A 60662-nucleotide genomic window follows, 5' to 3' on the forward strand; every position below is an offset into this window, starting at 1 on the left:
GACATTTTTGTTTTTTGCCCCAATGACCATGGTGTTTTTTTTGTTTTTTTTTACTCCCCATGAACCCCAGTGAACATCAAACGGCTTGTTACCCCCAGTGATCCATGAGTGTGAACTTACCTGGATTTCTTACCATCTCCGGGTTACCTCAGGGGGAAGCACGACTTTTTTTTATTTTTTTTATGTGTGTGTGTGTGTGTGTGTGTGTGTGTGTGTGTGTGTGTGTGTGTGTGTGTGTGTCTTTTTGCCCCAGTGATCATGAGGTGCTTTTTTACCCCCCATGAACGCCAGTGAACATCAAACGTCATTTTACCCCCAGTGGTCCATGATGGTGAACTGAAAACTGCCTTAACCTATCCTAACCAAACCCAACGTAATCAAGCATGTCTTTTTGCCCCAATGACCGTGAGATGTCTTTTCTTACCGTTTACCGTTGATGAGGTTTCAGGCCCTGCTCCAAGAAATTGTTTGTAATTCATTGTTAACAAACCTCAAATTACAAAAACATAAAGCAACAAGGTTAAGAAATTAAAAATTTAAATATAATTTAAAAACAATAGTATAATAGATTTAAAACAATAAAATTCATGCATCCAAGAAATCATTTGCAATTCATTATTAACAAACCTAAAATTACAAAAACGTAAAACAACAAGGTTAAGAAATAAAAAATTGAAATGGAGTTGAAAAACAATGTATAAAAGATTTAAAACAATAAAATTCACGAGTAACATTCACCCATTCACGGCAGTGCAGTGAGAAACTGCCTTCAATAAGTTTTTAGTTGATCTATGGCTATTAGAAAATTAGTTCCAAAGCTTTACAAGTTGTCCATGATACTTGGCAGATTTTGTTTTTTTGGTGTCGTAATACCTTTCCATCATTTAATGAATGCATTTGTTGTGTTACGAGCCTTGCCTCATTATACAATAGTGTTACGAGTGAATAAAAATTAAGTTGGCCTTTACATGCTTTTAAATTAAGTCTGTAGTCCCAACCTATGCATACCAACTATGTTTAGGCACACCAAACACATGTCCATGCATGATGTGCTTACTACGGTTTAGAAATGAAATCTGGGCTGGACGTGAGTGAAGGTAAGAAGATGATTTGGATGATTCACCTAAGGTTTGGATCTTGAGTTCGAGTTGGAAAAAACGATGGTTCAAGTTTGTAATAAAAATGGCCAGAGTTGGTGGTTCAGAATGGTCCGAGTTGGTCATTCAGAATGGTCTGAGTTGGTTAAGATGACGGTCTGAGTTGGTATTTCAGAATGGTCAGAGTTGGACCTACCCCGTATAACATTAGCCTCAATAATAGTCTTCGATGCACTTGTTCTCAAACATCGTAGTGAGTGTCTTAATTTCTTTCACGAATAATATCACATATAATCATTAGTACAGTTTTCATGTCTGATATTTTGAATTATTTTCATTATAGTGTCGCAATTAAATATCCAACAATTATTTCCAACACACTGAACATTCATCACATACAATTTATCTTTGAGTACAGACACTGATTAATAGCCATGATCGGTCATGTTACAAGTTCTCTCAATTTCAGTCTGGAGAACTACACAACACTGGTCATTCGCTGAGTGGTTGATTTCAGGCTTCTTGTACCTCACACAATTTGTACATTTCTTCTCAGACATGGTGCACTCCTGTGATTTATGATTGCCAGCGTATGGAGTATGCATCTCATGTGTGGGGGGGCTCCACTCACACAGCTCTTCTGGACAGAGTGGAGGCTAAGGCTCTTCGTCTCATCAGCTCTCCTCCTCATACTGATAGTCTTCTACCTCTTAAATTCCGCTGCAATGTTGCCTCTCTTTCTATCTTCTATCGATATTTCCACGCTGACTGCTCTTCTGAACTTGCTAACTGCATGCCTCCCCCTCCCGGCCCGCTGCACTCGACTTTCTACTCATGCTCATCCCTATACTGTCCAAACCCCTTATGCAAGAGTTAACCAGCATCTTCACTCTTTCATCCCTCACACTGGTAAACTCTGGAACAATCTTCCTTCATCTGTATTTCCTCCTGCCTATGACTTGAACTCTTTCAAGAGGAGGGTATCAGGACACCTCTCCTCCCGAAATTAACCTCTGATTTTGGACACTCCTTTAACCTCTGTTCGGGAGCAGTGAGTAGCGGGCCTTTTTTTCTTTTTTTTTTTCTTTGCGCCCTTGAGCTGTCTCTTTAGCTGTAAAAAAAAAAAAAAAAATTGAAACAATTTGGGGCATCTCCATTGGTCTTGGCAGTACAGTTGGCCTCAAGATGGCTGTATCTCTGACAATGATAGCATATAATTGCATGGTATCTGTCTCTCACTGTGTATATTCCCCATTCTAATTTTAACTTGTTGTGATTCTTGTAAATCAGCTCTCTTACAGTTGGGTCACACCTCAGTATGTAGTGCATCGTGCCGCCAGCTGCAGGCTTGCTAAAAACCAGCTTAATCTTATCTCCAACACCCCCAGTGGCATGTAAGAACTCATTGCGTCTAAGATGGTCTCCTTTATTTTTTCCTTGGTCTCCTCTTTATGCACATTGCATATCATGATCTTTGGTTTCATCTTTCCAACACTCTTGGTATTAATTTGCTCAACAGACCAGTTTTTTAGCAGCCTCATCCCTTGTGTTCTCATTATCAAAGTTCATGACAATGTTGCCTCTATTTGTAAATCTTGAATCAGTTCTTTGAATGCCAATCAATGCCTGGGAGACTTCATCCTTCATGTCTGTTGCCTTTTTTCCTGTGTAGAAGCTTTTACAACTAAGAGATTTTTCTTGACCTTCTTGCCTCTCTTTGCCACCTCAGCCCAACTTGATTCAGCATGCTCAGCACATTTAAGTGTGTCAAGAACTAATCCCAGCTCCTGCACCTTCACAGCCCTTGATTCAACTTCATCCTTAACCACAGATATTTCTTTAGATAATTCTTGCTTGAATTCATCCATTTTTTCCACAATTTTTGTAGCCAGAGATGCTTTATGAAGGCATGGGTTGCAAATCCAATTTATTTTAGGTATATATATTCTCCTGCTTAATTCTGGACAGATCAGCACACTTCCATTTAGGGCACAGACAGCATCCTATCCACTTATCGCATGTGGGATTCACATAAACGTAACAAATCCTTCACGCCCTTGGCTCAGCCAGTCATGTCGACGCAGCACTTTCGCGAGCAAGACGCAAACATCCGCTCAGCGCGGCGACTCACTACTCACTCTATGGTCAAGGGCTAATACGCCAGAGATGAGCTCCAAGGCCATGCTCAGCGATGGCGTATCCTCTCATTATAGATATAGATAAAATCCCTCCACCAACCTTGGCTCTACTCTGCTGCCATGCTGCCTACCTGCAAATACAGAGGCCATGCACACTTCCAAAAACATGATCTTTGCCTCCAATTATATGCCCTGGAATTATAATAACTAATAATAATATAAGTTCTCAGTTTCAGTTAGAGTACAGTGTTGGAGATATAGGTAGATTGGCTAATAAGAGAACATCAGTAATATGCAGCAACTGATGTTTTTTTTTTTTTTTTTTTTTTTCCCAGATGATCATCCCCATCCGCTGCTTCACCTGTGGCAAGGTGATTGGGAACAAGTGGGAGAGCTACCTGGGCTTGCTGTCTGCTGAGTACACTGAAGGGTAAGTCTGGAGGGGCCCATGGTGGTTATGGCTGAGAATCATGAATTAGTCCTGGAAAAAAATTTCATACCCAAATTGGATTGCTCAAAAGTAAATACAGGTAACTCTCGATTTACGCGAGTATTGCGTCCTTGAAGAGGTCGCGTAAATCAAAAACAATGTAAATCAAACAAGAGGTAGGTTTCTGTCAAAAAATAAATATTCACTTCATTTAGTGGAGAGAGAGAGAGAGAGAGAGAGAGAGAGAGAGAGAGAGAATATCCATATCACCGAGATATCCACTCAGGCACTCAGTCTCAGCCTCACTCGTGTGAGGAAGAAATGAGGGACACCATGAGCAACTGGCTAGTATTGGTACCGGTACCGAGCAGTCTGGTACCGGTACCTAACCATATAGCTGGTACCGTTAGTATCGGTACTGGTACCGGTACCTGCCCACCCTTATTGTTGATTAGCGTGGGTATTGTATTGTTGTTCAAGTGGCGCGCGGGAAGAACTGAGCTCAGCTGTGTGGCCGCGGCGCCATGTTAGTCCAGTTGCGTGAGACATATGTTGGCCACTCCATAAAATATCGCGTATAAGTGGAAAAAACGTGTAAATTAAACATTTATTTGGATTTTGGACCCCGCGTTATTTTAAAAAAAAAACGCGTAAACCAAACTCGCGTAAATCGAGAGTTACCTGTAATAATAATAATAATAATAATAAAAAAAATTTAAATTGTAAATTTGAGCCACAAATATTTGCCGTTGTTTTGAGGGTGCAGGTAACTCGATTTACGCGAGTATTGCGTTCTTGGAGAGGTCGCGTAAGTCAAAAACAATGTAAATCAAACAAGAGGTAGGTTTCTGTCGAAAAATAAAAACCGTTTTTTTCAGCGTATAGCGCGCACCTTTTTCACATAAGAAATGCCTGAAAGTTTAGCCCTGCGCCTTGTACGCCGAATGTACAAATTTTTGATGATTTTTTTCTTCATTGGGGTGTTTTTAAGGGTCTTTTTTGTCTTATCCAATAACAACGGCAAACTTTCCTTTATCATTGTATATAATCCTTCATAGTCCGTAGCTGTCTCATAATATGTTACCATAGAATACAGGGTGATCTAATAACTACTATACAAAATTGAAATCGATGGAGGATTGCCCATGCCTTGTTGTTATCCCGTTTTTCCGTCGGGCGCCATTTGTATGATCTTGATCTTGATGTCACAGGTGGTTTGATTGTATGACTAAGGAGCAGTACAAGCTACATAAAAAATCATATTGGAAAAAAATATCCATGTGTTCATTATTAATTATTAATATTAGTGAGAATAATGGTGTAAATATGATATCAGAAACTGTACATCATGAGTCTTGTACGAGGAGATATTTCGCGCCAGGCCGCCATTTGCATTGTTTACAAACCACACAACCACACCCATACAACAAACAGCTGCATGGCGTGTGTCACCAGAAACGTGTGAATTGTGTCTTGCCTAGTTCTCTGTCATAACCTACGAGTGATGGTGGGAATAATATGCTTATTCACTTCATTCAGTGGAGAGAGAGAGAGAGAGAGAGAGAGAGAGAGAGAGAGAGAATATCCATATCACCGAGATATCCACTCAGGCACTCAGTCTCAGCCGCACTCGTGTGAGGAAGAAATGAGTGACACCATGAGTTGGTACCGGTACCGAGCAGTCTGGTACCGGTACTGTACCATATAGCTAGTACCGTTAGTACCGGTACCTGCCCACCCCTATTGTTGAGTAGCGTGGCAGCGTGGGTACTGTATTGTTGTTCAAGTGGCGCGCGGGAAGAACTGAGCTCTGCTGTGTGGCCGCGGCGCTATGTGAGTCCAGCTGCGTGAGACATCTGGTGGCCACTCCATAAAATGTCGCGTATAAGTGGAAAAAACGCGTAAATAAATTTTGGGGGGGATTTTGGACCCCGCGTTATTTCAAAAACGCGTAAACCAAACGCGTAAATCGAGAGTTACCTGTACTACATAGATGAGTAAAAAATTAACAACCGTGTATTTTGCATTATTACTCTTTCGTGTAAAGTTATCCAATTATTTGCATGCACTATAAAATACCTTTGTATTTAACTTCCTCTCCTCCTTTTCTGCTGGTATTCAGTGATGCCCTTGACGCCCTTGGCCTAAAGCGGTACTGCTGCCGAAGAATGCTGCTGGGGCATGTTGACCTCATTGAGAAGCTACTCAACTATGCCCCACTTGAGAAATAGAGAAAAGATATGGTGAGGCACAATATATGCTCTAGTGTGGCTGTGATAGCTATTTGAAGGGTACTCATACACCTCCAATTTACTTACTGACTCCCTTGGTTTTAAAGCTTTGTCAGATTATTAGTATTGTTGTACTGGCCTAGGTCACTTAATAATAATTCTTAGAGACTTCTGACTTACTTATTATACATCTTTGTCTAAAGCATTATGGAGAGCTAGAAACTTAAACAAATATTAAATGTAAATTAAATAATTGCAGGCTCAATAATTTAAAAAAATGATTAGTTCAACATTTTCATGAATCATTAATGACTAGGGTTTACATATACTGTTCACTTGCCTCATTCACACATCATACTATAATGTTAGTGGATGTTGATTTCATTCCTTTATTGCCCCCTCAATCTAAACTTTCTTGTCTTAGTCTACATTTTACTCTCATATTTTGTCATAGGCTTTTCACAAACCTTTAGAGTTAAGGATACTCACAGAGAAAATACTTTTGAATATTCATTGAGTTTTAGCATTGAAAGGAATGAATTGTTAGAAAAAAAGTGACAAAGTGATATGACAGTTATTAAGATTTTATACAACACAAAGGAAATTAGTAGTTCCCCAGCTGTATTTTTTCACATTTTATTTCTAATAATTTATAATGATAAACATAATAAAAATTCTCTTTTTTTTTATTGCAGATAACTGTAATTCAGAGGTTCAGCATCACCAAGTCATCATTCAGATAATCACTCAAGGATTGCATTAATGCTGTTGGGGATGAAGTGTGAAAAGGCAGCAGGTTGTCAACAGCAGCCACACATGTACTGCAGTATCTGTGCTCTTCTTGATTCATCACCTGCAGATCTATTGTAGATGTTTCATTTTCACCAATAAAATGTCTTTTTTTCTAACTTTGTTGCATTTCAATAATCTCCACGAATATTAAATGAAAACTGTGATTTGTATTCCAGTCATTCTTTCAATAACTGTGTCCTACTTTTCTTGCCTCATCAACATTAACACCTTTGTCAGCAACAACACCTGTAGCTATACTTCTCAGGTGAGGGTCTTCATAGAATGGATTCATTTGTTCCAAAAACTCAACTAATTTCTGTACATCCCTGTAATCCCTATCCAGTCTTGCATCACTAACATTGCATTGCATTTAACTGAAATATTGAAGGCATTTTTTTAGATTTTGTTCTAGTGAAAGACCAGTATTAATGGAGTTAAATGGGATATGTTTCATTTCTGTTCAAATTTTGTCCAGGTCATGCCTATTTTCAGTTTAAATTGATTGGACTTCTCCCTGGCAACACTGTGGCGCTCCCAGGCTGGTGGAGACTTTTTATTTATTTATTTTTATTTATTTTTTTTTTTTTTTTTTTTTTTTTTACGAATCATTGCTCTCGTCATCATCATCATTATCATCATACCATCATCATTTATGTAGGATTAGCCTTTTTAATCATATTCCCGTTCAATATCAAATCAAGTTGCTTATTACCCATGCAGCACAGGATTCGAACCAACGCACGGGTTCGAATGCTGGGTATCGGCAAATTTCTCTTCCCATTTTTAGTCTTCTTCTGTTCCTCCTCCTCTTGTTTTTCCTATGGTCTTTTTTTATCCGTTTCTCTGTTACCATATTCCTCTTTTCTCTCCTCTCTTCTTTTTCTTCCCTCTGAGCAATAAATTCCCACTTTCATTGTACCCAAGGCTCATTTAAGTTAATACCCTGTAATTTCACGAGCATCAGTATTGATTCATCTCAGAGATGATAACTCGCTTCCCATGAATGCATCTTTATGTCCATTAATTGGTTGGGAGGTTACACCCACGCATTATGATGATGGGTAGGCGGTGGCCGAAGTGATAGCGTACTGGACCCACATTCGCCGCGTGATGGACGACGCGGGTTCGAATCCTCACGCTACCACTCGGATTTTTCGGTCACCGCCGAGTGGCTTAAAACTACCCACATGCTGTCCTGAAGACCACCCATCAACCCGGACTCTAGAGGAAGCCGTCCAAGCGAATCAAGTACGAGTTCCGGGGGGCAGCATGAGCCAATGCAAGATGGCGCCACTATAAACACTCGCCTGCGCCAGAACGGGCTGGGCCGACCATCAGGCCCCACCGGGAAGATGCCTACCGGTGCAATAGGCAACGACGTAAAAAAAAAAAAAATTATAATAAAAGGCTCCAGACAGGGTGGCCACTTGCGTCACTGTAAGGGGTACGAAGAGATAAGGAAACATTCTCTGCCCATCAAGTTCAGGTTCAGGTTAGAATGAAAAAAAAATATCCTGTGAATCTTAAGTCCATATTTTTAATCGTTTCGGGATCCCATTACGACTGTTTCCCAAGTACACATAAGTTTAGCATGGTTTTCATGTGGACTTGAGAAATAGTCGTATAGTGGGATCCCGAAACGATTAACAATATTGAGTCCATCACAGGCAAACCGAAACAACTACAGAACTTTCCTATATCATGGGTTATACCATTCCGTCTGAACTTACAATTGTGTGCTGTGTCGTATTTCAAAACTATGTTATTCTTTCCATTAATTGCATCAGAGGGAAACAAAACATTGCCCTCTGGCTCGAGATACGACGAGGAAATATCAAGGAAAAGAGACAGAAATGTGTGGATTTCAGTGTTACCCACGTCGGCTGAATTCTTTAAGGGGGTTTTACGATGTAACTCAGCTGCATATTCTCACGACTCGAAAGATATTGACTTGTTTGTTTACCTGTACCCATCCTCAGTGTACCAAAGGTTAAAAATGTTGTGCATTTCTTTTCAATTCAACGTAAGCCACACAAGCTTCATTATTCAAATTATCAAGAGCTCGGACGGCGATGAGCTCCCTTTCAAGGAGGCTCACACCCCCTCTTCATCCAATGACGAATTTCCGATACGATGCAATGAATACAGTCGGAATATCCGATGCCATTTGTCCCCTCTTCCCACAGCAATCGGAGCCCCACCCCCCTCCACCCCGGCCATGTATATATCAGGGACAAGCACGCCGGTCACCCACTCACCGCCTCCAACACAACGCCATCATGAAGTCGCTGTTGCTGCTGCTGCTGCCGCTCGTCCTCGGTACGTATGAGGGATGGTCACTGGTCGGGTAACAATTTTCTCATTTCTGAATACAGTTCTGCTGCCCGCACGCGGGTTGCTTGGTTTACGCTCCCGTCCCCCACGCTGACTTTGTTATGAAAAACAAAGCCAAAAAACGTCGCCTTGCTCAGTCCAGGCAGCTTCTCCGGCGAGAGCGTGCTTCCTCCCTTCCTGGGAATGAGCCCAAAGACCGTTCACGGAGTCCTGCCAACAGTCACGCCGGTAGTACAACCAGTGACGCCTCTTCCACCTCCTCGCCATCGCCCGACACCATGGAAAAAAAGTCACGCTCGGAGTCACCCTCCTCGCCGCCCGTGCCTCAGCTGAGTCCTCCCGGTCCGGCAGAAGCGGCTCTCGTCCCTCCTGCCCCGGAAGAGGGTCACAGTATCGATGTCTCAGCAGCTGCGGGTGTTACTGCTGCACAGTAGGGGTGGGCAGGTACCGGTACCAGTATCGGTACTAACGGTACCAGCTAAACGGTACGGTACCGGTACCAGATTGTTCGGTACCGGTACCAGTTGCTCGGATTTATTTATTGGATTTATTGATAATTCTTCATGTCCGATTTTTTTTTTTAGGTTGCTAATAAATATTGTTATTGTTATTAGACTATGATCGAGTACATCCATAATAACTATACATGCTATTTTTTTATCAAAAAAATAAATATTCACTTCATTCAGAGAGAGAAAGAGAGAGATCACCACTCAATGAGTGGATACCTCGTTGATATGGGTACTCGACTACTCGATCATAGTCTAATAACAATAAAAATTATCCAGTAACTCCAATAAATAAATAAAATAAGAAAATAATGGAAACGGGTGCTGTGATGGAAACGGAAAGCAGGACAAAATGGTGGGAACTTGGGGAGACGGTCAGCGGGGCAGTGACTCATCGTCTACACACAGGGCCCATACCACATGGAGGCGGGCGAGCGCCGAGCGTCACTAAGATCCAAACGGTACCGGTACTAGCGGCAATGCGCAGTGCCGAGTGATCGATGCTTCCCGGCCCAAGTGATCATGAGGCTTCGCGGTACCGATACCGATACCATGTGGTATGGGCCCTGTGTGTAGACGCTGAGTCACTGCCCCGCTGACCGTCTCCCCAAGTTCCCACCATTTTGTCCTGTTTTCCGTTTCCATCACAGCTCCCGTTTCCATTATTTTATTATTTGATTTATTTATTGGAGTTACTGGATAATTCTTCATGTCCGATTCTTTTTCTTTTTTAGGTTGCTAATAAATATTGTTATTGTTATTAGACTATGATCGAGTACATCCATAATAACTATTCATGCTATTTTTTTATCGAAAAAATAAATATTCACTTCATTCAGAGAGAGAGATTTACATAGAAAATCAGACCACACAGACCCCATGGTCCAGACTAGGTGGTCTGTCCTTAAACCTATATATAAGTGATTTTACATTAATCAGAAGGCTCCTAAACGTTGCATTTCTACTCTAGTTGATATTAAGTTGGAGGAGAGAGAGAGAGTTCTTTACAGGAAATTTATTTGGGAATTTCATCAGAAGTCATTAAGAAAAAAAACTCCGCGTACCGGTACCGGTACCGGTACTAACGGTACTTGAGTTTTCGGTACCGGATCTACCGGTACTCAAATTAACGGTACTTGCCCATCCCCACTTCTCCCTTGTTGTTTACCTGCAACAATAAACTATCAATCAATCAATCACAGGGACAGGTGCTCAAGACACGGCGCAGTTTGTTGTGGCCCCTCACCACAGGTCAGAACTCGACGGCTGCCAAACACCTGTGGTTCATGGGACTCCTCCAACAGCACCCAGAGGCCAACCCGCTGTTCAAGGAAGGTAGGAACGTTCCTTACATCACGCTGGATACTGGGCCAGTGTACGACCAGCTTGTGACGCAGGGCTTTCTTAGGGAGGTCCTGGTCCCGTTGGAAGGGTCACCAAGAACAGTTCTTGTTCACGGTGTGCCCACCTATGTGTCGGTGAACTGCTTAGTCACTCCTCCGGGCTTTCTGTCACTGAAGAGGCGGTTTGTGGGACTGGAGGCGCGTCCACAACTACTTGGTTCAGTTCAGGGTGACATTCCTGATGAAGTGTGGATATGTGATGTTGGCAGGAAGCGGGTCACTCCTTACCGACATGAGCCTGACCTCTGCCACCATTGCAGTCGCTGGGGTCATAAGGACTGGAAGTGTAGATCCTTGCCTCGGTGTCGGTTCTGTGCTGGCCGCCACCTTTCGGAGGAGTGTCGGAAACGTATCCAGGACGGTGCCTCCATTCCTCCTCGGTGCTGCAATTGTGGTGGCCCTCATAATGCCCACTCCAGGGCGTGTCCTGTGAAACCTGCCCCCTTCTTCAGCCCCCTTCGAGAGCAGTCAGACCCCTACACCCATCAAACTGTCCCTCCTGCAGCCTACCGCCCCGCACCGCCCCCTGCCCATAATGCCTGGGAAACTCCTTTACCAAGCTCTGGACCTCGACAACCCTCTGCTGGCACTGTCAGTGAGTCCTCACCTGTCCCTGCAGTCCCCGCTGGGGGTCCACTAGTCTCCGCTTCTGCTGCTGACCTCTCTAGTAGTATTCTGCTTTCCCTACAAAAGGAAATAGCCAACCTCTCAGTTGTCCTGGCTCAAGTTTCTGTGCGCCTCGCTGCTGTGGAAGCTCGCCCTGCTACCCCTGCTCCATGTCCTCCTCCTGGCCACTATCAATCAATCAATCATTTCTGAATATACATTTTTTATTTATTTAATTCATTGGGGTAATCCTTTCTGGACTGTCTCCTTAGGTGCCAATAAGGAATCTGACGTAAAGTGGTCTACAAAAAAACAAATAAGGCTTTTTTTTTTATAGAAAAGAAAGCCGCTCAAGGGGATAAAAAAAAAAAAATTAGAAAAAAGCCCGCTAAACGCTGCTCCTATAAAAGACGAAGTAAAGAGTAGAAAAAAGAGAGGTCAATTTTGGGTGGAGAGGTGTCTTATTTTTTGTGTTACAGTTGAATTGAGAAATTAAATCTTGATCTTTGTAATAATGCAGTTCTGTTCCAGGGAAGAGCACGTGGCCCTCCGAAACCTTCTGTTACACTGAGCCTGATCTCGGCGGCAGCTACGACTACTTCGCAGGCAACGAATGGGACCTGAGCCAAACATACGTCGACAATGACATCGAGAGCGTGAATCAGACGGGCATGTACGTGTGTGGAGAGTAGGGGCAGTGGGAGGAACACACACACACACACACACACACACAGGGTCGAGTTTTACGTTATGTCCCGTTTTCTCTACACAGGTGGATATACTACGAAAACTACAACTTCAACGGGGATGAGCCTGGATTAGTCTACTTCGGCCACGGCATCGACATCGTCGCAAACTTTCCCGGGAAGTTTGCAAACAGGGTAAGGAGCGAGGTCAACTCACTTCTCTCTACTGCGCATCCTATGTGACGTCACTAAGAGGTGCGGCTAAGGACCAATGAGACGTCGCCTGGATGCCCGGCAGGATAGCAAAGTAACCAATGGAGAGGTCTGGGACCCCTCTTGGAAAAACAAGGGAAGGAGGGGGAGGGGGATAGAGATCAGTATACTAGGAATGGGTAACTGAACCATTACAGATTCAGTTCCTCTTTTTTTTTTTTTTTTTTTTTTTTTCCTGCCCCCCACCGTCGGTCGGTCTGTCTCTCTCTTGTCTGTCTGTCTGTATCTGTCCGTCTGTCTCTGTTCTCTCTCTCTCTCTCTCTCTCTCTCTCTCTCTCTCTCTCTCTCTCTCTCTCTCTCTCTCACACACACACACACACGATACAGAGAATCATTTTTCAAATTTGAAAGCAAATTGTCCCATAAAACAAATTAATGGAGCTCCTTTGACTTTCACGCGGCGGCAGGTCTGACCGACCAGACTGACCGGGTCATGAGCGGTCAACCCCCTGCTGCTCACCGTATACTAACGTTATGTGCGGAGCGCAACAAAATAAGCCCAAATTGAGGTGACCTTTCCTTCTATAGGTAAGGCGTGCCCCGATTACTCGGTCTCCTCTGCTGATCATTTTATTCTCTTTTCTTATTTTTTCATCTTCTCTTTCGTCTCTCTATTTTCTTCCCCACCTCCCGCCTCCACTTTGATACTGTTTATTTACCTGGCGATCTATCTGTTTACCTATCAATCTATTTGTCTGTCTGTCTATATGTGTGTATGTATTTAATTCAAAGTCCTGGTTACCTCACATCTGCAAGGTGGAAAGTATAAGAAACAAAAATCACATATACATTAAATTAACATGGACCACCTCTTACTCATTTTTTTTCACTTCTTTTATCAATCAATTCTCAGATATTTTTACCCCTTCCTCTCAGGCGTCTTCCCTTAGCTCCGCTGGTAGTTATGCACGACTGAACGCAGACACGATCACGCTCTATGAGGGCACGTCGTTCACGGGCAAACTGCTTTCCATTGAGTACTACCCGGACCAACCAAGCTTGTACGACGTGGCGGGCAAGGTGTCCTCCTTCATCGTCGTTGGAACAAGCCCCTGGACCATCTACACGTGAGTATGAACCCCTTGAAGATAATCCAGAAAATAAACTAATATTTGCGCAAAGAGGAATAGCGAAAAAATATTTGGTTATGACGTACAGTTTGCGTGCTTTTTTTCATTATTGTTTTCATTTTTTCCCTTGAGCTGTTTCCTTTGCTGTAAAAAAAAAAAAAATGGTGCTAGAATGTGAGCATCATGGATTAAGGAACAGACAGGTTGAAGACTTCTAATGAGGACTCAAAGTAAGATGAAATGGACTTCGATTATATCATGTGTCGATCGTATAGCAGATTGATACACAAAATATCATACTGGCAACTGAGGAAGAGTAGGAGTTAGGGCAGAGAATCAAGCGGAGAGATTAGATTAGTTTATTTGCTGGGGCAGGATGGAGAACACAGACATCACATACGGAGAGAAAAGGAGAAGTAAATAATGTAGGGAAAGGAAGAGGTCAAAGACTATACAAAATCATCATTTCCAAATCCCGAAAAGGAGAGTGATTGGATTCTCGTGAGTGTTTTTTCGCGTTCATGATTGAAGAGAATGATCAGATTACCACCAGGGCCATAAAACTACTCGTGGCAATGCCCAGAACCCCTAAGAAAACCTTGTCAAATGTGTGTTTAGGCGCCAAAATGCTTAAGAATACGTATAACCAAAAAAAAAATTCAAACGGCCGCTGTAAGAAAACGTTTGAAGAATACTGCTGTCGGTGAAGCGGGAAGTAGGGGAGATGTATGAAGTAAGGTGACACGACACGGATAGAAGGAAAAAGAGCTTTTTGGTGACGGCGTTTCCTTCCATGCAGTGGTGAGGACTACACCGGCAACTACTGGTGTGTGTATGCCACCGAACGTGACACGAGCAGCGACGGCAGGGTCCTGGACGTCGGCATGTTCCCCTCCGTGAGTCAACCTTAGCATAGCACTCACGGCAAAGTAATCTTGCCAACTGTTGCGTGGCTATATAATATCATTCTCCTGATTTTCGGTACCGATTATCTTTGGGCTTGATTTGCCAAGTACCAATCATGTTTAATATTTCATGCTCTTAATTTTTTCTCTGTATATTCATTATTGTAAGTACCTCGCAATCACCTCATGAAAAACATTCTGGTCACGCTACATTGAAGCTGAAATGGCATGGCCGCTGCTGTCTTGGTTACAGATCGAAGAAGCGGGAATCCCCGACAACAGCATCCAGTCTGTGAGGAAGGGCTGCTGGGGCAAACGTGTGGCCAAGGCTCCGGAGCTCAAAGTGGACGGCCGCCAGAAGAACGGTGCCTGGGGCCGCCTCGAGTGACACCGTCGCCGCCGCCTAGGATTAGTTAGGTTATTGACCACACAAAGTATAAAGTGTGATTAAAATCAAAACAGAATTTTGGACAGCATAAAATCAAAATCAAAACTGCACACTTAGTATGAACACATTGTCGACAGAAAAGTTTAAATCTTCGTTATTTGATGTTATTTGATCTCGACAGCACAGGCAAGCACCGACGGTAAAGCACACTTCGGCTGTGAGAAGGAAATGCCAACAGCACCACTTGCATAGAGATTACTGATATGTACCGTTAAGTTAAGAAGGCAGTTGAAAAGAAATCTACTAATTTGTAAGACAGTCGCGTGATGATATGGGTGAATACTGGATGTATTAGCATAATAAAGAGGCAGAAAGGTTATGTTCTGCAAAAATATGAACACTGACACTTAATGCAAAACCCTTGACTAACTGATTACAATACCTTAAATGTGAGCAAGGAGCCACCTGGTCTGCTGAATTACACAGCCGCGCTCGTCTCCATGTCCCAGCCTCGCTCCACCCCAGCCATGACCCAAAGTCCCATACTCCAAACCCAATACCCTTTCACCCCTCCTCCCCGCCCAACCTTCAACCCCCTTCGAGTATAGTTTCCATGCTGCCTTTGCCATATCACAGCCATTTATGATTTTCACTTTGTGAGAATCAAGTGAAGGTCAAGCTGGATGGACATGTCTGAAAAGTAGCATTTTGATAAAACTGGCATACCATTATATCTTTAAAGTGTGCACGAATTTGCAGGTCAGCCATGTGATGTTATACAAGAAACCATGAATGGCATCTTGGTTGTCTTGATGGTTACGTTCTGCTTTGCAAAGAATACTAACAACATTTATAACTTCAATCCTCTGGCGAGTAGGGCGGGAGGGGGTGACCAAGTAGGGTTTGGAGGTGGGTGACCCTCCTGACGGCGCTGTCCATCCTCCTCTCGCCGGGGGTGAAGGGGTCCACACTGAGCGTCCTGTTGCTCTTGAAGTTCCCCGTCAGGTGGGTCAGCACGCAGCTCAGCCTCGCCTCGTCCACCGCCACGCTGAGGACAGACAGGGTCGTGACAGGCCACACCACTACGCCCTGGCCCTCTTCATGGACCTGTAGGCTGTATTGTGCCAAGGCTGGGTCCATGCAGGTCATGAAGTCTTTTGGACAAATGTGAATGCTGTTTGTGAATAAGTCTTTCCCTCCAAGAATTATAAATATTTTCTTCTCGGTATCTATCGCAGATAGTGAAATGCAAACATTTTCATTCGACAATAAACCAAGGAAGGGAATCGTAAACATTGAAATTTTGTTCTTTGATACTTATCTTAGGGAGTAAGTGCAAGAGTTTTCTCAGCGTTACTTACATGAGTGTGTGTGGCTTAATAATATTTATTTGTAACATGCCCAGGGGAAGGAAGAAAGGAGGAAGGGAAGGGAAGGTTGAGTTAGGGGAAGGGGAAGGAAGAAAGGAGGAAGGGAAGGGAGGGAAAGAGAAGGAGGAAAGCAGGAAGAAAGGAGGAAGGGAAGGGAAGGTTGAGTTAGGGGAAGGGGAAGGAAGAAAGGAGGAAGGGAAGGGAGGGAAAGAGAAGGAGGAAAGCAGGAAGGGAAGGGAAGGTTGAGTTAGGGGAAGGGGAAGGAAGAAAGGAGGAAGGGAAGGGAAGGTTGAGTTAGGGGAAGGGGAAGGAAGAAAGGAGGAAGGGAAGGGAAGGTTGAGTTAGGGGAAGGGGAAGGAAGAAAGGAGGAAGGGAAGGGAAGGGTAGGTTGAGTTAGGGGAAGGGGAAGGAAGAAAACAGAGTTTAAATGTTATGACAAAAAGAGCATACAAAATCTGTTCCTGCATTTCCCAAAAAATTCCCCAAAAATTTCCCAGGGAGGCTACGCCACTGCTCCCTCCTCCCTCGGAAAGTTGCAGTATCGACCCCCCCCCCCAAAAAAAAAAATGACATGTCCCACCCAGACTACCGCTACCGCAGTACCGCACTGGGAAAGAACAAAATGGGACCGCATTACCGCAACTGCACTACTCCGGTAAACGTACCGTACTACCGCACCGCAACCGCACTACTTATTTTTCAGTACCGCGCCCACCTCTGAGTATCTGTGCTCTCCTTGATTCATCACCTCCCGATCTAGTGCAGATGTTTCATATTCACCAATAAAATGTCTTTTTTTAACTTTGTTGCATTTCAATGATTTCCACGAATGTTAATCATGTTTCATTTCTTCTGATTTTCCTTGTACCTTACAAATCTATTTCATTCCAGCTTTAGTTGTAGTCTTATATTTCCACCATCTTCATTCTTTATTTGAATAGCCTTCCATCATGTCTTGACATTCACTGGACAAAAGGTCCTGTATGTTACATGAATGTTGGTCTGGTGCAGGGGTAATAATTCCTGGAATCCGTCGTGTGCTTCACTCACCTACCGCCCTGCCAGTTCATCACACCCTACCCTTGAGGTCAGCACACACAGCCTTCACACCCTGAGCACTTGTTCATGCCACCCACGCCTGCCATGTTGCCATCTGGCCAGACACAAGCAGGCAACTCATGCCATCCACACTTGTTTTGTTGCTGTCTGAGCAGAGGCGCGGGAAATATTATCAGAAAACTCCCACTCCAGCATTTTGGGAAGCTCCTCGGTCACAGCTTCCATCTGTCAGTCCTCCGAACCCAATGACTCCTGTTGTTGATTTAAATACCCTCCTCGTGTAATAGGGAGTCTAACAAAATAGCACCTATTTATGTATGAACCATTTTAATTACAGTAGTTTGCGTTCATGGAGGAGCGTTGGGTGGGAGACAGTGGCCATGAGCGGCATAAGCAGTATAATCAAGGAAGAGCCTAATAGCTAGAATAGTGCCCTCAACTCTCCCTAGCCATGTCTCTGTGTTGACTCAACCGATATGAGTGTCTCGAAGCTGCGCCAGAAATTAATCTACACGATGTTGCTATTTGTTTTTGTTTGTTTTATAGAGGGTATAAGCTAAGGCGCAAGCCATGCTGTAACAGCCTCGTGTGGCCCATGCTGTGCGTGTAGGGTTGGCGGGAAGCACCGAGTAGGTTAGAAAGCACAGCCAACAGCCAATCCCTCCGTCACCAACAACTTTGCCCTGCTCAGGCCTGCTGGACCAACGTGACTTCCTTACAAGGTACAGAGGCTCCGTCAATTTTGCCAGAGATAATTTGGTGCTTTAATAACAACAGGAAAGTGTTTTTTTGTGTGTGTGTGTGTTGATATCAAACACTACACAAGGAATTTTCGTAGGATTTTGTGTTCGGTTAGAGAGCTTACAATCTTAAATGGTCTCTTGCATTGACTGACGATATAAATATCCATTTTCTTATGTAAACCGACGAATATTTGAATCCATTTTCAGTCAGCACAATACAACAAACAGTAAAAATAAAAATGAAACAAGTATTAATGAGACACTTATTATACGGTTGGGAAGAAGAAACGCTGAGAGAAAACTGGAAAATTTGAGAGCAAAACGTAAGGAATTGATGTTGACACATTTCTGAGAGAAGAGAATGGTAGTGCGCGGGTAACCGTAGTAAAGATGGTAGTTAGCGGCAGAATAGTAGAAGAATAGAACGAAATAAATAACAAAGGCAGTAAGAGATGTCTGAGAGGAGATAAGTGGTGTGAATGAACCCAAAACGCTGAGCGAGGTTCACACGAGGGTGGATAGATGCGTCACTAACATATAGATGATGAAATAGCCGTGCATGAGATTGAGCAGCATGTGAAATACCCTTCAAATAGGTAAAGACAGGGAAAACACTCGATAAGGCTGGGTTTTCTTATGAATATTACAAGGCAATAAGTCCGGTAAATATGGGGAGAATGTATGTTATTTTAATGAAAAGCTAGAGTGAAGAGAAGATTCCCAAGTGTACTGGAATGAAAGCTGTGATCCTAATTCATAAGAGAGACCATAAGAGTAGGAAGAATGTGAAGAGTAATAAACTAACAGCGCTGACGGACACAATCTCAAACTAATAAGATTTTCTGTGGACTTCTGAACGAGGTTAGGACAGATATTTGAGATGTAAGGTAATGGGCATATATTTGAGAGATGTGAGGTAATGAATGGGCAAATGTGTGAGATGGAAGATAGGCTAGTGGGAAAAATTTGAGATATGTAAAGTAATGGGTATGTAAACTAATGTAACTGGTCAGGAACATCAGAAATTCAAAGACAGGAGAGTAGGGGGGCTCCCGTGGTCCCGTGGTAGAGTCTCCGCCTTGCGCTTCGGCGGGATGCTAGAGCGTGAGTTCGAGACCTATCCGGTGCCATGGGGGTGGAAAGGTTGGCTCTTCCGACACCCTCAGCCCCGTTGTTGGGCGTCCTCCTTTAAAGAATTGGGTATCTCTCTACCATCCGTCTGGGGGGTTGCGCGGCATGCACCGCCTGCCACCATTGGGGTATTTCCCCAACGAAATACCAAAAAAAAAAAGAAAAAAAAAAGACAGGAAAGGCAAGGGTAAAACGTAGTTGGTGAAAGGGCCGTCTACACCACTTCTATTAAACGGTGACTCGGCTCAGGAGGGCTGCGGCAGGTCACACTCTCACCGCCTCTCCGCCTGTGCGATAAGATACCATGGGAACCCGCAGACACGCGCGTGCTCATAATGCTCCCTTGGAAATACTATTTAACTTGTGGTGGAGGGAAATTTTACAGACAATGCTGGAGTTTTACGTTTGTTTACTGGTTGATTCAGGAACACTGAGAATTCCACAAGATGATATATGCTTATTATGCTGCTGTGTTTAAAATATAACTGATTGACCTGTTGAGCCCCACCAATGAGTAACACTCAGACCCGGACCTCGGAAATCTATCGGAATCATGAAATTATTAACACAAGAAGCACATAAAAAAACACTCACAATAAATATTTCAATTCAATTCAATTCATGTTCTGCGTCCGTCAGCATCGAACCTCAGGCAGCGGTTTACTCGTATGCATTACATGAGAGTTGTATGTGACACGTAGGAGTCATATAACACGATGCCCTTATATTTTTTTCTGAGTACAGCTACAGTTCTCATAGTAACAGAAGCATATGTTATAACCTTAGCATGAGTATATTGTAACGGGTATATCAGAGTTCTTTCATACACCGATAGGGTACGCTATTTTAGACACTTGAAATACCCTTTATAAACTCTTTGTATACCTCAATATTTTTTACAGTGTACGGGGTAAGCTCGTGTATGAAGGCCTTGCGTGTGTAGTCTGTCATGGCCATCATCTGTAACCATCGAGTCCACTTCCATCATTCAGAAGCTGCTCACTCATGTCACCCCTGAAGGCGGCATAGATGACTTTGATCTCTTATATCTTTTGCATTGAAAATTTTACTGTTCAAGGCATTATTATCAGTTACGGAGGCTTCACACAGGAATAGGCGGTTATCATGCACGAATAGGTTGTAGTAATGGCACGTAGCACTGAATGAGTTCCACACTCAGGCGCCTATATAGGCATACTTACCATCAGCTTTAACATCGATTACGGTTTTCAACAAGCGGAGCACCGAGGAACAAAATGAGCCTCAAAAAACGTCAAGATAGGGATTCCTGGCAACAGTACCGATACAGACACTGCCGACCACTGAAGCCCTTCAAGAATTAAATACCTTAGGCCGGGGTCCGTGGACCTCAGCTAACACACACACACACACACCATCGAAGTTGAAGCGTATAAAAAAGGAGCCTCGTTCAGCAATGTCCCACCCTCGTCTCCAATTTTTGTTTTTATGAACACTGAGAATTTGCGGAAGTTGAATGCATCATGATCAGCATCCAATATATATATTTTGTATACTCGTCATTAGAGTGGATCTTCAACCTTTGTCTATTCTCGAATTCATAATGTTCGCTTCTATGGCGCAGCGGGGACGCTCGCCTCCCCTCCCTGGCAACGCTGCGGCGCGGGGCAGCTGCGGCGCTCCCAGGCTGTTGGAGACTTTTATCTCTTTTTTTTACGAATCATTGCTCTCGTCATCATCATCATCATCATCATACCCAGTACACTGACATTCAGGTTACCAGGTGACTATACGCTTAGCTATGTTAAGAATAGACTTAGGCATTATTCACGTGATAGCATTGCTACCCAACTCAGACACTGCTGTGACAATGGCAGCGCCAGCAGCCCACTATGTTAGTGTCTCCCAGCGCTGTGTTTACCTGCCGTGCTATACAAAGCTGTGATCTCTGCAGTATTTTACTTTAAGGACTAGTATTTACTCTATCTCTGTATTCATTCCCATCTAGTGCTTGGGCAATGTTCTCCGTCCCCACATTTTATTTTCTTATTGTCCAGGTACCGCCTTCTTCTTCTTCTTTCCTTCCTACCATTGTATCTTTTAGTTTCATGGTATGGCATTTTCCTCCCTTCTCCCTTGTTGTTTACCTGCAACAATAAACTATCAATCAATCAGTCAATCATATTTCTCTCTTTATTCTTCTTTTCTCTCCTCTCTTCTTTTTCTTCTTCTCTCCTCTCTTCTTTTTCTTCTTCTTCTCCCCTCTGAGCAATAAATCCCCACTTTCATTGTGCCCAAGGCTCATTTAAGTTAATACCCTATAATTTCACGAGCTTCAGTATTGATTTATCTCAGAGATGATAACTCTCTTCCCATAAATTAACTGGTTGGGAGGCAACACCCACGCATTATGATGATGATGATGATAATAATAATAATAATAATAATAATAATAATAATAATAATAATAATAATAATAATAATAATAATAATAAAAGGCTCCAGACAGAGGGTGGCCACTTGCGTCACTGTAAGGGGGCACGAAGAGATATGGAAACATTCTCTGCCCATCAAGTTCAGGTTCAGGTTCAGGTTAGAAAGAGAAAAAAAATTATGCCTGTGAATCTTAAGTCCATATTTTTAATCGTTTCGGGATCCCACTACGACTGTTTCTCAAGTACACAGAGAAGTTTAGCCTGGTTTTCATGTGGACTTGAGAAATAGTCGTACAGTGGGATCCTCAAAAGATTAACAATATTGAGTCCATCACAGGCAAACCGAAACAACTATAGAACTTTCCTATATCATGGGTTATATCATTCCGTCTGAACTTACAATTGTGTGCTGTGTCGTGGTTCAAAACTATGTTATTCCTTACATTAATTGCATCAAAAGGAAACAAAACATTGCCCTCTGGCTCGAGATACGACGAGGAAATATCAAGGAAAAGAGACAGAAATGTGTGTATTTCAGTGTTACCCACGTCGGCTAAATTCTTTACGGGGGTTTTACGATGTAACTCAGCTGCATATTCTCACGACTCGAAAGATTTTGACTTGTTTGTTTACCTGTAGCGAGTATATACAATCCCATCCTCAGTGTACCAAAGATTAAACATGTAGTGCATTTCTTTTCAATTCAACGTAAGCCACACAAGCTTCATTATTCAAATTATCAAGAGCTCGGACGGCGATGAGCTCCCTTTCAAGGAGGCTCACACCCCCTCTTCATCCAATGACGAATTTCCGATACGATGTAATATCCGGTGCTATTTGTTTGTCCCTTCTTCCCACAGCTATCGGAGACCCACCCCCCTCTACCCCGGCCATGTATATATCAGGGACACGCACGCCGGTCACTCACTCACCACCTCCAACACAACGCCATCATGAAGTCGCTGCTGCTTCTGCCCCTCCTCCTGCTCGGTACGTATGAGGGATGGTCACTGGTCGGGTAACAATTTTCGCATTTCTGATTTTATTTTTTTATTTAATTCGTTGGGGTAATCCTTTCTGGGCTGTCTCCTTAGGTGCCAATAAGGAATCTGACGTCAAGTGGTCTACAAAAAACAAATAAAGCTTTTTTTATAGAAAAGGAAGCCGCTCAAGGGGATAAAAAAAAGTAGAAAAATAAAGCCCGCTAAACGCTGCTCCTATAAAAGACGAAGTAAAGAGCTAAAGAGAGGGTCAATCTCATCTTATTAGTCTTATTTTTTGTGTGTTACTGTTTAATTGAGAAATGAAATCTTGATCTTTGTAATAATGCAGTTCTGTTGCAGGGGTGAACGCGGGGCCTTCCTACACCGAATGTTACTCTGGTCCTAATCTCGGTGGCTACTACGTCTACTTCGATAACTACGCACCGGACCTGTACGCCAACGGGATCGACAATGACATCGAGAGCGTGTATCAGACAGGCATGTACGTGTGTGGGGAGTAAGGGCAGTGGGAGGAACACACACACACACACACACACACACACACAGGGTCGAGCTTTACGTTATGTCCCGTTCTCTCTACACAGGTGGATATACTACGAAAACTACGACTATAATGTGGCAGCGGCTGGGTTAGTCTACTTCGTCCACGGCATCGACATCACCGTAAACTTTCCCGGCGCGTATTCAAACGTGGTAAGGAGTGCCCCGATTACTCGGTCACCTCTGCTGATTATTTTATTCGTTTTCCTTTTCTTTTATCATCTTCCTCCTCTCTTTTTCCTCTCTATTTTCTTCACCACTTCCCGCCCCCACTTTGATACTGTTTATTTAGTGTACCTATCTATGTATTTATCTATCTATCTGTCTATATATCTGTCTGTCTGTCTATATGTGTGTATGTATTTAATTCAAAGTCCTGGTTACCTCCCATCTGCAAAGTGGAAAGTATAAGCAACAAAAATCACTTATACATTAAATTAACATGGATCACCTCCTTCTCTTTTTTTTTTTCTTTCTTTTTTTACTTCTTTTATCAATCAGTTCTCAATCATTTTTCCCCTTTCCTCTCAGATGTCCTCCCTTCGGTTCGCTGGTAGTTTTACGGCGCTGAACGCAGACACGATCGCGTTCTATGAGGGCACGTCGTTCACGGGCGTCGAGTATTACACTGAGTACGACGCCGCCAACTTGGGCCAGATGGCGGGCAGGGCGTCCTCCATCATCGTCACTGGAAGCAGCCCCTGGACCATCTACACGTGAGTATGAACCCCTTGAAGATAATCCAGAAAAGAAACTAACATTTGCGCAAAGAGAAATAGCGAGAAAATATTTGGTTATGACATATAGTTTGCGGGCTTTTTTTTCATTATTGTTTTCTTGTTTTCCCTTGATCTGTTTCCTTTGCTGTAAAAAAAAAAAAAATGGTGCTAGAATGTGAGCATCATGGATTAAGGAACAGACAGGTTGAAAACTTTTAATGAGGACTCAAAGTAAAATTAAATGGACTTATGTCGTGTGTCGATCGTATAGCAGATTGATACACAAACCATCATACTGGCAACTAAGGAAGAGTAGGAGTTAGGGCAGAGAATCAGGCGGAGAGATTAGATTAGTTTATTTGCTGGGGCAGGATGGAGAACACTGACATCACATACGGAGAGAAAAGGAGAAGTAAATAATGTAGGGAAAGGAAGAGGTCAAAGACTATACAAAATCATCATTTCCAAATCCCGAAAAGGAGAGTGATCGGATTCTCGTGAGTGTTTTTTCGCGTTCATGATTTAACAGACTGATCAGATTACCACCAGGGCCATAAAACTTCTCGTGGCAATGCCCAAAACCCCTAAGAATACCTTGTCAAATGTGTGTGTTTAGGCGCCGAAATGCTTAAGAACAAGTATCACCAAAAAAAAGTCAAACAGAGCCGCTGTAAGAAAACGTTTGAAGAATACTGCTGTCGGTGAAGCGGGAAGTAGGGGAGATACATGAAGTAAGGTGACACGACACGGATAGAAGGAAACAGAGCTTTTTGTTGACGGCGTTTCTTTCTATGCAGTGGTGAGGGCTACACCGGCTACTACTGGTGTGTGTATTCCACCGACCATGACACGGGCAGCAACGGCGCGGTCCTCGACCTTGGCATCTTCCCCTCCGTGAGTCAACTTTAGCATAGCACACACGGCAAAGCAATCTTGCCAACTGTTGCGTGGCTATATAATATCATTCTCCTGATTTTTCTGTACTGATTATCTTAGGGCTTGATTTGCCAAGTACCAACCATTTTTAATTTTTCATGTTCTTAATTTTTTTCTCTGTATATTCATTATTGTAAGTACCTCGCAATCAGCTCATGAAAAACACTCTGGTCACGCTACATTGAAGCTGAAATGGCATGGCCGCTGCTGTCTTGGTTACAGATCGTAGATGCGGGGGTCCCCGACAACAGCATCCAGTCTGTGAGGAAGGGCTGCTGGGGCAAACGTGTGGCCAAGGCTCCGGAGCTCAAAGTGGACGGCCGCCAGAAGAACGGTGCCTGGGGCCGCCTCGAGTGACACCGTCGCCGCCGCCTAGGATTAGTTAGGTTATTGACCACACAAAGTATAAAGTGTGATTAAAATCAAAACAGAATTTCGGACAGCATAAAATCAAAATCAAAACTGCACACTTAGTATGAACACATTGTCGACAGAAAAGTTTAAATCTTGGTTATTTGATGTTATTTGATCTCGACAGCACAGGCAAGCACCGACGGTAAAGCACACTTCGGCTGTGAGAAGGAAATGCCAACAGCACCACTTGCATAGAGATTACTGATATGTACCGTTAAGTTAAGAAGGCAGTTGAGAAGAAATCTACTAATTTGTAAGACAGTCGCGTGATGATATGGGTGAATACTGGATGTATTAGCATAATAAAGAGCCAGAAAGGTTATGTTCTGCAAAAATATGAACACTGACACTTAATGCAAAACCCTTGACTAACTGATTACAATACCTTAAATGTGAGCAAGGAGCCACCTGGTCTGCTGAATTACACAGCCGCGCTCGTCTACATGTCCCAGCCTCGCTCCACCCCAGCCATGACCCAAAGTCCCACACTCCAAACCCAATACCCTTTCACCCCTCCTCCCCGCCCAACCTTCAACCCCCTTCGAGTATAGTTTCCATGCTGCCTTTGCCATATCACAGCCACTTATGATTTTCACTTTGTGAGAATCAAGTGAAGGTCAAGCTGGATGGACATGTCTGAAAAGTAGCATTTTGATAAAACTGGCATACCATTATATCTTTAAAGTGTGCACGAATTTGCAGGTCAGCCATGTGATGTTATACAAGAAACCATGAATGGCATCTTGGTTGTCTTGATGGTTACGTTCTGTTTTGCAAAGTCAACACTAACAACATTTATAACTTCAATCCTCTGGCGAGTAGGGCGGGAGGGGGTGACCAAGAAGGGTTTGGAGGCGGGTGACCCTCCTGACGGCGCTGTCCATCCTCCGCCTCTCGCCGGGGGTGAAGGGGTCCACACTGAGCGTCCTGTTGCTCTTGAAGTCCCCCGTCAGGTGGGTCAGCACGCAGCTCAGCCTCGCCTCGTCCACCGCCACGCTGAGGACAGACAGGATCGTGACAGGCCACACCACTACGCCCTGGCCCTCTGCATGGACCTGTAGGCTGTATTGTGCCAAGGCTGGGTCCATGCAGGTCATGAAGTCTTTTGGACAAATGTGAATGCTGTTTGTGAATAAAAGTCTTTCCCTCGAAGAATTATAAATATTTTCTTCTCGGTATCTATTGCAGATAGTGAAATGCAAACATTTTCATTCGACAATAAACCAAGGAAGGGAATCGTAAACGTTAAAATTTTGTTCTTTGATACTTATCTTAGGGAGTAAGTGCAAGAGTTTTCTCAGCGTTGCTTACATGAGTGTGTGTGGCTTAATAATATTTCTTTGTAACATGCCCAAGGGAGACACGTTTTGCCTAATAAGTGTAGCTACCCGAGAAATTGTAGGCACTCCAGGAGGTGCCGCGCCGGGTCGGCGAGGAGGTGCTCGTAGTGCAGCACGTGCAGGGGCCCGGCGCCCCACAGCAGCCTGTCGGTGGCCATCTCCTCCCACAGCGAAGTCGCCTCCGATACGTAGAGGCGAAATCCTTTGCGTGAAAAGAGAGTAATTTGGTGCTGAAACTGACGGCCACTGAAATAATATTGTAGATAACAAAGAAAAACGAGACAACGGCAGAAAATATCTGAGAAATATATGAAAAGATGATGTCAGAGCTTTCTTTTATGCCATATTGCAGCTACTGAGTAAACCCTCAAACAACAAATTATAAGGAAAAGTGAGCGCAATGTTTCTAGTTAACAACTCGTCCTTTCCAGTATAATTCTTGCAGGGTGATCTAGGTCTGGAGCGTTCTGAGCCTTCAATTAAAATGAGGAACGCCAGTAACTGTTGCGAAATAGTTACAGTATAAGTCTGTTACAATGTACTAAGAAGGACTTACTGGTGGTGTTGTAGGTGGAGTGGTCCACCTGGGCTGTGTGTCTCTCCTTCCCTCTCAGGTGCAGCAAGTGCCACGAGCTGACGATGGCCCTGGCAGGTGACATAGCCATTGTTGTAGTCTGCATGTTGTAGTTTTTGAAATTAACAAAGTGTATTTTTTGCCAGTAGGAACCATAAACTATATTAGAAATATCAGAAATATTATAAATATCTGCTGAGTGCAGAGGTTGTACCGCTGGTTACAAAATTCTTTAAACACAAATATTGAGAACCAAGATGAATATTATTACGGTATTAGTATGTGCTTCAGTCAGTTATATATACTCTTATTGAAATTTAGAAGATAAAAATGAAACCCAGGCAGTGATTCAGATAAATTCCAAGATCAAATACGGTAGGGCACATTGTCTTATAGTACTACTGCGTCAAGTGATACTCACGGGTTCGAGTCCCTGTAAAAACTCTCTTACCCTGCATACCTTGAGGGGTTTCTGAGGAGCAGGATGGCGGGGCGGGCGGGGTCAGTGAATTCATGGCGATCCAGCAGGTCGTGGCGAAAGGTGGAATCGAACATAACGCCGTGAGTCTTCTGTATCAGCGTCCTGCCACTCCCCACGTCCTCAGTCTCCCCGAGAAACCCTGGAAAACCCACCACCACGCCCCTGATGCTCAGACTTACTTTCTGACAAAAAAAAAGGGAAAATTATATTACGCTTGGGATTCCTCCATTTAACTTACCTGCCTCGTAAAGCGGTTTCTCCTTGTACACAGAGCTGGTGAAGATGCCCGTGGCCCCCTCCAGCATATAGCGGAGCCAGGTGTTGCCGGAGCACGGGAAACTCATGAGCCACACGCGACGCAAGGCCTTCCCGAACCTGCCACACGAAGAAGGAAAAGGCGATGCGGAGGAGGTAGCTAAAAACACTGTTACCACAAAGTTCGGTATTCTCAGACGCTTCCACCTCTCAGATCATCTATTTCCTAAGGCCAAAGAGAAGATTAATCGGGTTCTCGTGTGTGTTTTTCGAAGTTCCCGATACAGAAGAAGGTTTAAACTACCACGAGGGTCATCAAACTATCCCTGGAAATGGTCACAGCCCCTTCGAAAGCCTTGTCAAATATATGGCCCTGTACAGACGTCCCATAACTATCCACCCTAAAAAGTCACATTGCCCACAGACACACCACCCACAGCCACACCTCCCACAGCCACACACCACCACACTCACCTCGTCTCGTATTTTGCACAGTGGCTGCCAGGAGGGTCATCTCGCCACGGGTGCCACGACGGGCCGCTCAAGTCTCTCTGCAGCGGCTGTTCTGAGCGAGGAATTAAACTCAGTGCATTATCCTTGTGTCAAACCGGAGAGAGGAAATTCGTGGAGGCTGTGAATCGTTCCTCTCGCCCGCATATATGGTTGCAAGAAACATGGGAGGTATTCTATATTTTTCCTCTGCATCAAGGCCAGGTAATTTATTCGATCGTCTTTGTTTTATAACTTGTTACTTATTTTTTGTTGTTGTTTATTATTTATTTATTCATTTACTTTTATTTTATTTATTTATCTCTTTTTGTGTTTGTGTGTGTGTGTGTGTGTGTGTGTGTGTGTGTGTGTGTGTGTGTGTGTGTCAAAAACAAACACTTACTTTTCAGATCGCTGTGGAAGTCGCCCAACCAGTACCTGCGAAGGCAAAATAAGCGCTTACAATTACTACTACTACTAATGAAACAATATATTATGCACTCTATTGCTATTGTTGAAAACAAGGAGGTAGTCAGAGTATGATCGTACAAATATACACAATAGAAAAAAACTCATAATTGGCAGCAACGACAGTGGTATAATAGCCTAGCAGTAAGACGGTAGGCAAATATCCTGTCTGATTACCTGTCAAATCTTACGTTTTTTGCGTGTCTTACGTAATTTCGGTGATTTTCAAGTCTTACGGCGTAAGTTGAAAATCTTACGTTTTTTCTCCGCTTGCGATGTTTTTTTTAATATGTTTGTTTTAAACAATTTGAAATATAGCGTACGCGTCATATTTAAATTTATGTGAGCGTGCTGAGTAACGGTTACTATTACGGTTAGTATGTGGGTGTGGTGGGGGGGGGGGGGGGGAGGTACCTCGTACACCCTGCTTGCGTCCGTCGGACGCAAGCGTCATGCACTTGCTCTCCTGCCCTCACCCACGTAGGTAAGACCCCCCAATTCCCCTTTTCAAGTGTTATATATATATATATATATATATATATATATATATATATATATATATATATATATATATATATATATATATATATATATGTATATATGATTCCCTTTCCTGTAATTATATATGGATACATCTATACATACATCTGTTTTCATTCTGCATTTGTTCTGAAACAAATAAATATTGAATGAGAAAAAAATATGGTTTTCTTATGGTTTAATTACCGTTTTATACACAAACTTATGGTCTCTAACGCAAAATCTTATGGCAAAACACCACAGTAGCCTGACATCTATGTTAATAATAATCCAGAAATAGCTCACAGCAACGGTGGAGGTGGTGCATGCATGCTAGGGTAGGGGAGTGGAGGATCGAGTTGGCGGGTGACTAAAATAACAAAAAAGATCGTACCCAAGAAACAGTAGTAGCGGCAGTATCAGAGGCAGGAGCAGTACCACTCTACCCGCCACCCTGAGGTTAAGAAATCTTCCCCGGGGCGCTATAACACACATCATTGGACCTGCAGAGGCATCAGCAGGGGGTGAGAAGCATATCCACGTTCCATTGTTTTTGTTGTTGTTGATGACTGATGATGTTTCCGTAATAGTAGTAGTAGTAGTAGTAGTAGTAGGAGGAGGAGGAGAAGGAGGAGGAGGAGATGTGACAGGAATAAGAAAGGTAATGGTAAAGGGGAAAGGAGGGAGAGAAGCGAGCTAAGGAGGAGAGAAAGGGGAGAGATATGAAGAGAAAGAAAGGAAGGAAGGAAGGAAGGGGAGAAATTGGGAGGAGGAAGAAAATATATATCGAAGAGGAAAAAGTACAGGGAGAAGGAAAGTAGTAGTAGTAGTAGTAGTAGTAGTAGTAGCGTCACACACCTTAGACTAGATCTTTCTGTAAATGGCAAACGAACAGAGCGCAGGAAAAAATATATATATATATTTAGCACTCGCCTCTGTTTTTCCTTGTTTTGCCTTACGTCACAAGGAAAAGGGAAGAATATTATTGTAGGTAAGGTATATATAGAGGCATCCCGCGGCCTTCCTCGAGTCTTTTTCCTTATTAATGGTTGCTGGTTGTTTTTATGATGGCGCCGTATTGTTGTTGTTATTATTCTATTATTACTATTATTAGCCTATTATTATTATTATTATTACTCTTTTTTTTAATTACCATCACTATCATCTTTCTCATGGTAGTACTTTTTTTCCTATTGTTATGATTATTTTTCATCATGTGCGCATATAAACTTTTAGAGGTAATAAAAAATCCATTAATCCTCACTGTAACGAGCGACCAAACGGCTGCGTTCTCAAATTGTCGTACTCAGAACATCGCATTTATCAATTTCTGCCTAAAATCTTCCACATCCCAACAAATGACGGTATCCAATCAAACTTTTCATCTAAAACTCAATTACCATCATCTTCTATGCAAGTGGAATGAGTAAAAAGCCATGTTGATGAAGCTGCTCTGACTATCGTATTAAGGAGCCATTATCGTACATGTAGCAACTCGGGGCGCGAGGTAAACAAACAAGATGGCAACGCGGAGGAGGACATACTCTTCGGGCTCCGACGCCTCCGACCGATTTATTTCCATCAACGAGCGGCCGGTTGACGACATCTCCCTCGAATTCTTCTACAAGCCCCATACTATCACCCTGTTGATATTAATCGTCTCGGGCTTGATCTATTTTGCTTTTACGAGGTATGTTTTGAGGCCGGTGTGTATGTGTAATAATAACAATTGTAACTAGTAGTAGATGCTCCTCATTTTGGCGCTAAATGCAACAGGAAAAATAAAATAAGGGATTAAATAAGAGTGAGTGAGTCGTGGTGCAGGGCGTACGTGTGTCGCGTTTAGCTCCACACGTAAACTGCTTCGTCGACATGGCTGGCGGAGTCTGAGGGATCAGTGTTACGTTTGCGAGGATTTCACAGGCGAGAAGTGGATTGGATGTTTGTGTCTTAGATGGTGTCATGTGAAGTGTGCTAATTTGTCTGGAATCAAGCAGGACAATATACCTAAAATAAATTGGATATGCTCCCCATGCCTCCATAAGTCGTCTCTGGCTACCAGCATTGTGGAAAAATTGGATGAATTCAAGCAAGAATTATTTAAAGAAATATCTGTGGTTAAGGATGAGGTTTTATAAAGGGCTGAGAAGGTGCAGGAGGAGCTGGGATCAGTTGTTGATGCGCTTCGTGCAGAGAATGCAGATTCCAGTTGGGCTGAGGTGGCGAAGAGAGGCAGGAAAGTGAAGAAGAATCTCCTAGTTGTGAAAGCTTCTACCCAGGAAAAGAAGGCAACAGATATGAAGGATGAAGTTTCCCAGGCATTAAATGGCATTCAAATAACTGATTCAAGATTCACAAATGGAGGTAATATTGTCATGAACTTTGACAATGAGAGCACAAGGGATGAGGCAGCTCAAAAATTGGAGTCTTGAGCAAATTAGTACCAAGAGTGTTGAAAAGATGAAATGTGCATAAAAAGGAGACCAAGGGAAAAATAAAGGAGATCATCTAGAGTTGATTTATAGTTACATTTAATATTACCGTTTACCATTTACCGTTGATGAGGTTTCAGGCCCCGCTCCACTGCTAGTGCAGCGGTCTGCGAGGATTATTATCGAGGCTAACATTGCAATTGTTGACGGCCCTCGCAGACTGCTGCACTAGCTGTGGAGCGGGGCCTGAAACCTCATGAACGGTAAATGGTAAACGGTAATATTAAATGTAACTAAAAATTATACATTACCGTAAACAAATAATGAATAACAGGAATAAATAATGAAGGAATAAAGGGATAATAAGTGATAAAGATCACTAGTTAAGACAACAGCAGGACTTAATCAAGGTAAGGTAATGATATTGCTCCTCCCACCCTACCATCTACTCTCCCTCTCCACCTTCCTCTTTCCCTTGTCCCCTTCTGTCTGTCTGCACACATCTCCTTGTAACCCTTAAGGGTGAAGTATATCTACATTTATTATTTTGGTGATAGATTGTTGTTTTGAAGATAATGGTTTGTATTAGTCATCCCTCCCCCCTTACACCATGGTCCTCCTCTTTCCAGAGATGAGAATGAAAGTATTCAGTCCAACATCCAGGCCGGCTTGGTGGCCATTGTGTTCTTCTTCGTCATTATCAGTGTCATGGTCTTCCCCAATGGGCCCTTCACCCGCCCCCACCCTGCTGTCTGGCGCATTGTGTTTGGTCTCTCCATCCTCTACATGCTGCTTCTCCTCTTCATTATATTCCAGGTGAAAATAATAATAATGATAATAATAATAGTAACAATAAAAAATAATGCTTTATTTAGTCAACTGTCTGTGGTGTACAAATTGAAGTTTGTGAATCAGAAGCAGACACATAGTGAAGATAATCATGAATTAGGAGTAGGCTACAGGAAACCCTCGATATTTGGCTGTCAGTTATTTGGCATTTCGTCCTTTCGTACCGTAATTTAAAAATATGGACCCTTTTCATTGTTTAGACATGCAGTATCCGCCATTTCAAAATTCATTTTCAAATTCTGCACCGGATATTGATTTTCATCCGCCCACCTGCTAGCTGTGCTGCTTGTAGCAGGTCAAGTTGAAGGCTCTGCCTTACACTCATGCTCTCTGTCGTACTGATTTGGTCATGAGGGCATTGCTACCATGGCTCAATCCAAGACCCCTATTACTACTTCGAAACTCTGCCTTGTGCTCATCAGTCTGTCATCAAAAGTGGAAGTTATTCAGAGGCATGAAGCTGGTAAATACCACACCAAAATATTAAGATTTTCAAAGATCCTAAAGTCAGTCGTGTCAATTTTGAAGCAGAGGAACAAGTACAAGCAGTTAGCCTCATCTAGCAGCACAATCCCAAGCACTTTACTGCTTATCAGGACATGTGTTTTGTAAAGTGGTTGGATACAGCTGCACTGTTTTGTTTGATGGTTCACAACATGGTCATGCTACAACTCAGCCACAAAGCCCAGCCATTCTCTGACCTTGACACTTGGTTCCCCAGGACTACCGAACTGTACGCAGCATGTTTGAGTGGCTCTTCCCAGAGCTCAAAAACTTCACCATCGATATGGATGAGGTAAGGGTCCTACCTGTTGGTATCTCTATGCCTACCCTTTATATTTATGTAGACTTTCATTTGTGCTGTAGGGTTCTCAAAATCATAATTATTTTTCATCATTAAAATTGACCTAAGCTAAGCTTACTCATAAATTAAGCTGTTGCTTGTAAATATTTTAACACAAGTTGATAGTCTTCACATAGCTACTCTTAGTGAAAATTTCCTTTTAAATATAATGAATTCCTGAAATGAAGGAATGAAGCCTGTTCTGTACAAATACTCTTGGAGATTATCTGCTCTTCATAACCAAGGGAAGCAGCTTTCCAGCACCAAATACTATACCTGTTTTCAGGGTGAGTGGGGGGAGAAATGTGATGACCTGAGTTTTTCTCGTCTCTGGACAAGCATCGACTTCTTTTGTTTCGCTCATTTTGCTGGCTGGGCCATGAAGACTCTGCTGGTACGGCACTATGGCATCCTGTGGACTATCTCAGTCATGTGGGAGATCACTGAGGTAGGGAGCCATGATTTACATACCTAATACACCTTCACTTGTATGCCTCTTTCACTCAAACCTCAAAATCTTCCCTTATTCTAAGTTGTTTGCATTCATTCATTTACAATAAAACTTTTTCCACTAAATGCATCTCAAGTGTCAGTAATTGTCTTGTCACTGAATTAATTTCTCTCTCTCCTTTCCTCAATCCATGTGCATGTTTACCTAACGGATTTGAGTGTGAATTCCCAAAGAAGTGGAAGGGGAGCCCAGACTATACCCCACCACCTCCACTTGCTACCCCCAGATTGCATTCTCCCACTTGCTGCCCAACTTCATTGAGTGCTGGTGGGACACAGTCATCCTGGACATTCTGCTGTGTAATGGTTTTGGCATCTGGTTTGGCATGCAGGTCTGCCATCTCATGGAGATGAGATATTACAACTGGGAGAGCATCAAGTTAGTAACACATTTACCTGTTTTTTAAGTGTCCTTAATAATAGGTAAGGATGCACATTGAGTTTAATTTTACTACTACTACAACTACACATTTAGTGCTGCTCCAATATAAGTATTAAGGGAGGCATCAAGCTCAGTAACTCATGACATGGTGCAATCATTCATTACCAACGGGGTAAAGATGTTAAAAAATACAAAATACACGTGTAGCATCATCTAATTGTCCATATGTTAAGTACCATTCAATCATCACATCATTGCTGAAAACATAATGTTAATGTAATATATTTATGTAACTCCATGGTGAACTGCTGGTGTTAGGTTATAATCATGTCATCAGCTAGCTGTCATTATATAGTTTTGAAGGCATATAAAACTTAAGTGTTTATCAAGTATCCCATGAATTCATTGCCACAGTAACAATCCACTTCAACTCCAGAGACATCCAAACAACAACAGGGAAGCTGAAGCGTGCGGTACTCCAATTCACCCCTGAGTCTTGGACAGCCATGCGTTGGCTGGACCCAGCCTGCACCTACATGCGCTTCCTTGCAGTGTCACAGCTGGTTGTGTTCTGGCAGCTGTCAGAACTAAACACTTTCTTCATCAAGCACATCTTTCAAATGCCGCCCAGCCACCCTCTTGTGTTCATTAGGATCTTCCTCCTTGGATCCATATCTGCCCCCACAATAAGGTACTGTTTTACCATGTTCTTCTTGCTGACAACCTTAGTCATAGTTATGGAATATATTTTTTGCAGGTGATAGTTGCATACCTACACTTAACTTCATAAATGTCTTATTCAACTAGTTATTTTTTGTCTTTAGATGAAATGTATCAGGAAGTCAAGGAAGAATAGTATTGGCATTAGGATATCAGTATCACTGTACTTTAATATGTGTTTTAGGGTTGTCTGATTTATAATTATTTTTCTTTTTCATCATTAAAACTTGTCTGTGTTCAGTTTTCTCGTGAACTTAGTTGATGCTTGAAAATATTTTGACACATAAGTTGTCAAAGTTAACTTTATTCCTGGAGGGAGTTTTATATGCTATGCAGTACCAAGCCATTTGCTACAGCTAGGAATTCATACTGCTCGTGGATCACCATAAACAGAATTTTTCTTGTCTGCATTTGACTGAGTTGAGGCCAGATATATTATTCCTCATTCTTTTACAGGCAGTACTACAGCTATGTGACTGACCCACGATGCAAACGAGTGGGGACACAGTGTTGGGTGTATGGACTGTGCATGTGTATTGAATCACTGATATGCGTCAAGTTTGGTGCTGACATCTTTCAGCACACACTGATCCGTAACATTATTGCCTGGGTTCTGGTTCAGGCTGCAGTGTCTGTCCTGTGTGTGTACCTCTGTGTGACGTACCACCGATGGCATCGCCGCCACCAGATCACAAACGTTAGTACGCTTTCATGACTTGGGACTTTCGTCACTTGAGTCATTTGCCTAAAGCTGTAATCCGAAAATATGTTGACATAGTATGTAGATTCATACCTTTAGGTTGTGCAGATAAAAAGGATATACGGTACAATATAACTCAGTATTAAAGATGCATTTTTATTGCTACAGTCTACCACTATAGCCCACATGTTCTTTACAAGTAGCTTGCCACCATATTATCCTTGTCTGCTTTGCTAGTCTTTGAGAAATGAATAACTGGGGACTTGTCTGACACCCTCCTCAAGTGAAATAGCTGAAGGAATTGGCCATCAGACCTATTAACAGAAAGATAGATTAAGCTGAATATTTTGATACTGAATTTGTAAGAAATGCACCATGAGGCTAAAATCATTGGTGCTCTGTTATTCTCACCCATCACTTAAATTTGCAGGATGACTCTATAGATGATGAGACAGAGGTAGAAGAGGCAGAAGCGACATCTTTCATCCAGTCTGTGTCACGCAAGACAGTTACTCTCAGCACCCCCGAGGATGAGGACAGTGATGACGAGGGGGAGGGTGTGGCCTCCAAGGTGACTCGCCGCCGCAAGACCCACCAGCAGCTCCGACGAGGCAACAGGTTAGAGCACTGATGGCGGCTTAAGGGTGGCGTCCGCCATATCTTTAATTATTAGCGCATGATCCTGATTATATTCATGTGAAATGTATGCTTATGGTTAAGTAATATACGCTTACTTTCAGATCTATAAGTCAATACATAATAGCAGGAAAATATATAAATGTATTTAAAAAAAAAACGACTTTCAATTTCTCTCTCATCTAATGACCTACGCTGCTGAAAAAATTACCGAAGAAACTTAAAGCAGAATCCAAAAGATTCACCCTGGAAAATTTTTCAATTTTGCTTTTGTTAAATGATGAGAATTTTTTTCAATTTTGTTGGTGTATCTAGCGATATTTATTTTTTTCTCACAATTGTCCCTTAACTCCTTCATCACGAGGACATGTTTACCGCGTCCTTGCGTGCCCCGTACCATATCCGAGGACGCATATACTGCGTCCTGGCTCGCTTTAGCCAACATATGAGTTATTTCTTTCCGGATATTATACAATAGATTTTAGGATGTAGGTCAAATATGATACGGTGTCTTATTTGACTTTCAATGTTATTATTGTGCAAGAACGTAAATGTGTCTTGCACGCATTTGTAATTCAGTTACAATCAATTCCAACAGAAAATAACAAAAATAATGAGAAATAAATGATATATGTGTATATGTGTGGAGTTCCTCTTCCCTTGAGCTGCCAAGTGGCTGGCTAGTGCATTGCCTCACCACTACCTCGGCTCTGGAACGCGGGCTCGCGCAGGAGTTGTGGCCTCCCCTCCCTGCCTCCCCCTCACACCCATCTCACTATCTCTGTTTTCTTTATTTCTTCCTTCCAACCTACTCCCTGCAGTATGTGTGTGTGTGTGTGTGTGTGTGTGTGTGTGTGTGTGTGTGTGTGTGTGTGAGAGAGAGAGAGAGAGAGAGAGAGAGAGAGAGAGAGAGAGAGAGAGAGAGAGAGAGAGAGAGAGAGAGAGAGAGAGAGAGAGAGAGAGAGATCAACAAGTTACAGCTTGATTCCGCTGACACTGTGACCAAAGTGCTTATCTCCCTCTCCCTGTATCTCGATCCCTCCCATCTATGTGTGTGTGTGTGTGTGTGAGAGAGAGAGGGAGAGAGGAAATAGGCTGCTCTCTCTCTATCTCTCTCTCGCTCTCTCTCTCTCACACACACACACACACACACACACACACACACAATATATAATGGAGGAAGCAAAGAAGATCCGTTAAACTATAGGCCAGTGTCATTAACAAGCGTAGTAGCCAAGATGTGTGAGAAAATTATAAATAAACAGATGGGTGAAATATTTAGAAAACAACAGTATATTAACGAATAGTCAATTTGGATTCAGAGGAGGACAATCTTGTGGAACTAATCTGATCAGCTTCTACTCAAGAGTAATTGATATAATACAGGAAAGGGACGGTTGGGCAGATTGCGTGTATCTGGACTTAGAGAAAGCATTTGATAAAGTACCACACAAACGATTAATATGGAAACTCAATCATGTTGGAGGTCTGGGAGGTTCAATATTGGATTGGACTGTAGACTTTTTGATGAAGAGAGAAATGAGAACAGTAATTAGGAACAATAAATCAAGCTGGACGGAAGTGACTAGTGGAGTCCCCCAAGGCTCAGTGTTGGCTCCAATTATGATTGCAATATACATAAATGACATGACAGAAGGGGTGACAAGCTATATGAATATGTTTGCTGATGATGCTAAAATAATGAAGAGGGTGGCTAATGAGGAAGACTGTGTAACCCTAAGCCAGGATCTCAATAGAATAAGTGAATGGTCATGCAAATGGGAAATGACATTCAATACAAGGAAGTGTAGTGTGTTGGAGTTTGGTAAGAGCAGTAGACGAATATTGGGGAACTACTCTGAGTAATGAAAGAATCATGAAAAAAAAAAAAAAAAAAGAGGAAAAAGACCTGGGAGTGATCATAACAGACAAGTTATCCTTTGGAAAGCATATAAATCAGATAACTGGGGAAACATACAATCTTCTTAGAAACATAAAAGCATCATTTACATATCTAGATGAAGAAATGGTGAAGAAACTAATAACATCGATGATACGTCCAAGACTAGAATATGCAGCATTAGTGTGGTTACCTAGATTGAAGAAAGAAATTAGAAAGTCGGAAAGAATACAGAGAACAGCGACTAAACTACCGGAAACTGTATTCAGGAATAAAGTTCGTATCTGTGGCTTGGAGGGACGGGTGCGTCGTCACAGTACATAGCCTACCTGTCCCTCCAAGCCACAGATACAAACTTTATTCCTGAATACAATGATTCCTACCTGTATGATGTTACTGTAGAAGATATTTTTAATGTAATTATATTTACTATGCCTCTGTGGATGAGCTATGTAGGAAATAATGAGGGAGAGTGTGCGCTAACTTTATTGGTAGCCTACTATATATCGCCTTCAGTGCTTACTTTGCAGGGCCCATTCTCCCTTGAAAACTGGCAGTATTATTATTGTATTACTTTGTTTCTTAGGTGATGTCATTGATTGTTAAATTAGAGTGCCATCATTCAATTAAATTACGAATATTTTAAATCATGAAACTAGCTAGATTATCTCAATCATATATATTTGATACGTGTCTTTCATACAGTGCATAACGTCATGAACAGCCAATCAGGTGAAAGGGGGGCAGAGCTTAGACATAATGGGGGAGGGGCTTCTCGGTGCAAATTGGCCAAGTTAATTTGGACAGACTATAGTATGGCTCTTTTCCTGTATATCACAACTAGGTAAATACACACACACACACACACACACACACTCACACTCACACTCACACTCACTCTCTCTCTCTCTCTCTCTCTCTATCTATCTATCTATCTATCTATATATATATATATATATAGACTGGCAGACACTCACGGGATCCGAGGGGGAATCGCACACACCTGTTCACCTAGCAGTGAGTAGGTACGTGACGTAAGGCAAGGAGTTGTGACCTCGTTGTTGCGGTGTATTGTGTGTGAGTGGTCTCAGCCCTACCCAAAGATCGGTACTATAAGCACTGTGCTTCTCCGTAGGGGAACGGCTGGCTGTCTCGAGAGAGACCTGCAGCAGACCAAGAGGTGAATTACACACACACACAACACCCACCTCCAGGAGGACGGCCTTTCAACCTTTTACTCCGTGAAATCTGTGTGTATTGCCAGTGAATCAGTGGGATATTTTCCATGATCTTATGTCTGTGTCCTTCCCTTCCCTCTCCTCCACTTTCCTCCTCAAATCTATTTCTTTATCACAACTAATATAACGAAATACATTTCACCAGATACACGTCATCTACGCATAACACAAGTTTTCTGTATATTTATGAATACATCTCAAAATTATCAAATAATTTATGTTTCTTTATGTGCACCATTTAATTTTGCAAATTTTTATATATAGTACATGATGATTATGTTGAGTTTATAGCTTAAAACTTGTTATATTCAGTTGCAACGTTTCAAATTTGGCGCGTGCGGCCAGCCCGGATACGGGGCGGGGCGCTGTTTTCGCCCGGCCGTAGTGAAAGGGTTAATTGAAAAGAAAACTCAGGATGAAAAACTTCCACCTCATCTCCTCTTTCCAATGATGTATTGTTTACTAAAATCGGTCATATAGCAGCGAAAGTTATTGCAGAAAAACGGAAACTAAGCCCAGTTTCTAAAAAGGAGAGTTAAAGTAGAGTTCGCCCTTTAAATCTAGATGCCTTCCCGGTTGGAATTCATTACTGAATTCCAGTTTTTTCTTTGTTTTGAAGGACTTCGTGTGTCTGATGGTGTCCTTTTCTTGGAAATCCTGCTTACGAGCTGACGTGCGACACTTATCTCTGGCTTCTCCGGGGTGACTGATGTATGTGTCAGCTCTGCTGCCTTCAAGGCCATCGCAGATGCTAGTTTGCCTCAAGACGCCATGCAAATAGTCTTTTAGGCTATTTTCTATGCTGAAAGATGATGATGTATGCACCTGTGCATGAATATAGCTTTTTTTTTCATGTCCCAGCCTTTAGCGCTGGTAGGCTTTCTTGAGGGGCCTGGATGGTAGTCGGCCCCAGCCCATCATGGCACAGGCAAGTGTTTTATAGTGACGTGAGTGACGAGCGGAAGAGGGGGGGGGAATTCACCCATAACTGTCATTTTTGCTTACTTCATAATATTTTGCCACAAGCTAGCCGAGGCATGTACGAAGACATGTGAATTTTTTCAATATTATTGATTTTTTTTTTTTTAAATCCATGTCTCCTTAACCCTCCCTCTTCCTCTCCCTCCCGACCTTAGCCCAGAACCCACAATGTTTCCAAGTGGTCCTAAGACATGTTCACTCAAGTATTAATTTTATTATTTTAGGATTGTTGATACTGGTGAACCTCCACCTCCTCTCCAGCCTGCAATGAATTTATGCTGACAAAATTACATTGCAGAAGGCAATAATGTTTGCAAGTACAATCAATTATACATTTAATATAACAAAAGTGGTTATGATGCTTTAACAGTTTGTAGAGATGGGCTGTAAGCATTGCATCCTCTATTTGAAATTTAACAGTTTTCTGAACAGTAACTCAGAAGGCTATTAGCTGCCAGGTGGAATGCCTAATTTTATCACTTTTCTTACATATGTTTTATGTTAATTATAAGAAAACTGAAAATTAAATGTGAAGGACCTGACCAGAAAAGCATTCGTAGGCAGCTTGCAATGTTTTTTTCTATATTAAACAGGTTCAGAGCTATGGAATCATAGCTCATAGTTTGGGGGTATTATTACTTTCTGGGAGACGAGCAGTTTCAATAAAAGAAAAAATAATCTCCCCCTAATAGATGGATTGCCTTATTTTTTCAATGACAGACATATCCTATGGCCTAAATAAATAGGGGCTAAGGGAACTCATGCTCCTCAAGTAGTTTCAGAGAAAAAATCCTGGATTCTCCTCTTTAGAATATTTTTGTTATAGTTGTCCCCCAAATTTTAGGCCTTAACGCAACACTCAAAAGTTTTTAGCTTTACTAGAGGCTGCATTCCTTTTAGTTTGGGAAAGCCTTGGCTGGGAAGAGTGACCATTTATCATATAGTGTATTAGTCTCCCTCAAGAGATGCACCACCTCAGTGACTTGTAAGTCATCTAGTAACTGTCATCTGCTAGTCACATAGAAGTCTAGAAGAGTTTTTACTTAGATTGATACTGACAGCCATGTAAGGGACCTAAGCATTGTATTTGTGTTGTGCCTGCAGCACAATCATCAAAGTGAAAATATTTAATTAAGTCATCATAGTAGTGAAGGGCAGGACTGACAGGTCCTGTCCTGTGCCAAAACTGATGCATAATAGGGGATAAAAATGGAATTGTGCACACATGCACACAGATGTATGTAAGAAATGAATATATTGGAACAAACACAGATTTGCATTCAAACACACACGCATACACTTAAAGATGCACACATATGTTACATTACTAGTGAATGTATTAGAATTGTTTTTACTTGTTACATATCTATAATGTTTATATTTTAAGTCATAGTGCTTGTGGCAAGTTAGCCCTTATGCAATCCTGTAGGTCTCTCACACATGGGCTGATGAAGCTCATTATGTCCTACAAGTCACACCTATATACTGACTCCTGACGATGTTAGACCACTGTTGGGTACAGTGGTGCTCCAAGTTTTGTGACATCTCAATTCATAAACCAGTATTTTATTGCAACCCCAAAATATTCCACCATTAGACTTTTGTGTCAAAATAGATTCAAAGAATAATAATAATCATGTAGCTTACCAAACGCCAAATTGTCACTTTTATACTGTCTTGTGAGAGGTCAGAACATTCTCCATACCCTGTTGCTGCCATTGAAATAACTGCACTTCTCAATTCACACTGACTTGTCATGTTTGCCTTTAACCTTTCCAATATTTTTGGAGCTCCTGACTTCATATTCCCAAGATTTTTGGAAGACTTTCAACAGCAGGAAATTAGAGCCAGTGCATAAGATGCAAGGATTCTTTTTATCAGTCAATACCATCTTCCCTGTCAACACAACTTTCATGATCGGCAAGCATTGTTTAATATCGTTGCACCACAGTTCTGGGTTCCATTGAAACTTTTGTTGTGATTTTACATTAGTTCTAGGAGTAAGTCTGTCTTTCTTAACTTGCTATGTTAGTTACACAAGGAAACTAAAGAGTGAAATTACTGAACAAATGAATGAGGAGCAAGGAGTCCCAACTATCACATATTCCGGTTTTGCTCACTTTTTGGTGGGAACATATTAAGCATGAAACTTGGAGCGTCACTGTATTCAGGTTTACTAAATCTGGATAATGTTTGCCTCATGATGCTGACATAAGATATATTTGTATGTATAGTATGCAGCTATGTTTTACACATCTGGCCTTCTAACCATTCTTAACTGAAACAAAAAGATAATCAGTTTTTGGTAGTATCAGTTGAAGTGAAAAACTCATTAGAAATGGAGATTATGAAGAAAATACTGAGCTATTGCCACAGAGTAGTCTTATTTAATTAAACTACTTAAGATACTGTCACTTGAAACAAAAAAATGGCATGGCAACAAATAGGAAAGCTTATGATGCCCATTCTAGAGAGGTGGTAGAGCTCATATGATGAAAAGGATTGGTGGGTAAGAAATAAAGCATAAAAGAGTCCTGTTAGCGTACTCTAAATATTTAAGAAACCAAAGAAATAAAAATTTAGCTGCAATCTCATTATAAATATTAAAAGAGGATGTTAACCTTGATTATTAACAAGTTAATTCTGGAAGTGACAAATACTTAAAAAGCTGAAAACAGACCTTTTAAGTTGGCAATGGACTGTTGAAATGCTTATAGGGGCAGATGATGACATATATATCATGAATGATAATGATTAATCAGATAATGATTGATAAAATTTGGTATTTTAAGGCACAGATTCTGTTGGACTACTTAATTTAGCATGTACCAAACACTCTTTCTGCTGCTGTTTTATGGATGTTAAAGTAATTGGTATTTGCCATTTAAAGGCTAATTGCCTACTTATATCGATTAACACTTACCAGATATGATGAATGATTTGTGTCAGTTTATGATCACTTTATACATACCCAATTCTTATCTTGTGTCTTCTTCCTCATTCTCAAAAAAAAAGTTTAGTCTGTATGACAAAGTTGTGACTTTTTTGTCATAACTGCATAACTTAACAGCAGAGCGTTGTGCCACAACCTGCTGAATGTTTCCCAAATGTGCCAATTGTATAATTTGTGTAAAAGCAACCTGGGTGTGAAGAACATGTTTTTAGTTAACTGGTCAGTCTTCTAGAGCACATGTTAAACATGCTGCTCTTGAAACCAGAAATATTGGCATGATCTTTCTTGTATGCAGGTGTGTAGGGAATTGTGCATTTCATTGAATGAACAGTTTGTACATTTAATTTTAGCTGAGTTAGACAATCGTCTTGAGAGTAAGTGAAATGTGTGCCTCACAGATAATAGGTAGCAGTGCGATGACTTAGTCATAGATGTAGTCTGTCTGATACACACGTACACATTGGTGATTTTCATTACATAGGCTTTGTGTAGTTTACTTATCTAGTACATACTGGTTTTAGAACTAGGTCTTGTCATAGTAATGAATCTTTCAAGATATTTGAGATTACAAACCTCACCAAAAGTTTGTAAAAGTGTCTTACCTCACTAGGAAAATTGATCAAGTTTAGGGAGTGTCTCATCTGACTAACAGCAGTTCATATTTAGTATTGACCTTTGTAACAAAAAAGAGGTTGATGATAATGCTCAATTATAACTAGTTTGGATATCATTTAGAAATGCCAGAGAATAAAAATCCCAATATGGGAAAGTCATTAAGAAATTAATTCTCATTACAAGAAAAACACACTTGTCACGTCATGAGGAACCATGATCTGAATTGTAGGATTGTAACACTTTTGTATGTCATATGAACCTCTCCCTTTACTTTTTAGTCATGATCACTCGTTAAGATAAGATCATTGTATTAGATTGTCTCAACATTTTCGTAATAGCCCAAGTATTAGCAATACATTGTTGTAACTCACTCAGAAAATGCTGGAGGTAAACAGAGTCTGAGCTCAATGGGATCACATCATGCCACAAACATTTTAATGGTTCATACTTTTTTGGCTGAGAGAACCATTCCTAAGGCACATACTTAGCGGAGCTTTAACCCAAGGAGTCACTTTATTCTTGACCATTTATCATAGTCTCATGTACTTAAAGTCATATTTATCATAACCAACATTATGCAATCTTTCACTCTGTATACATAGATGAATATAAATGTGTATAGTAAAGACTGTTACATACCATGGTAGTGAACATTGTACATATATATATATACATTTTGTTGTTATCATGATTAATAGTGACTTTTCAAATACAGTAAATCCTCACTTCTTATAAATTGTGACTTTAAGCAGAACAATGTATAATGAAGCCAGTTTTACCATGGTCTAATTGATGTAAACAGGAGTTATATTCCTCCGGCATATTTCTGATTATTGATTTCTCCAAACTTTTAGATATAGACCCCAAACACTTATGATTTGAAACAATTAAATACACCATCATACTTACCAATACACACACACACACACACACTCATGGAACGGACTTGACAAGGAGACCGTGTGTGCAAAAACGATTCATGAATTTAAAGCCAAACTGGATAATAAGCGTTATGGAGACGGGACAGTACGAGCCTAGTACGGCTCTTTTCCTGTATTTCACAACTAGGTAAATGCACACACACACACACGCACACACACACATACGGCCCGGTAGCTCAGTGGATAGAGCGTCTGCCTCACAACCAGAAGGACCATGGTTCGATTCCCTGGCCGGGTGAAGTATAAGTTGGGTTTATCTTCTTCCACGTGTAGCCCCTGTTCACCTAGCAGTGAGTAGGTACGCGACGTCAGGCAAGGAGTTGTGACCTTGTTGTCGCGGTGTGTTGTGTGTGAGTGGTCTCAGTCCTCCCCAAAGATCGGTAGAATGAGCTCTGTGCTCTTCTGTCGGGGAATGGCTGGCTGTCTCGAGAGAGACCTGCAGCAGACCAAGAGGTGAATTACACACACACACACACACACACACACACACACACACATACCACCTCACTCTCACTTCCACCCTCACATTACCACTGAGGCACCACAGCCAGAGCCAGCACCTCCCACCCTGCCTCTCCCTCTCTTTATGTAGTTGTATGGAAATTGTATATATTCACCATAGTGGCTGCCAACACCGACTGTGACTTGGAGACACGTGAGTGTAGGTCATTTCATGTCTAATCACAATTAGGTAAATGCATTCACACACATGAGTGTAGGACACTTCCTGTATAATCACAATTAGGTAAACACACACATACACACACACACACACACACATGTATGTACATACACAAAAGCACACAACAGCAAACCCAGCAGGCTCACAGAACACTTCCGTACCACATTCTTCATTGTTGTACATTATTATGATTATTGTGCACTGCAATTTTTTATTTTACAATAAATTGTATTGTTTTCTCATCAACATCATAAAGAAACAAATTAAAGTGAGGACTTACTGTACAGGTAAACCACTGATTTACTGGCTCCATTGATTCCAAAGCTTTAATTCATCAACAGGCTGTGCCCACCACCAGTACACCTGGAATCACTTTCTGCATATAATTTTGAAAAAATTCCATTTGCTTCTTTATATCATGAACATTGATGAATCAGTACCATTCTTGTCACACAATGTATACGCTGAAACACCACGGTCCAATTTTTGCAGCAATTCATTATTTTCTCAGACCAGTGTGGACTCTCTTAGAAGCCAAAGTTAGAGATAAATGTGGGAAATAAGTAAAGAAGCTCACAGAATTGAAGGACCACTACCAAACTGGGATGTCTAAACAATCCAAGTGAGTTTGTGCTACACACACTGTTATTTTTGGCCACTTAGTTAACTAGTTTGGCAATCAGGATCATTCCAAGTTTCCTCTCATGATTTTGTTCAGACTAAAGGAGGAACTGTGCCATCAGTTGCCAGTGAGTCAGTGGTATACCTGTAATATGTTTAATGTTTGTTAAAGGAAAAATCTAAAGCTTTCAATATGTATTAATGACTCCCATTGTGTTCTGTGTTTTCTTACAGCTTGAAAATTACTGCATACCTCATTAAATGAACATAATCATGGAAATACTAAGTAAAAATATCCTGGCTCTATATGCACACATACATATGTGCTATCACACATATTTCCTATTAAAGTGGGGTTCATGGAAATCCATAAGGTAACATTCAACCACTCCAGAAAGGACAGTCAATGAAAATACTATAGTCATCCAACTTACTAGCACCCTTGATTCCTTAAGCACTTGTTCTGTTGTAAGTAACATTTTTTCCTTTATAATAGTGCATCAGATGGTGAAAAGTTGTAAGAGGTTTGGGGCATGCATGACAGTGACTGCATGGGTGAATTCTGAGTTGCATATCTGTGTTAAAAGTCAAGTCAGTTTCTGATGCCTTATTCTTCAAAGGATGATTGTGTGAGGAAAGTTTCTAAAGACTCCTTTTCCAAGATAGATTTCTTTGTCCTTTTGAGCACATTTTTAATGAATGCTTGAATTAGTTGTCTCATGTAATCTTTGTATTAATATTATTTACTTTTGTCAAAGCACAGAGTAATTGGATTAATTTGACACAGCTGACAGAACATGGAGTTACTGGTCATTGAGATGATATCTTACTTCTATAAAGAAATAGGCTACTATTACCACTAGATTTGTCATGGCTTTCATGAATTCAGAGAAAATATTCAGCAACAGTTAATAGGAAATTGATAGGTTTATAGAGTATTTGGCATACATGTGTGGAGGGTTGAATGTGAGAGCAGTGAAGTGATTCTTTAGTGTGTGTGTGTGTGTGTGTGTGTGTGTGTGTGTGTGTGTGTGTATATATATATATATATATATATATATATATATATATATATATATATATATATATATATATATATATATATATATATATATATATATATATATATATATTGTTAATTTCAGTCCCAGGTTAATCTTCATAGTGTTAAGTGTATTTGTGTATGTGTGGAGGGAGGGGGGGTGATGGGAGGTGTATGGATACAGTTCTACATTTTATGTTTTGTATTTGTATACTTGTTATTTTTTGAGTGGTATTGTATCATATGGATTTCCAAGTATTCAGTGATGCTGTAGAATTTTGGCTGCAAAGTAACAAGTATTAGTAAAGTTGTGGACAAAATGTTTCCACTTGCATTGCCCTGATTCACAAACTTTGAAAAATGAGAAGTGACTAGGTCAGGGGTTCCCAATGGTGGGTCGTAGCCCCTTAGGGTTCAAGGAGGATTGGTTGGGGGTTGCAAAGCCTTGCTAGAAATGGCTTGGGAGAACGATTATTATTGTATAGCATTTTGAGATTGTTTTCTATGCCTTTATTATGCTGGTTCTATACTTGTATGCTTCAGCTGGTGAGTTTTGGGAGGGAACGTCAGGGTATCTTTTGGGGTGTGTCAGGCCTGTGTATGGGTGAAAATGAGTGTGTTGTAAAATGTGTAAAACAAACTGCTGATATCAGGAGGCTGCGTGAGTTTCAAGATTTTAGGAAAAGGGTTGCAAGTGCAAGAATGTTGGGAACCACTGGCCTAGATGGACCTGCATATAATATATCAGGAAGTTTTAAAAGGTTTGAGATTCAGTTGTGCTTCTATCATCATCATTGGTTTTATCTACTAATAAACTCCATGATGCACCACTACCTTCTTGTGGAAGTTTGTATTTTCCTAAGGGGACTGGCCAGCACAACAATTGTATGAGTCCTGATCTTATGGCCATGCATTTGAGCCTGATCAGGATGTGTTTAGGCAGGAATGGTATCACTCCTCTGTAATGCCTTCAAAGTTTCCATCTGGCCAAAAAGCTCAAGTCATGCATATTATATCTTTTTGGACTGGATGGAAAGCAGTCATATATTACTGTTGGAGTGTAAATCAGTATTGTAGCTGACACCGATGTATTGATTTTGTACACAACTTTCCCAGTCTTACAGGAATACCTAAATCCCACTGGTTAAAGTAGGCTGTGAACTTCACTGTGTTCTCATGTAACTATTCCTGACACTCTTCATAAATGGATTTCTCAACAGGTGGATTGAATTTGGTTGTGGAATCATAAGGAATATTAATGAAGAGAATATTGATACATCTGCTAGGCATTTAATCTTTGTACCTGGAATATCTTCAAAGTTAAGATTCTCAATAATTACACACAAACCTGTATTTCTATTGATATTTAATGGGATTACTTTGGAAATAGAGGCAGACAAGTATTGACAAGGTATCCATTGCAGTAGTTCAGTGCCGATGTCTTTCCTCGTCCTCCGTGAGACTGAGCTTCCTCCTCCAGGTCAGCTTTTGTGCTCCTGTGCCGGATGTTGGTGTTACTGTGCTGCACCAGCTGTTTCTCCATTCTTCCTCAGCTTTGAATTATGCCATCTCAGTGTGTAAATAACATTAGTTTTTATTTAGTAGTGTTAATTTATATGTTATAATGCAATGAGCTTTTATGTAATTTTGTATGTATGTATATCAAGAAGTAAATTATATTTATTTTTTTTATGTACTCTTCATAGGTCTTAAAGCAGACAAGTGTGGTAAGACCTCTCTCTACCTAAGATCTTCATGTATTACGAGCCAAATTTTGATGTCAAGTACTAAAAAGAGTTACAAATTACTGAATGGTTTATTTATCTAGAATACCTACCATATGACTTCCTATTGAATATTCCTCAATCTTCTCATCCAGCAGTCATAACTGTATACTTATTATTGATCTTTATATGATTGCCTTATCTATTTTTTTGTCTGCTTCAATGAAGCCTTTGCCTCCACATTTCTTGTCACACAGCAGTAGCTTAATGAGCACAGTGGAGAGTAGTGTTGGGTTGTGGCAAAATTAGCTCAACACATTTTGTAATCAACACATCACTAGAGATGAAGAAATATCCTGATGCTCCAGCCACCTCTACAACAGATCCACCTGTACTTTAGAACATGATAACTTACGGGTACCACATTCACCTCCATCCAAGTGAATAAGTTATATCATCCATGTTGATAAATGTATTTATTTTGTGCCACTGGGAGTGTACTTCATGAAATTTATGCAGCCACTTAGAAATTTAAAAGTTTAGAGAAACCAGCAAAGTAGGCAACAATAAATATATTGAAATTCTATACATCAGTATAAATTACAAGTAAAAAATGGAATACACTCTGTCCATCATCATCATTTCGTTTAACGTCCGTTTTCACTCTTCATGAGCGGTTGGACGGTTTATGGCTCGTAAATCGAGCCATTTTTAGTTATTGGCGCAAGATTTTCCAGGTGCATGCCCTTGCAAACCCAACCACCTATTTTAAGTGGTGGCCCTAGCCTTTGCCTGAACGAAAGAGGCAAACCCTAAAAGGCAGCAGGTTCACCAGGCTATGAGGTTTACCACCTGCTATTTCACCCATAGTTGGGACTGGATGGCCATTGACTCTGATAATCATGAGTTCATCTGCCCTTAGAATGGTCTTGTTTTTAATCCACCTGGGGGTCCAGCACACCCTCCTCACTGGTCCAAAACAAAACCAGTGGGTTTAGTCGCCGACTACCCGACCATGCGGCTGGTTGTACTGGGTTACATGTTACCAGTGCCAGAGCATTGTCTTAACTGCCCTGACCAGACATACACACTCTGTCCCATCATGAAAACTCTATGCCAGGGAAGTGGCCAGAGCAGAAGTCTCTAATTCTGTTGATCTATTTCATTGGTGGTCTCCCCTGATAGCATTTCCCTTAATCTTGCTCCCTTACACTCTTCATAATTTTTTCTCATTCACTCTTATCACAGGTCCAAGCCACCTCAGTGCCACGCTTCACCCACTCAACCACTGTCTACTCCCTTTACTGTTACACTCCTACAAATCTTCTTTGCCTTATTCATCACATTTTGGACATTGAGTATATTTATAAACTTTGGAGAGTATTGTGAAACAACCTTTAATATGCTGATGTCAAACAAGCTTCTTTGAAACTAAGGCAAACATAGAATACTTTAAAAACAAACAATTTTTATACAAAACAGTGCATTTCTTGTTGAACACAAAAGTTTGCTCTCTAAGAATCCGTTTCCCAAAAATCAAAGTCAAACTACTTTGTCATGTATGCCTTGAAAAGCTTTGTATATATTAACTGAATAGTCAGCCATATGCACATGTACACATGTGGCTTACAACTAAAATGATGACAGCAGTGAAGGAAGACATAATAATGTCTAGTATCATTGGCCAAACCCTGTGGACAGACTCCTGAGAAAGCTAGGCAAGTACATACTACATTTTTTATGCATAATTAACTACATTTAACTATATTTTTATGCATAATTACCATCATAAATATAAATAAATTATCTCATATATAATCCTTTACTACAGATTTTTTTAACTACAGCATGCAGCCACACCTCTCAACAGTCCTGATCTGTATCACTATTTGGTTTGAGATGATTCAGGTTACTTACAAATTCTAAATTTGTAACTTAAGTTACTTAAGAGCACCAGGAAGTACCACAGGTTTTGAAATCTAACACTAAAAGCAAACTACAAGTTCACACTAGCACAGGATATATACGTAAATAAAAATCTATGTACAAATTAAAATAATAGGGGTGAATTTGATATTCCTGCTTTTGTTTAACTAATTTCAACAGTGATAGAATTAATGATAAGCACCCATTTATTTAAAATTAAACTATTATTCTTAAAAATGTAACAACATGAGGCATTTTGTATAACAAGGATTTTATCTTAACAGGTATTCTCTAATGTTACTTGATCAATTAAAATTCAAATAGATGTAACAGTCTAACATGTAACACACAACTGTCAATAATTTAGACTTCACCTCATCATCATCTTTAGTTCATTGCTCTGCCGCGGGTTTCAATGGGTAGCATCAGGGCTGCGGCGATGGCCAGGATTGCCACAATGCCATAAGTTGCTGTGGCCAAGTGTATAGAGGTGCGTGTGAGGACCTGTGCCACAACAGGGGTGAGCATGGCACCAAACCGAGCCATTCCAGAGCACGTACCAACACCCACTGCTCGCAGGGATGTAGGGTACACCTGGGATCAAATAGTCATTTAAATATACATAGAAAAAAGTATAATTATAATATTTATAATATTTATTTATTTCATGGTATCCCTGTTTGCTATCCCTATCCTCCCATGGACTCTTATCTATAGTGTAATATGTATTTTGTTAACATCATGACACAGCTGTAATCTTGAATTTATAATGTTCATTAAATCAAGAAACACACTCACTTCAGGAGTGTAGACATATGCTGCTTGGAAGACTCCCGAGATGATGCCGCGCGCCACAAACAGAATGAAGGTCAGCCAGCCACGGCTGTCAGGAACACCACACAAATCATTGCCTGCCCCTCAGACAGCCAACATGTATGCCACAGTTTCAAAACATTCCTTTTAGATGCTTTACCTTTTTCCTTTCATATTCAAGAAAGAAGTATTCCATTACATAGAAATGAAATGTTATAATACTACTGAAATCATCTTCTGCAGGTATTTCCATATATATTAATATATGTGCAAAAAGAAATTGCAGGATATTTTGAATTTTTAGATTACTTTTATTACTGCAACTTTCAAAGAAAGATCATCATTCATTCTTCATACAAAAGTGTGAACATTCAGTCTTTGGTATAGAAAAAAAGGCTCACCTTGAAGTACAAATGAAGAGGAAGATGATGGAAACAACAAACACCACAAACTCAAGTGCTATTGTTGTTTTTCTGCCTAAACGCTCAATGACCAGGATGGTGAAGAAGATCCCTGCAGAGATTACAGTCCTTTGATTATCCATATACTATTTGCAGTGTACATGTATAAGTACAAAGACGAGAACTGTTCAAAAGTCTTTACTGAAATTATAAGTAAGTTTTAAAGGGCTTTTGGTAGATAAGAAGACCCTGGCAGTCTTCACACACTCACCTGGGAACTCTGCCAGGGTTGTCCAGAGAAGGTCCAGGTAATCTTGGGAGCTAAGTGGCCTGCAGTTGGCGGTGCAGGTGTAGGATTCATCTGTTCCGGACAATGAGCAAAGGCTGCCCTCTGGTGCCTCAAATAGCTCGGTAGTCATTAGAACGACTCCGTAGTAGCAGAAGGCACATGAGGCCCTGCAACATAAGCACATGATTGAGAGGGGTTTTATAAATCAAATATATTAGTGCACTTTATCTGCAAAAGTCAGATTAAGGTATGCTTTATTTATATGTTCCTAGATATGCATGTTCATATAAATTGAACTACTTTAAGCAGTTTCCTCTAGTGTTCCCTTTGCATTGGCAATGCCCAGTGCTTCAGGATGCTCATAAAGATGCAGTTTACTGGATTTTTATATACATGCATTTGCAATGTAACCTAAACTGAAAATAAATCATCTGCCACGACAGGACTGAAAAAAAAAAAAAGGTGTTTGAAGTAGAGGCTGCAGCAAATACTGAACTTTACCAGATGAACCAGAGGAGGAGGGTGGTCCACTTGAGATCCTGTACCAGTAGATCTTTGATGCGGCCACGGTTCATCTGTGCCACATCATCCACAATGAGGCGGCCGAGCAACATTGGCTTGCCTGTAGAGGAAAGGAGGAAGTGTTGATGAATACAGGAGTCTACAGTCTGATGTACAAAAGTGGTTTTCTGTGCACTTTTCTTTGTCTGAACATTTTGCCAGGAAAGAAGAATAGAATGCAAGAGAGACATGAAGTGCACAAAATAAGATCATGCAGTGCACTGACGCAACCCTTACCGTTTTCCTCTGCTATCTTCTTCAGGGTTGCCAGTGCCTTTTCAGAGTCCCCAGAGGTAGCATCAAAGCGAGCACTCTCAGGAAGCCACTGCATGTTTAAAAATCTGGATCAATTAAACCCAAATACACACATAATGGAACTGAATGAGTAAAAAATTAATGGATATAATAATGGAAACTCGTAAAGATAAAATTCAGAAAGTCTTGGAGAGTGGTAGACATTGGAATACATTGAAAGCTTACTTCACACACGATGATAAAGAGAACAAGTGGGATGATGGAGAGTGCCAGCAAGCCATTCCAACCCAAGTCCGGCATGACCCAGAGTGCCAGGATCACCTCAGCACAGGCTCCCATCGCCCAGAAACACTGAAATGGAACACAATACCCTTTGCTATGGTGCTGCCCTTGTAATTTTTGTTTGTGTAAATCTAAGGAAAGAATTTACTCTGCTGTAATTATATGATAAATGAATTTGGAAGGAGATAAGGTAACTACACAAAGTTTTAATATGTAATAAATCAAAACTGACCAATGATTTAAACGGATTCATCAACTTGGTTTTCTTTTATCTTAATGATTGTCAAAAAAAGCAACTCACATCGAGAAGAACGACACACTTGCCCCTCTGGTGTGTAGGAAGAAACTCGGCATACAATGTAACACTGAAAAGAAGTCACATGAGCAATTAGCTCAGATAATATACCTACATCCTACCTTCATGCTCCTTCAAGTTCAACCTCAAAGCATTTCATCAAGAATCCTAACAAAAAACTCACGACTGAGGGACGCAGCCAATGGCAAAGCCCACAAGCCCTCGCAGCAGCACAATCCAGCTGTAGGTTGGGGCAAAAGCACTCAGGAGGCCCCAGTAGGCTAGCATTATCGCTGACAGCCTCAGGGAGCGCTTCCTCCCATATTTGTCAGACAGATGGCCCCAAAAGGCAGAGCTTAGCATCATACCTGCCAGTGGGGTGTGAGGGAAGAACGTTACTGGCAAAATGAGTTAAAAAAATGTCTTAATAAAAGCAGTGCACATGTGTTGTATGAAAATATAAATGAAATGTAGGAGGTTTCACTGTGTACTTCTAGGCAATGAATATGTAAGGAGATCCCCCGGGGCCCTGCACTGACCAATAAAGACAGCGGTGGTGAGGAAGGCCTGTCGCCACTCTGAGAGGTGCCAGTCACAGTGCAGTGCCGGCCCCAGAATGGCCAAGATCATCATCTCCATGGAGTCGGCCATCCAGCACAGGCCAGTGATGAGGGACAACTTAACCTTAGGAACAGATCAGCTTTAGTCTACACATATATGTTTATCATCTAGCCATATATATCTAGCTATATCTACCTAGCTTTATATGCATTTACAAAAATATCTAGCTATATCTACCTAGCTTTATATACATTTACATATCTTCCTCTTTAACCAATAGCACTTTAATTACTTTTGATGAAATACCACCTCAACATCATTATACAGTTTACAATAAAAAAAACTTTGAAAAAATCACCATATTATATGTTAGTGGACAAAATGCTTACCTGGAATTTTCCAAAGCCAAGGGTATTAACAGCCTGGTCAACTGTGAAGGTGTCTGAAGAAAAAAAAAAAAAAAAACACTTAAGAAAAAGTCACGGGCATCTTCATGGATACTTTCATGAAATATTCGTATTTCCGGTTGAATTCACAACATTCCTTTGTATATTTGCGTTCACAGAAGTTTGAAGTATTTATATTTGCCTTTGAATACTTCATTTTTTATTCGTTCCATCCCTGTGATGAGCAAATAAGGATATGATTACTTTGGTGGTGTGTGGCGTGGTTCTCATAAAAGATTTTGAAGAAATAAAAGGTGAAAGATACAGAGAAAGAAGGGCATCCAAACCCACCGTCAGGCACGACTCCCGGCATAGCAGCAGACATCTCAATGTGGGCGCCCGGGTCCAGGGAGTCAGGCGGGAAGGGGGGGCTTGCATGGGAGGCTGATTCCCCATCCCCTCTGCCCTCAAAGTTCTCATACTCATCCTTGTGCCGACTAACACTCATTCTCAGTCACTGGAAAAAAAAGAGACATTAAGATATCCCTTATAAATGTGCCCTTGGTACAAATATATTTTCACCTGTTTTTTTAATCATTTATCATTTTACACAATCTGACTGTTGTTTGTAAATGCTTACTTCCTCACCCCAAAACCTCAAGGGAATAAAATGGACCAAGACGAATGGATGAGGGAGTTGATTCACAGATTTACCAAGAATTGTACTTTACTGTGCAGCAACCAAAGTACTTCAACCAACCTTCTTATCATCTGACCTAGTAAAAACGAACCTTGTCCTCTAAAACGTTAATAAGTCTACCTGATGATATTTTGTGGGTAGCCTGCCTACATTAAACATCGAAGTTAGGAAGAAATAAGAGAAGAGAAGGGTGAAAGATGTCTAGATATGCAAAAAATAATACTTCAAAATGTATCAGAAATAGGGTTTATGAAATCTAAAGCCGTAGGAATTATACGGATGAGAACGCAATTGGTCTGTGACAGCTAGGTCGCCACAATCTCCTTTGGCTCATTACTTACTGTACCGATGAAATTTCCACCACACTTGAACAGACAACCATTTCAGGGACGCATACTTATGGTTGTTGGTAAAATGTTGATGTTCAAGGTGAGGACAGCCCATAGCCGTCCCCCTTACATGCAGCAGCTCAATGCCCACCTTATCTAGCGTGGGAAATCTGGTGTTTCTGTGGGCGTGCGTGCCGTGGCAAGGTCCGTGCTGGAATCTAACAGGCGTACAGGTCGCCGTGACAATAGGGCTTACCTGAAAATTAGCCAGAGTACGGTGAGATATGGAATAGTGACAGTGCTTGTGTTAATGTCCAGCTAGTGTTGTCGACCAGCTTCTTCTTCTTCTTCTTGTGACTTTTCGCTTTTGGATCACTCCGCCTTTACGCTTTTTATTTTACTGTCTTATTTACACACTTCTTTTTCGATTGCGTCTCTTCACTTATCTATTTTATCGACCTTTCGCTTATTTCGTTCCGTTCCATTCTGTTGAGATCTTGACGGTGATCTTAATGCTACAGCCGATACGTTTGGGAAAGCAATATCCAGTATAGAATGTACTCATGACTACACCTTGCATGCCTCGGTCTCTCTAATAAATCTTCCACTGCAGTAATCATCTTTTCAGTCATCTCCCAAACCATGGAGGTGGGAAGGATGGAGATCGTGCGGCTTGGATCGAGTCATCAAATTGGCAGTCAGCCATATCACGGTAGGGGAAAGAATCTGTTCTCAGCTAGCACAAATGACACCTGTTCAATATTTTAAGAGGGTATACCAACCCGTGGAGGTAGGATATGGTGTAGGGTACGTGTTGTAGAAGTAGTAGTAGTAACAAAAATCTTCTAAGATCTTTGATAGTAGTATTTTTTATAGTAGTAGTAGTAGTAGTAGTACGTAGTAGTAGTAGTAGTAGTAGTAGTTTCCACAACAAATGAGAACTCAAAATACGCAATGAACTAGAATTAATTATTATTATTTTTTTTTTAAATTGATGGACTACATACCATCTTTAGGCAGCAAAGTACAGCATGCATTTTTATAACGTAAATTTGCACGTTGATATAGTAGTATCCAGCCTACCATTATAATAGTCTGTCAAAAACTTTGGCCGTGACCTTTCCGCCGCCTGAACGGTGTCGGATTGTTTACAAACACCGCCGCGCCACGCCGAGCATGTTGAGCCTTGCAAGCTAGAGTAAGTATGCTTCAGCGTGGAGAAATTGGTCACCTTGGGTGCCTGGGAGCCAGTCTAAGGAAGGCCCCGTCCCCACCTACCCTGTCAAACCCCTCGAGTATTCTTAAAAACTCAATCACGTTCCCCTGGCCCTCCTCTCCTCCAGTGTGGCCGAGAGTCCGTGTGGGCCAGGGACTCCAGACTTACACCCAATTAGCTCCAGTGGTTGACACTGTTTGTAAGTAAACAGTAGGAAATAGAAAAATAGGTGAAGGTGAATATAAATGCCATAATTAAAAGCAGACTGTCCTGAAAAGTGTTAGAATGAAGAAATCTAATAGTTAGGTCATTCTGCACAGGAAATTAAATCATAAAATCCCAGCAATAGTGTTCCTAGCTGATGGCAATGCCCTCTGCAGCACTTACTGTCAAACTGGACTCACTTTGGGACTCAGAGTGGTCTAAGCATGTGTGCTTTGTTCTATTTGCCAGAAGATGAGCCACCTCACAGAGCATCATATCCAGTCAAATTTTCACTGTACCAAATGACAGAATATGAACTACATTGTGGTCACATTTATCACAGAATTTTTAATTAATACATGTCATAATTTGTATTTTTGGTTTGCAATAGTTTACATAATTCATTTTTTTGTTTGAAATTATGAGGCTCACTTAAGGAACATCATGTCTTCTCTTCTGCAGCCTGAAGCATAACACATTAACCTGCAAGGAGGAAGAAGATGGAAGTGATCTCTCCTGAGGGTCTAAGACAGGATGGCCGCACTGCTACCTGCCTCAGGGACATCAGCTGTCGTCTTGGCCTGTATGACAGACCCAATGGTAGTGCCTACATCGAGATGGGCAACACCAAAGTCCTTGCTGCAGTGTATGGCCCCCGAGAGGTACTGTCCAACGTTGAATCAGTGATTAGACTTTGTAGTGCTGGAAGTATTGCCGGAAAAGTGGTTCTGGGAGCATGTGGTCAGAAGAGATCTGCTTTTTTTTAATATTTGATTCCTTCCTTGGTTGCTTGCTGGTTCAGTGTAGCTAATTTGACAGGGTGGAAGTTTATCATTTACCCCAATGAGTGCTGCACTTTTGTCAAGCTATCCATTTTCTTGTGCCCTTTTCAAAACTGGACTTTCCTACCTCTGTTGTGATCACCAGGTGACTGACTCAAGAGATGGTGAGAAGGGACCCAGGGGGCTCAATGGCCGTGACTTCCAGCTTATGGGTTCAAACAGCAACTTTGATTTCAATTTTAATTTTCTTGATATTCTTGTTGTCCTTCAGGTCTTTAATGTTACCTTTGTTTTTCCTATTCACTGATATTTCTTTTCCCTGGAAGATTTAGGCAGTGCCATCAGTGTACCATGCATGCATGCATGTAAGGCCAGCTTTAAGCAAATTGGACCAATTTCACTCTTGGGCCCTGCACCAGGGTTTTTGACTTGTCTTTAAATATAAAATAAAATAACCATTAATATTGCTAATAAGCCATTTCAATCACTAAAACAAGTGGTTTTATAACTATACTTTTCAAATATGACCTACACATTTTTGTTTGTTTACTTGTAGTCTTACATGTATGAAAAGTTATATTAAAATGTATCTTAGATCTGTTTGGTCCATTAATTCACATGCACTCTTTAAGTGCACATTTTTTTTTCTTTTCATTCTGCTTTAGAGATATAAAGTCTATACGATAGAATTAACATATCTATGATTCTACAGACCTTGGCTGTGAGCCAGGGAGCCCCACCAAATTTTTTTCCATTTGGGTCCTGCAGCTATTGAGTCCTTCCCTGCTTGCATGTTTAGATGTATTATAAGATAGCAGTATTCATTATGATTTCTTTGACCCAACAAATTCAGAAATATATCACCATAAAATTCCTTGAACATTGCAGGTGCGATCCATAAGTAAGCAAAACCTGGATGAATGTGTTATTCAATGTGAGATGAGCCGCATCGCTGCTTGTCAGGGTGAGCGTGTGAGACGGCCACGAGACCAGCGCACCCGAGCACTCAGTCTACAGATTGCTGGAATTTTCCATGCTGCTATAAGGAAAACCAAGTACCCAGGCTCACAGATTGACATATATGTACAGGTGTGTATTCATAAGCATTGTGCTTAGGGTACTTGTGCAGATTGATAAGAAGCTTCATTGTATATATGACTGGCTTGGACTATTCTTTCACCACTTTGCCCTTGCACATGGTATAAATTTTGAGTCTTTTCCTCACTTCATTATTTAGTCACTGTTGACTGCTTTTTTCATGCATATTCATCTATGCCACGATTTTTTTGTAACTATTTACACTAGAGAACACCTGTCTCAGTCCAATGGTATGCTAAACTGGTAATTACACTGTGAACCCTTGTTGATGCATGCTATTCTTTTATAGGTGTTACAGGCTGACGGTGGAGTGACTTCAGCCTGCATCAATGCCTCAACCCTAGCCCTGGTGCATGCTGGGGTGGAGCTGGTGGACTATGTGGTTTCCTGCACTGCCTCCATCAACAAGCTCACACCCATGCTTGATGTGACTCAGCAGGAGTCTGTCTCAGGCTGTGAGGTGACCGTCTCCATCCTGCCCAACAAAGGGAGTGTTGTCTCTCTTGACTCGGCCCACACCCTTCACCTTGACCAGCTGGAGGAAGTGATTGACCTGGCTATAGTGGGGTGCCAGCATGTGTATAAAGCCATGAGTCAAGAGGTGGAGACTTATTTACAGGACAAACACGCCATCATGTCTCACCGCTGAGAAAACTCTTATCTTACTGCATACAAGTTTTACTGTAATGCTGTGACACTTGGCACCTGCAGAATATTTTCCTGTGTTTTTATGATATGACCTGTGTGTCTGATTTTAAGCTTTGTCTTGAAATTGAAAGATTTTCAAAGAAAATTAATATTGTCTTTAAAATTATATAATTATCCCCAGGGGCTTTTCTGACATAAACTCTATTTGTTAAAGATGGTTTTAATTTTCTCATGTTTGGATAAAGCTGGTAATCCTTTATATATATATATATATATATATATATATATATATATATATATATATATATATATATATATATATATATATATATATATATATATATATATATATATATATATATAAGGCGTTATTCAATGAGGCAGGACAACAGAGAGAGGTATGGTCATCAAATTCAATCTATATTGTCCATCACTCCCATTTTACCAAACAACCAATGGCTTGGGTTTATGAGACTGATATGGAGTTGATCTACTCCACTCCATAGGCAGGGACTATGGTGGTTGCACTCTTGACACCAAGTGCAATGCAGTTCTGCTCTGAACATCATGTGTAATGTAGGTAATAATACCACTTCTCTCCTGACTGCAAGTGTAACTTAGGTGGGTTGTGTTGGTTCTTTCCTCAGGTCTGCTTCCAGTGGGTTCTGTATAAAGATGCACTGTGCAAACAACACTAGCCAGCAAGTGGTGGAGGTGATTGAAAGCTTAAGGCAAACAGTGGTCATTTTTACTCCTGCATCAGTACAACACAGTCACAACTTAGAGTCTGGGAGCATCCTTGCCAAGTACAGAACTAGAACTCAGAAC

The 60662-nt window shown here is 41.3% G+C and overlaps 6 protein-coding genes across 10 annotated transcripts; 4 read left to right on the forward strand and 2 right to left on the reverse strand.

Annotated features, from left to right (window-relative positions):
* The first annotated feature begins 8859 nt into the window (after window positions 1-8859).
* Window positions 8860-15260, forward strand: LOC127004613 (uncharacterized). Of its 2 annotated transcripts, XM_050872628.1 has the most exons (6): window positions 8873-9007; window positions 12072-12213; window positions 12313-12421; window positions 13376-13566; window positions 14369-14465; window positions 14728-15260. In XM_050872628.1, exons 1-6 carry the CDS (start codon window positions 8968-8970, stop codon window positions 14860-14862), a joined length of 714 nt encoding a protein of 237 aa, XP_050728585.1. In that variant the 5' UTR covers window positions 8873-8967; the 3' UTR covers window positions 14863-15260. The 2 variants fall into 2 exon arrangements, with proteins under 2 accessions (XP_050728584.1, XP_050728585.1); XM_050872627.1 differs by lacking the exons at window positions 12072-12213; window positions 12313-12421; window positions 13376-13566; window positions 14369-14465; window positions 14728-15260 and adding an exon at window positions 10734-12065 and having other exon boundaries at window positions 8860-9007.
* Window positions 15261-15720: 460 nt separating this feature from the next.
* Window positions 15721-28725, reverse strand: LOC127004710 (WSC domain-containing protein 1-like). Its single transcript, XM_050872802.1, has 6 exons — window positions 28317-28725; window positions 27826-27962; window positions 27567-27726; window positions 27089-27177; window positions 26581-26734; window positions 15721-15910 (listed from the first exon to the last, which is right to left on the reverse strand). The coding sequence occupies exons 2-6, from the start codon at window positions 27929-27931 to the stop codon at window positions 15721-15723; spliced, it is 699 nt and encodes a 232-aa protein (XP_050728759.1). The 5' UTR covers window positions 27932-27962; window positions 28317-28725.
* On the forward strand, window positions 22417-25533 carry LOC127004614 (uncharacterized). The gene is made up of 6 exons (XM_050872629.1): window positions 22417-22569; window positions 22923-23064; window positions 23168-23276; window positions 23655-23839; window positions 24640-24736; window positions 25001-25533. Exons 1-6 carry the CDS (start codon window positions 22533-22535, stop codon window positions 25133-25135), a joined length of 705 nt encoding a protein of 234 aa, XP_050728586.1. The 5' UTR covers window positions 22417-22532; the 3' UTR covers window positions 25136-25533.
* A 2105-nt stretch (window positions 28726-30830) lies between the features above and the next one.
* On the forward strand, window positions 30831-54549 carry LOC127004616 (phosphatidylserine synthase-like). 3 transcript variants are annotated; one of them, XM_050872634.1, is made up of 9 exons: window positions 30831-31008; window positions 32380-32566; window positions 33321-33395; window positions 33730-33891; window positions 34181-34332; window positions 34772-35026; window positions 35512-35752; window positions 36186-36373; window positions 54408-54549. In XM_050872634.1, the coding sequence occupies exons 1-9, from the start codon at window positions 30839-30841 to the stop codon at window positions 54412-54414; spliced, it is 1437 nt and encodes a 478-aa protein (XP_050728591.1). In that variant the 5' UTR covers window positions 30831-30838; the 3' UTR covers window positions 54415-54549. The 3 variants fall into 3 exon arrangements, with proteins under 3 accessions (XP_050728591.1, XP_050728589.1, XP_050728590.1); XM_050872632.1 differs by lacking the exon at window positions 54408-54549 and adding an exon at window positions 39427-49171; XM_050872633.1 differs by lacking the exon at window positions 54408-54549 and adding an exon at window positions 40149-49171.
* On the reverse strand, window positions 50467-56298 carry LOC127004615 (synaptic vesicle 2-related protein-like). The gene is made up of 13 exons (XM_050872630.1): window positions 56143-56298; window positions 55209-55374; window positions 54861-54913; window positions 54450-54594; window positions 54095-54278; window positions 53917-53980; window positions 53559-53684; window positions 53316-53403; window positions 53019-53139; window positions 52500-52684; window positions 52229-52340; window positions 51813-51897; window positions 50467-51608 (listed from the first exon to the last, which is right to left on the reverse strand). Exons 2-13 carry the CDS (start codon window positions 55363-55365, stop codon window positions 51402-51404), a joined length of 1527 nt encoding a protein of 508 aa, XP_050728587.1. The 5' UTR covers window positions 55366-55374; window positions 56143-56298; the 3' UTR covers window positions 50467-51401.
* Window positions 56299-56453: 155 nt separating this feature from the next.
* LOC127004617 (uncharacterized) lies at window positions 56454-60047 on the forward strand. Of its 2 annotated transcripts, none has more exons than XM_050872636.1 (4): window positions 56454-56598; window positions 57769-57968; window positions 58977-59177; window positions 59476-60047. In XM_050872636.1, exons 2-4 carry the CDS (start codon window positions 57807-57809, stop codon window positions 59833-59835), a joined length of 723 nt encoding a protein of 240 aa, XP_050728593.1. In that variant the 5' UTR covers window positions 56454-56598; window positions 57769-57806; the 3' UTR covers window positions 59836-60047. The 2 variants fall into 2 exon arrangements, with proteins under 2 accessions (XP_050728593.1, XP_050728592.1); XM_050872635.1 differs by lacking the exon at window positions 56454-56598 and adding an exon at window positions 56953-57084.
* Window positions 60048-60662: the final 615 nt, after the last annotated feature.

This window comes from Eriocheir sinensis, chromosome 28 (genome assembly GCF_024679095.1).
Source record: "Eriocheir sinensis breed Jianghai 21 chromosome 28, ASM2467909v1, whole genome shotgun sequence".
Classification (NCBI taxonomy): Eukaryota; Metazoa; Arthropoda; class Malacostraca; order Decapoda; family Varunidae; genus Eriocheir; species Eriocheir sinensis.

Excerpts from the sequence above, each read along its gene's own strand:
- LOC127004614 (XM_050872629.1), top strand. The coding sequence starts at position 22,533 with ATGAAGTCGCTGCTGCTTCTGCCCCTCCTCCTGCTCG. Across the intron at positions 22,570-22,922 it reads TCTGCCCCTCCTCCTGCTCG|GGGTGAACGCGGGGCCTTCC; the intron begins GTACGTATGAGG and ends GTTCTGTTGCAG. Across the intron at positions 23,840-24,639 it reads AGCCCCTGGACCATCTACAC|TGGTGAGGGCTACACCGGCT; the intron begins GTGAGTATGAAC and ends CTTTCTATGCAG.
- LOC127004613 (XM_050872627.1), top strand. The coding sequence starts at position 10,818 with ATGGGACTCCTCCAACAGCACCCAGAGGCCAACCCGCTGTTCAAGGAA.
- LOC127004615 (XM_050872630.1), bottom strand. The coding sequence starts at position 55,365 with ATGAGTGTTAGTCGGCACAAGGATGAGTATGAGAACTTTGAGGGCAGA. Across the intron at positions 53,404-53,558 it reads TCTTTATCATCGTGTGTGAA|TGGCTTCCTGAGAGTGCTCG; the intron begins GTAAGCTTTCAA and ends TTAAACATGCAG. Across the intron at positions 53,140-53,315 it reads GAAGATAGCAGAGGAAAACG|GCAAGCCAATGTTGCTCGGC; the intron begins GTAAGGGTTGCG and ends TTTCCTCTACAG.
- LOC127004616 (XM_050872632.1), top strand. The coding sequence starts at position 30,839 with ATGGCAACGCGGAGGAGGACATACTCTTCGGGCTCCGACGCCTCCGAC. Across the intron at positions 35,027-35,511 it reads ATATCTGCCCCCACAATAAG|GCAGTACTACAGCTATGTGA; the intron begins GTACTGTTTTAC and ends ATTCTTTTACAG. Across the intron at positions 36,374-39,426 it reads CAGCTCCGACGAGGCAACAG|GGGAACGGCTGGCTGTCTCG; the intron begins GTTAGAGCACTG and ends GCTTCTCCGTAG.
- LOC127004617 (XM_050872636.1), top strand. The coding sequence starts at position 57,807 with ATGGAAGTGATCTCTCCTGAGGGTCTAAGACAGGATGGCCGCACTGCT. Across the intron at positions 57,969-58,976 it reads CAGTGTATGGCCCCCGAGAG|GTGCGATCCATAAGTAAGCA; the intron begins GTACTGTCCAAC and ends TGAACATTGCAG. Across the intron at positions 59,178-59,475 it reads AGATTGACATATATGTACAG|GTGTTACAGGCTGACGGTGG; the intron begins GTGTGTATTCAT and ends ATTCTTTTATAG.
- LOC127004710 (XM_050872802.1), bottom strand. The coding sequence starts at position 27,931 with ATGAGTTTCCCGTGCTCCGGCAACACCTGGCTCCGCTATATGCTGGAG. Across the intron at positions 27,727-27,825 it reads GAAACCGCTTTACGAGGCAG|GGTTTCTCGGGGAGACTGAG; the intron begins GTAAGTTAAATG and ends TGGGTTTTCCAG. Across the intron at positions 26,735-27,088 it reads CTCCACCTACAACACCACCA|GATTTCGCCTCTACGTATCG; the intron begins GTAAGTCCTTCT and ends TTTCACGCAAAG.